The sequence below is a fragment of the Protopterus annectens genome, chromosome 7.part0, assembly GCF_019279795.1.
Source record: "Protopterus annectens isolate FY-2018-M chromosome 7.part0, PAN1.0, whole genome shotgun sequence".
Lineage (NCBI taxonomy): Eukaryota > Metazoa > Chordata > Ceratodontiformes > Protopteridae > Protopterus > Protopterus annectens.
In genome coordinates, this window is record NC_056739.1 from 915,139,694 (window position 1) to 915,211,782 (window position 72,089).

The 72,089-nt window shown below is 40.8% G+C and overlaps 1 protein-coding gene across 1 annotated transcript; it reads left to right on the forward strand.

The window, feature by feature from the left end:
• The first annotated feature begins 37,032 nt into the window (after nucleotides 1-37,032).
• Nucleotides 37,033-57,896, forward strand: PCLAF (PCNA clamp associated factor). Its single transcript, XM_044077490.1, has 4 exons — nucleotides 37,033-37,334; nucleotides 38,006-38,086; nucleotides 52,036-52,204; nucleotides 57,647-57,896. Exons 1-4 carry the CDS (start codon nucleotides 37,289-37,291, stop codon nucleotides 57,723-57,725), a joined length of 375 nt encoding a protein of 124 aa, XP_043933425.1. The 5' UTR covers nucleotides 37,033-37,288; the 3' UTR covers nucleotides 57,726-57,896.
• Nucleotides 57,897-72,089: the final 14,193 nt, after the last annotated feature.

Genomic DNA, 72,089 nt, shown 5'->3' on the forward strand with positions numbered 1-72,089 from the left:
AGCTTGACAAATTTAAAACATTGTTATGTACTGGTAAATCTACTTGGTCATGACATGGTGTAGTAAATCTTGAATGACCGTTATGGCCTTTATGTTTCCTCCCCCCTCTTTTATACCTGCTCCTAAAGGGGCACCAAATAGGTGTTCTCTTGGGGGTGGGTGACCCGGAAGCAGTCGGCAGCTCACTCTCAGGGCCTGAGGACAGTTCCTCCATGTAGGAACCTGTATCTGAGATATAATTATGCTTTAGAATAGATTTGGGTCTTTTTCTTTTCGAAGGACGGTTATGTTGGATATTAAATTTGACATGTTTGATTACATTGAATGGATTATTGCCTTGATAGTCCGCCAAATCCCTATTATATTTTTGAATTTTCTTTGTTTTGAGTTGGGTCTCTAAGTTATTTAAATCAGAAGCCACCCTGTCAAGTTGTTTAACAAAAAAGGGTTCTTTTTCAAAAGATTTAACGTCATTGGCAAGGCCAAGGACTGTATTGACTTCCTTGTCAATTGTGCGCTCATAATAATTATTGAGTGCCTTTACAAAGGACATACTTGCTTGATGTTGGATTCTTGCCCATTCTTGTGATAATTCTTCATCTATGTCTGACACTAATGGCTGAATCCTTACCCTCAAACCCCGTGGGGTGATGTTTTTTGTGATATACGCTTTAAACAACTTAGCGTGCCAGACATTCGATCTCAATATTCACAAATGTTTATGAAGTTTGTCAAATGCAAGGCTGCAAGTGGCTTCGGACCCTATAGCTGCACCAGAATTTGTATCATCAGTAATAGAGCCCAGACCAAATACACTCAAATCTTCTCTATCAGAAGATAATCCAGATACTAGAGTTATCAAATCCATTTTGAAGGGTACTAGGGCAACCAAAAAAAGATAATAATAGCAACAAGGCTACGTCAATCAGTGAGACAATAATAGACCCAATTATGGACTACATCTCCACACACAAATAGGTCAAGATCCAAAAAGTAGCAAAGTTATCACTTGGCAAGTGAAGACCAAAATATATGTCAAATTGGCAAGGGTGACTAATTGAGAAAGTAAATCCGAGATCCACTAAAAAACAAAGAATGGCAATAACCCATAGAATCTAGGAAAAAGAGGGGCTAGACTATCAATGGCAATACCCAAAGGTCCTTCGATAGGAAATCAAACCCCCAAACCTAATATGAAGATGATAAAGTTTCCATATAATACACAAAATGGATCAATAAGATGATGTATATAAAGGAGGATAATAATACAAACCATGTAATGTTATAAGGAACAACTGTAAAAAGCCCATATGAATATGTAAGCATACGTCAACAGCGATAAGTGTCTGTAGAAGAAAAAAGAACTTAAGACACCAATTCTGAGTTCGGGAAATATTATACTATGGATGTAAAAATAATATATAGTGAAAAAATATATACATATAAGAAAAATGTAGCCAGATAATTATTTTAGCCACATAAATAATAATCTAGTATGAATGTCAAGAACTGCATATTAGTGCCCAAAATGTATAAGGAAAAAAAGGGAATAACTCCCCTAACATCTAAGTGGTATTCGACAATCCTTACAACATGCTAAAGGAACTGAACAACTTCCCCACCTATGCACTAACAATAAATATAATTGAACCAGTATATATAGATCAGCAATGATGGTCAAAAATTGTATACCAAATAGCTAACAAAAGTTGGTATAAATACTGTAGTTGTGGTCCCAAACAAGAGCTACCTTGAAAAGAAATATTAAGTAGCAAATATAAAATAGCGCCAGTGATATAGCTCACATGGTAGATACTAATAGAGTGAACCATCAGCAAAGGCACAATACATGATGAACAAAAGATATGCACAAAAAACTATACACACAAAATGGGAATGAGAAGTAAAATATATGTACTAGATCATAAGTTAAGCTTCCTAATAATGCGCTAAGAATACAGACAGTGTCTTGATGTCTGGTTAATCATTCCCCAGTGTGTAAATCCAAAGAAGCAATCCTGAAAACAAGGCAAAATAATAACAAACAGAAAAACAAAAAAAAAATACACGGATATATATTGAACAATACAATATATATAGTACAAAACAGTATTGTATACATATGACTTGAATAGAAAACCGTAGAAAAAAGTCTTTGGTAATAAATTCCGAATTGTGAATTGCAGATGGAAAAGCCAAGATGGCGCCAACTGTATATCACCGGACGTATGCCTGAGTTCGAAGAGGCAGAAAAACACAAAGTCCCAAAAGGGAGACAACAATAATCAAGTTCAAAAAAAGGCAAATGTTAAATGTCATCTGCAATAGCACTTGACAAAATACTAATTCAACAGAAAAGTCATGTGAAAAAAATGTTCATTTCCATGGTCCTCTGAATAAGAAACAGCATATAGTTGATAACAAAAATATAAAGTATTGTGTATATGAAGGATTAGTCAAACCATACTAGTACCACAAGCACCAATCACATGTAATGTCCTCCATATAAGTCTGCCAGTTTCGAATCGCACCAAGATGGATGTAAAATGTATCCCCGAAAAACAAGTCAGCAGCAAAAAGCCTCAATAAATTGTTCGAAACCCTCGCATTAACAAGAGCAATACATACTGGATATGGATATCCTCGGCAGAAGTAGTTCGCAGGAGAAAGCCAACTATGTTCAGACGAACATGAAGATTACAGCATAGCCAGGCCAAGCGAGTAAGCTGCAGACTGCACCGTCGTCACACCACCGAATAACCGGAAACTCAAGGGCAGAGAGGAGGCGGAACTTCCTGTCGTAAATCAATCCACCAATAGAAATAATGCACGGATGGTGCATTGAATATACTCCAGTATAATGACAATAAATGTATAATCCAAACTAGAAAAAATATAGTCCAAACGAAAAAAAGATGAAAGCTACTGCCAAGGTAAAAGTGTGTAAAAATACACGAAAACAAGCTGAAACATCAGCAAAAAAATAAATTAACCCAGGCAAATAGTCATTGAGCAGCAAACAAAAACTGGTTGAACACAGTTATGGAATTTCAAATAGAATGTGGAGAAAGCAAAAACAACGTGCTCTCCAATAGTAATATATATTTGAAAAATGAGGTTTGGTCAAAACCAAACAACACAGTGGGTCTAGGCTTCCAGCAAACACAAAACCAAAGTCATGTACCAAAGAAAGTTTGCCCGGAAGCAACTTCACGGCTCAGGGAAAGCCAAATCAGAAAAAATTAAGCCAGCAAGACATGACCCAGTAAAAAGACTGAAATTTAATTAATAAATCCAAAGGACAGCAAAAAAATTGCACAGACCAGTTTCTGCTGGTGTCACATACACAGCCTTCATCAGTGTAACACGAGCAAAATCAAAGCGGTTATATAAATACACTCCACACAGTTGTGATTGGTCAAAACTAAAATCTGTCCACCAAAAAGACCACCTAGTTTGATAATCCACTTTTTTTCTTTTGAATTTAACAAAGAATGCCAACCAGTTTTGTTAAAGGCAGACTAAATAATGCATTATATAAAGATCAACTCACACATCCATCTGCTAATTTTCTTTTTACTGTTATTGATATTATCCGTGGCAAAAAATCTAACAAATCTGGTTGGCATTCTTTGTTAAATTCAAAAGAAAAAAAGTGGATTATCAAACTAGGTGGTCTTTTCCCACCAGGATTGAATGACAAATTTTAGTTTTGACCAATCACAACTGTGTGGAGTGTATTTATATGACAGCTTTGATTTTGCTTGTGTTACACTGATGAAGGCTGTGTATGTGACACCAGCTGAAACCAGTCTGTGCAATTTTTTTGCTGTCCTTTGGATTTACTAATTAAATTTCAGTCTTTTTACTGGGTCATGTCTTGCTGGCTTAATTTTTTCTGATTTGGCTTTCCCTGAGCCGTGCAGTTGCTTCCGGGCAAACTTTCTTTGGTCCATTTCAATTCTAAACCACAATTTCAAAAGTGTTTATGTCAATAATGGTGAAAACTATGGCAAAGGTGATGCCAAAATTGATAGATATGGATCAATGTGGTTTTGTGGAGGGGAGGTAAATATTTGACAACATTAATAGAACAATGATCCAGTGGGATGCAGAAGTTAGAAAATAACACAGTTGTTGGTGGGTCTTGATGAAAATAGAGCATTTAACAGAGTAAGATGAGATTTTATGATAGGGGCAATGGAAGCATTTGCGTTCCCTGATAAAATTATAAGGTTGACTAGGATGATATATGAGGTATTGGAGGCAAAAATTAAAGTGGTTTGGTTCCTCTCTAAGTTTTGTTTGAGCAGAGGAACCAAGTGGGGTGTTTTGTTTCCCCTTTGTTGTTATATTTAGAACAGTTGGCAAAAAGAAAAAAAAAGGCAAGGGACTCAGAAATTCAAGGATATAATTGGTAGAGTAGTCAACAAAAGTTGGCTTTATTTGCAGATGATATTATTTTATACTTGATAAAACCAGAAAAGGCCATTTCAGTATTGTGGAACATTTTGAGACAGTTTCAAGTCTTTTTGGGATGCAAAATTAATGAAGATAAAACAAAGGCAATAGCTGTAAACTATTTACCCACAAAAAAATTGCTACAGCAATGCCCATATTTATGGTGACATGATAAAATTAAGTATTTAGGAGTATGGGTTAAAAAGGATTCTGTTATTGCATCCAAGGATATGTGGAAAAACGGATAATACAAAAACTGAGAAACTGGAAGCTCTGATTTATGGATATAGATAATGAGATACAAGCAGTCAAAACATTTTTAATCCCTTTGGTTTTATACACAGGTCAGGAGTATTTTATCAACCAGAAGATACGTTGCTGATAGCAATTAATAAAGAGTTGAAGGATTTTATCTGAGAGGGGATAAAGACAAGAGTCAAGTGGGATAAGTTGATCCTTCTAATAGAACAACGTTGTTTGGGATTAACTGATTTGAATGAAGATTTCAAAGCTACACAGTTAAGGCTCCTACACGTAGCAGAATCAGAAAGCTATAATTCAAAGTGGAAAAGGATAATGATGAAATGTGTGCGTGTGTGTGTGTGTGGGGGGGGGTGGCCTTAAGAAACAAGGAGAGACCAGGGTTTTGGATGCAGATCCTTAAGGAGAATAACAATAACAATACATAATACTATATATATATATATATATATATATATATATATATATATATATATATAAAGCAGAAAGTATTCTAAGAACTAAGCCAACATGGGAATGGGGAAAGGAGTTTCTACCAATAGGGCTGACTGCACTTAGGGATGCAGACAATAGGCAAGAGGGGGCTGGGCTGGAATTTACTGGAGAAAACTGCAAAGGAACCAAGGTATTGGGAACAAATAATTACAGAGAGAAAGGAAATAGAAAGGGAAGAGGCCAATAGTTTATCTGGACTACAGGCTAGAGACTGCCTTCCCTATGAAGGACTTGATATAAGAGTATAGACAAAGACAAATGAATAGGGGTATCCTAACTGAAGGACCAGCACTGGTAGAGTTTTTGGTAGAATCTAGAACAGAAGTTACTGTTAAAAAATGGATAATTAGTAGAGCATATAAAATATTGCATGATAACTATAAGAATCAATCAAAGGAGTTTAGAAAGGATTGCGAAGATAGATTGGATAAGCAATTTAAGAAGAAACAATTGGGGGGTATATGTATGACTCTCAAATATGCAACAAAGTCTAGAAGATTTATGATCTTTGTTTGGAAGTGTTTACATAGGTATTTTTATACACAAAGTAGACTTCAAAGAATTTTTCCTCAGGTAGATAGCAAATGTTGGTGTGATGCAGAAGAAAGAGGTAATTGGGAACATATATTTTTGGAGAGTAATGAGTTGGCAGATTTAAAAAAAAAAATCCCTACAGACTACTCTATCAGAAATACTGGGTGAGCAAATTGGCATAACTAAAGAAATTATTTTTTTTTAGCTATGATACAGAATTGGAATTGCCTAGACATAGTAAGGTCTTGCTGAGTCTAATTAAAGTGGCTGCCAAAAAAGCACTTACTAGAAAATGGAAATCAAAGCCTAAACCAACTGTACTAGACATAGTGAATATAGTAACAGAGATAGAACAAATGGAAATTGGATCTTTAGAAAGAGGTAGGAACAAATTACATAGAAAAAATGGGAATTATGGGAACACTGTATGCAGAATAATATTTTGGAGGAGGAATGAAGTTTAAAAGAAGGCAGGATTTGAATGAGCTATGCAATGTTTGATTGACAATGACTGGATAGATTATAATTGGTGTATAATGTATGCAACTAAAAATATGTCAATATAGTTTATTTTCATTTCTATAAAAGTATGATTGCCTATATCATAAGTGATAATTTAATAAAGATGATTCTTGTTTATTTGTATGCTCTGCTGTTTCTCTACTTCTACTAAACATTTTCTCTTATAAATTCTTGTCTTCCTAATTTCCACATAACTCCTTGGTAAAATTGGCTTATTTTATTTAATTAAGACAGGTATGCAAAACAAGCAAGTCAGAGTAACTACTGCCTTTTCTTATTGTTTCTGTAGACTTGCATATCTGTGAAATCAGGGCCAGCCCTTTTCATCATACTATTGCTATCCACCACTTTTCTGGTCTATTCTGATCCTCCCCCTCCCCACAAGAACAGTTGCAGCCTAATCAGGGCCAGTCTTTTTCATTATAACCTATAAACCTACTGATAGTCTTCCTTCATCTGTTTCCCGCTATGCTCCTTTCCCTTCCCCCAATTCCCTCCCACCCCCAGTGGTCCTACCTTTATTACAAACAGTAACCCCTCCCACCCTTCAACCTATAAAATCACCACACCTATACTTCCTCCTACAACTTCTAACTACTATCCCTCCTACTCAGCTAATATGTACAAGCACACCATACCTATAGTCACTGCATGCACACTCCTTGCATACATCACATCTTACCAAACCTCCACCATTCCTCCACTCAGCCACTACCACTGTACCACCACACACACCACCACTCATATCCCACCTCTACTCTACTACTCTCTCATCAGGTCAACAACCTTCCCAATACACCCTCTATATAGACTACAGACCACAGTACCTAAACTAAAAACAACCCCTCAACCTAACATAACCCTACCACCATAACCTATTGCCCACAGAACACAGTCAAAATACTTCCCTTATAAGCAAGCATATACAGAAATTGATAAAACTAATTATCTCATCCATATCCAACCTAGCACTCAGTGGAGACATCCATCCTAATCCTGGTCTCTCTATCTCCAACCCCTCCCCTCATAATCGGACTACAAACCACATTTCCCAAATCACAGCCAATAGAAAGCCAACCGACCTCCTTCTGATAAGCCTAAATATTAGAAGTATATGCAACAAGGTGCTTGAATTCCATGCCACCATAGACTTCTACTCCCCTGATGTAGTGATCCTTACAGAAACATGGTTAAAACCACACATTACTAATGAGCAAATCCTCCCTGTTGGTTACAATATACTAAGAGTAGACTGACTAAACAAAAAAGGAGGTGGTATAGCTATAATATTTAAGCAGCATCTAGACATCCAGATCTTAAAGTTAGCAGCTCCCCAAATAGGTAAGGAAGAAATAATATATGCCAACCTTAAAATAAACCAAAATAAAATCCTAAACTTAATAGGTTGCTACTTCCCACAACATCCCTCCACTTGAAAACCTCCTCAGCTGGACTACCCACCACCTACCCCAAGAAACTTTAATTCTAGGAGACTTCAACACTGACTGGCAATCCTGCTGTAGCAACTACCCAACCCATCATGTAAATCTTCATGGCTTCACCCAACTAGTCCAGTTACCTACTAGGATAAATAACTCCAACAAACACACTACCCTTGATTGGATACTAGTCAATAAGAGCTCCCAGTCATATATAGCAGGCTGCTTATCTGACAGCCTCAGTGATCACTCCCCACCCTTCTTACTAAGAAAACACCTTTATAAAGCAAAACCCATCATCTACCGTCAAATACGCAAAAAAACTAACTTCAACCCTCTCTCATTCAGCTCATCCCTAAAAGACTAACTGGCAACCTCTATAATACCTCAAACTAGATGATGCAGTTGACTACTTTAATAAAACATTCCTAAGCATCCTTAATTACTACGCCCCCATAAGACATTCCTGAACTAGAGCCCAACAATCCCCATGGCTACAAAAAAACACGAATCTGAAATGAAAAACAGGGATAAAGCATGGGACAACTGGCGCAAAACCAAAACCCCCTCTACTAGGCAAAAATTCCTAGAACTACGCAATAGAACCAAAAAGCTGATAAAACAGGACGAAATCCAATACTACCAGTCTGCCCTTACCTCCTCCCAACATAACCCCAAACAATTCTGGTCCTCAATAAACTCCATCCTCCACCCAGGTAAAGTAAGTACACCCACTCCTAACTTAACTTACTCCTCCGAAAATATTGCTACCTCTTTCAACAATCACTTCACACAAACCGTACTATCACTAGTTAGACAACACAACCCCACCATAAATCCATAAACTAACAATCTCCCAGCTAGCTTCTCTTTCTCTCCTATTTCTACCTCCAAAATAAAACTGCTACTAACTAAACTTAAAACCACCAGATTAGCAGCAGACATCCTCCCAGGTGAATAGATTCAACTTGCAGCTGACACTCTAGCCACCCTGTATCACTCTTTATTAACAGATCTCTGTCAGAAAGTTATGTTCCTACACTATGGAAAGTCTCACACATAATTCCCCTACACAAAGGAGGCCCCTCCACAGATCTAACCAATTACTGCCCCATAGCTATTCTCTCGCCACTCTCCAAAATACTAGAGAGATGCATTCATTCTCAAGTCTCAGATCACCTCCTTGCTAACAACCTCCTCTCCAACACACAACACGGTTTCCGATCTAACCATAGCACCACCACCGCCTTACTCTCTTTCTCTAACACTATCCTACAAAATAAAAATGCAGGTTCTCTCTCCACAGCTACCTTCCTAGACCTCTCTAAAGCTTTCGATATGATCCCACACAAACAACTCATCTCTCTTCTCAATAACCTATCCTTCTCTCAACCAGTCATCAACTGGTTTCAGAGTTACCTATATGACCGCCAACAAGCAGTTGTTTGGCAGGACAACCTATTCCCCCAACTACCAGTCTCCATAGGAGTTCCATCCTGGGACCCCTACTCTTCTCTATTTTCACCAATAATCTAGCCTCAGCCACAACACATGGCACACTCATACAATACGCAGATGACTCAACCATCATCTGCACAGCCCACTCCCTACCAGAACTGCAGAAAGTCACACAGGAAGCATTTTCTAATATTGAAACTTGGTTATCCGATGCCCAACTAATACTCAACCCAAACAAAACAAAATTACTAATCTTCCAACCCACCAAACTTACCCTAGACAGCTCTCACTTTAACATCACAGCAAAAGACAACACCACCATCCATCCTACAGAACACACCAAATTACTAGGAGTAGAAATAGACAATAAACTGAACTTTGACATTCACATTTCTATGACCATTAAAAAAGTGCACAAAAAACTAGGAGCATTATATAGAAATCAGCAACTACTTACCAAAGCAGCTAAAATTTCAGTAGCAAATTTTCATCTTATCTCTACCCTACTCTATGCCTGTCCAATATTTACTAACCTTAGACAGTGTGATCTAAATAAGCTCAAAACCTGCTACAACAAAATCGCCAAATTTGCCACAGGGGCTTCCTACCGTACTCACCACTGTCTCTCACTAGCAGAACTGGGCTGGCTAGCGCTCCCCCACCTCCTTCAGTGGTACCAACTCACACTCGCCCACAAACTAATAAACCAACCACTAAAAGTCCCATCCCTCCAGAATCTACTCCAACCCTACATAACCACGAGACCACTAAGATCCAGCCACAAAAACCTCCTACAGGTCACAAGAGCCATTAACTCTGCTGGAGAAGCATTATTCTCCTGCACTATAGCCAAACTCTGGAACTCCCTCCCATCCTCAATTACCACTGTAACCTCTTGCACCCACTTTAAATCCTTACTAAAATCACACTTCAAAACTTGCCAGATATGCCCTTGCAACCCCCCCCCCCTCTAATACCATTCACTCCCCCCACCCATTACCTCTCTCAGCACCCTATTAACAACCTACTCTTAGCAAGCTTGGCTACTCATGTTCCCAGCTACCTACCACATAATACTAACTTCTTGTAGCAACAACTGATAATGGCTGTTATGCAACTCAAAAACAGTTTATATCAATTGTTCACTGATGAATCTCAACTACATTTTAACCGTGTTTAGTATATGTCACCATATTTTAAAATTGTACTATGCTCTACAGCTGTTTTACATCTGTTTTCTTCTTGTCTTGCGTCCTTAACTGGACTAATGTCTATATTTAAATGCTATGTTTTTTTGTTGTTTTTTTTTTAACTGTATAATGCAAATAATAATGTGGAGCTTTTCTCCCCGGGCCTCTGCTGAAAACGGACCTGTGTCCAGTCGGACTCTCCCGGTCAACAAATGTAAGTAAATAAATAAATTGTTTAAAAAAATAAGACACTAAGCTGCTTATATTTGGCTTCATAGACACTAATGTACTCCTTTCACCATGATCAGTAGCATCATTTACAGTTCCTGCTTCCCCCTACCTGCTGACATCATCTTTTACCAAGCTATAATTCTAACAATTTCTCTGCACCCTGTTGATTCTTGTCTTCCAATGTTGACTTTGCTGCCAAACTGCATTCCAGATCCTCTGTATTTATTGTTTGAATCTACCCTTCATTGTCCAAGACACCCTCTATGACCTCAGTTATGGAAACATCATTCTCCATAACATCTCCACACAGCACAACTCCTTCTGCTACACAGTTATTCCTCCATTCCTCCTCCCCCCCTCTCCTGTCCTGTAATCACCATATGGCCTAGCCATAGCAAAGAGAAGGGGGAAGTTCCCCAGTGCCCTGGACAAATTTCTCCTAGGCAGTTAAGAATGTCACATTGGGTCTCCCCTGAAAAGAGGCTATGTGTCTAGCAGGACTTACCCAGTCAACACAGCATAAACGAAAAATAGATAAATAAATAATTAATTAAAATGTCCCTCTCTGAACTGTTTTGTTTCCGTAATTGGGGATATACCAGATTCTTTAGATTTGTTATTTTCCCAGTGTTTCCAGAGGTCCTTAGAAAGGGGCTAGTCCTTCTTAATAATTAGGTCATGGGTGAAATAGGGAACTTTAGCAACTGTTTGCAGGATCTTCCCAAAATTGGTTTGTATTTCCACCTGGGTAACTGGATAATGCCTTTTCTCCTTATGGATACAAATAACCTCAACAAATTTCTGGGACTGGGCTTTCTTTCTACAGATATACTGTTCTTCACTAGTGTAATCGTACTGCCAGAATCTGGTAGTCCCTGTAAACTTTTATCCATTCACTTTTATTAGGTATTTCATAAACTTTGTAATGGCACAATTACACTGCTGCTTCCTGTCCAGTTAATTGTGTGGGAGTTTTGGACTTACTTTCCCCCGCAACAGCATTCAGTAATATATCCCTGCTTGCCATATTTAAAGTCTAAAATAGACAGCACAATTCTCTTCACTCTAACCAGAGTTTTGTCTGTTGCTTTGTTGACTAATTATTTAAATAAATTTCCATAATACAATACTCTTTCCACTAAGATGACAATGCTTTTGCATCTTAGAGGTCCGCTTATCACATCCACTCTTTAATAATTGCTAGTAAAGCTGTCTTAAGCCTGTCTATAACAAGTATTTCTGCTATGGTACCTTTCCTGCCAAGACCCTCTGGACTGAGCTACAGTTTTACAATATGTTTTAGTTGAAACAGTTATGCTCTTACTGTTATGTTCCTAGAGAAAGCTCAGTTATGAAACGTAAGGGCTTGAGTCACAGAGGTGATGGTGACTCCTGCCCTTGCTAGCAGACTATTTCTTACTTTATCAAAATCACTACATTTCGAACTAGACATGTCCATATAAACACAGAAGGGCTCTCCAGTGAGTTGAGCTGCCTGCCAGTGTATGAAGCCAGCTGGAATGATCATTATTCCTGTGTAGATCATAACTCCCAGGCAACTGTTTTTATTCAGTGCACTTTTATTGTTGTGTTTGTTCTCCTTTACCTAGATTTATTAATATTTTTTTATAATTTATTTACTAATGTGTATAACATTATCTTCATGCAATAGCACTAAATCTTGACAATCGTTAAGAATACTAGACCATGGTATGGCTTCAGTGAAAGCAAGAAAATTATACTAGTTGCATAAGCATCAAGAAGCCTTTTTTTTCCTGCTGTCAGAAAATATCAAATCACAGAAGAGTCACACACACACACACACACACACACACACACACACACACACACATAGAAGAATCATTTGCTTTGACTATTTATTTATTTATTTATTTTGACTGAATAAATTCCAGCAGTACTTTGGTATGGAAAATTTAGGTTGATTACTAACTATATTGCTTTAGTAACATTTTTAGCAAATATGCAAGTTTACCTGCAATGGCTATAGCAATAATACATAGATGGGTTGTAATATCATCAGGTGGGCTCTGACTACCAGAGTACAGAGTTAACAAGTGTTATGCTTATATTGATAGACTCTTTAGAATTACGTTATCAGAACATTTCAATTATGCTACAGAAGAAATTACAGAATATGTGAATGTTCTGATTGGGGACCATTTCAGGTCATCCCTGTTAAGGCTGATTTGGACCATTTCAGGTCATCCCTGTTAAAGCTGATTTGGCAGTGCATCTAACTAGAACAGACCATGAATTGTCATGTATTTTACATTTTGTGAGGTGAAAGCTGGGCAACAGCAAAGATAGGTACATGTTTAAAGATGTTGCAGTGTACAAAAGTTGTATCCTATGGGAGATGTGAGAGGTTACCCCACGGAAACTCATAAAAGCTGTACTGAAAGAACTTAATACAGGTAAAACACTAGCTAGAAAAGTTGATTGATGGCCTCAGCTGGATGAAGACATTATAGGTATCTGTAAGGACTGAGTTTTGTGTCCAGTGCAACAGAAGATGCCCCATTACCCCAAGGAATTTCCATGTGGGTTTTGGAAAAGGTAACACACTGGATTTTCTGGACCATTTATGATTCATGATTTTGGGAAGTACATATTTAGAATGAATGTATGTATGTATTTATTTATTTATTTTACATTTGTTGACCGGGAGAGTCCAACTGGATTACAAGTCCATTTTCAGTGGAGGCCCGGGGAGAAAAGCTCCAAAAGAACATTTTTTTTTTTTTTTACAAAACATAGTTTTAAGGAAAGACTTTTAACATACAATTTCCATAGAAGAGACTTTGACATACATATTAACTAACAGATAGGATACATTTGTTTTCTACAATACAATATTAAATTTTAGAAGATATTCCTACGTTTGGGATTCCTGTGATAGACTTACTATCAGAGTAAAAGCAGAGAGACATAGAATAAGGCTCCGAGAGAGCAGATGATGCTCGCTATATAGTTGAGAAGGAGAAATTGATTTACTATATGCCTTTGCCTGGTTTTAGTTGAAAAGGATAACAAATTGATTCACAATAAGTCTTCTGTATGTATTCTGTATTTCTGAAATTGTAATTCATGTTACTATTAGTTGTTTAGAAAGACTTTAGCATATTGTTACTGACAGTGGAATATAATTAATATGAAGAGAATTTTTTTGTTCTGCTAAGGAAAATATTATATTTATTTCCCCTTAGTATACCACAGCATCCGGCCATCAGTGGTTTAGCCAAAGATTTTGTAAAAACATCAAGTCAGGTATAAAGAAACTATCAAGTACCTTATTTGAAAAGTAAAGATAAAATTTAATTTATTTTGTTATAATACAAAAATCTCTAAACCCTACTACAGGACAGACATCTCTGCAGAATTATTTTTTTGCATAGACATATCAGAACCAGACTGAATGGGACAATATTGAGTGTGAATGGAATTGCTGAAAAAAGAAATGTTACTTGTAAATGTTTCACCAGGACAACTATGTGAAGGACAGAACAGTTTGTGAAAAGGATTTAGTGTAGCAATGAACTACTACTCAGGGAGGTCCTAAGTATACCCTGTAATTGTCACAGAAAACACAGGCCTAATTTTATATTTGAGTTCAAGGAACTTTTTTTTTACAAGATACAGGCTGACCAGCTGAGACCCAGACCTCAATGGCTAAGGACAGTGACACTACTGGAGAAATGAATCTGGCTTGAATTCATCATGGACTGGGGTGGGGGGATTGGAGTGTTGGCTGACCCAGCGAAGGATGTGAGGCACTGAGACAGTTGTCAAATATGACAGGAAGGGGACAAAAAAATATTCACAAGGACAGTGATTCTGGTGGCATATCCCAGTCCCAAGAACCATATGTAAAGCATATATGCATTAATTCTTCCCCATCCCCATGATTTCCCTTAAGTTAGTTTAGGGTCATGTGTGGGAGCTTGTACATTAAAAGAAACGCTGGTCAGGCTTCAGCAGATTATTTTGCAGGTAAGTAATTCAGTTGTGTTTCTGTGATGATTTTATGGATGTTTTATTTCTGTTTTATAATGCATATATATGTGTATTCATGCAGTGTTTTACATCTGCATACTTTATTTACACATGTACTTCTTAGGCCAAAACAAATTTTTCTACTGCATTTGTCTGTGTTATGTGTTCAGTATGATTCTCTGTAGTGGCTGTTTTCTGTTGTCACAGGTACTGGTGTTTTTACTTCATATTTTTTTATTCATACATCTTTTTATTCAACATCAAGAAACTTGAACAAAAGTCATAAATATTTGTAAATCATAGCACTTATCATTTCGAAAATCATTTATTTATTTATTTTTTAACATGGATATATTCTTGAGCACACTGTTCATTTCCTCTTGTAATTGTAAATCATTTTCTGTTTGTCTTCAATGCTCATCTTCTTTGAGAACACCTGATTACATTCAAACAAATGAAATCTGTAGTACAGTAAATTATGACCTCTTAAGTTTTTAATGGCACATTGCATTATCCAAGTTTATTTTTATTAGATATCCAATTCTTCTAAGACAATTGTATGTTTTATTGGGTGTGTGTATATGTCATTTTATTGAAACTCAGCTTATTGAAAGTCATGTTATCTAAACCATCAAAACTGAAAAAAAGATCAAATGGTTTTGTACAGTATAAAATAATTTGTTCATACCTGGAATGAGTTTAGTTTGCTTTATTGTACTTTCCTCTCTTCCACTGTAGTGTGACGATGGATTTGTTATATACTAGTTAGGGGGTGTACAGTCCCACACATGTGGGGTGTAGGGGTCTTCCCCCTGCAAAAAAAACATTTAATCTGTTTTTTTTTTTTTAGATTTGCTGGCTTAGATAAAATGACTTTAGATAAGCTGAATTTTGGTAAAATGACGTACACCCTTTTTTATTATATACTTTACTTCTTATTTTGGCTGTTCCTGTTAGGGGTCGGATCATCTGTTTCCATTTCTTCCTGTCCTCTGCATCTTGCTGTGTCACACCAACCCCCTGCATGTCTTCTCTCACCACATCCATAAACCTTATCTTAGGCCTTCCTCTATTCCTCTTACCTGGCAGCTCCATCCTTAGTATCCTTTTTTTCCAATATACCCAGCATCCCTCCTCAGCACATGTCCAAAACCAATGCAATTGTGCCTCTCTGACTTTGTCTCCAAACCGACCAACCTGAGCTGACCCTCTAAAATACTGACTCTTAATCCTGTCCATGCTTCTCATACCTAATGCAAATCTTAACATCTTTAACTCTGCCACCTCCAACTCTCACTCCTGTCTTTTTGTCAATGCCACCATCTCCAACCCATATAGCTGGTCTCACTACCCTCTTGTAGACCTTCCCTTTCACTCTTACCGGTACCAGTCTGTCAAAAATCACTCCTGATACTCTTCTCCACCCATTCCACCCTGCCTGTACTCTCTTCTTCACCTCTCTTCCACACTCACCATTACTCAACTGTTGATCCCAAGTATTTAAATTCATCCACTATCTCCAAGTCTACTCCCTGCATCCTCACCATTCCTCTGTCCTCCCTCTCATTCACACACATATATTCTGTCTTAGTCCACTGACCTTCATTCCTCTCCTCTCTAGAACATATCTTCACCTCTTCAGGGTCTCCTCAACCTGTTTCCTACTTTCACAACAGATCACAATGTCATCTGCAAACATCATAGTCCACAGGGTCTCTTGTCTGAGCTCATTTGTCAACCTGTCCATCACCATTACAAATAAGAAAGGGCTCAGAGTTGATCTTTGATGTAATCTCACCTCTACCTTGAACACATCTATCACTCCTACCACAGATCTCACCACTGTCACACTACCCTTGTACATATCCTGTACCACTCTTACATACTTCTCTGCCACTCCTGACTTCCTCATACAATACCAAAACTTCTCGCTAGACACCCTGTCATATGCTTTCTCTAAGTCCACAAAGACACAATGCAGTGCCTTCTGACCTTCTCTATACTTCCCCAGCAACACCCTCAGAGCAAACATCGCATCTGTAGCACTCTTTCCCTGTATGAAACCATACTGCTGCTCACTAGTCATCACCTCCCTTCTTAACCTAGCTTCCACTACTCTTTCTCATAACGTCATGCTGTGACTGATCAGTTTTATCCCTCTGTAGTTACTACAGTTCTGCACATCACCCTTATTCTTAAAAATCGGTACCAATATATTTCTTCTTCACTTCTCAGGCATTCTCTCATTTTCTAAGATTTCATTAAACAATCTCGATAAAAACTCTACTGCCATCTCACCTAAACACCTCCAAGTTTCCACATGTATGTCATCTGGACCAACAGACTTTCCATTTTTTATCCTCTTCACAGCTTTCCTTACTTCCTCCTTACTAATCCATTGCAATTCCATATTCACTATCCCCACATCATCCAGCCTTCTCTCTCTCTCTCTCTCATTCTCTTCATTCATCAGCCCCTCAAATTACTCTTTCCATCTGCTCAACACACTCTCCTCACTTGTGAGTACATTTCCCTCATTATCCTTTATCACCCTTACCTGCTGCACATCTTTCCCATCTTGGTCCCTCTGTCTAGCCAATTGGTACAGGTCCTTTTCTCCCTTCTTAGTGTCCAACCTTTCATACAACTCTCCATACGCCTTATCCTTGCCCTTCACCATCTCTCTTCACCATACGCCTCATCTCCTTATACTCCTTTCTACTTTTTTCATCTCTCTGACAATCCCACTTCTTCACCAGCCTCTTTCTCTGTATACTGCCCTATACTCCCTCATTCCACCACCAGGTCTCCTTGTCCTCCTTACTCTGTCCAAATATCACACCAAACACCTTTCTAGATGTCTCCCTTACCAGCTCTGCTGTAGTTACCCAGCTATTCAGTAACTCTACACTGCCAGCCAGTGCCTGTCTCAACTCTTCCCTATTGTAATTTAAGGAGCAACAGCTAATTTTTGATGCCCATTTTCAACACTACCCCACATATTTTTCCTAACCTCCTCCTTTACTGTATAAACTGTTTTACATGTGAACCAACCATTTTCATATGACTAGTGTAATTCTTTAAAGTTTGTGTTTAATTTCAATGAATTTATCCAAGTGCAACACACTGTCTTCAGTTTATTGTCCTCTACCCATAAGCTCTTATTTTATCTATGAGAAGTTACACCATTTGTTCTGTATCGCTTTACTAGGACATTGCTTCCTTCTTTTCCTTAATTGCAGTTCTCTTAAAAGTTGTAGTATCTTTTTTATTTCTTGTAGTTTGTGTTTGTCTTTTGACTTCCATTTTCATGTGATACCTTTCTGAACTACAATTAGCAGCAACAATATTAATTATTTTACTGGTGTGGGTACTTTTATCTTTCCCCAAATTAAAAGCATTATTTCCTTAGTTAACTTGACATCTTCCCCCACAAGATTATTTAAATATTCTTGCAAGTCCCATTGGAAATTTCTTAACCATAAGCAATCCCAAAAAAAGTTCCCAAGTCCTCTCTCACCTGTATCACACCTCCAACATCTGTAATTAAGTCAGTGGAAACATTCTACCCAGTATTGCAGGACTGTAAAAGTATTTGTGCAAGCATTTCCAGCCGAAATTCTAAATTTCCTGCATTTTGTAGCCTGTCCTAGGGACTGTGCATATCTCTTTCCACTATACTATCACAAATTCCTTAAGAAGAAGAATTTTCCACACTGCTTTTATATATAATTTCCCCTGTAGCTGTATTTCTACTAGTCCCTTGTATACCATCTTGATTAAGGATGTTATTTAATCTTGCTTTGTTTTTGCCTCTAAAATATATTCCTCTATTTGTGGTCTGCCATGAGCATTTGGTTTGATGTCTGGGATTTTACTTTGCTTCTATTAATAATTCTCTATCTCTCAACCCAACAATTTGTTTTACTTTTTCCCACCCCATTTCCTTAGCGTGTCCTAAGAATTATTCCCAAAATCTGAGATTAGCATTTCTCCTCCTCCAGTTTTTGGTTAAAAATTCACTTTGTTCCTGTTTTGTTTTATAAAATTGCTGCCCAGTTTGAAGTACCAGTTTTTCCCCCCATTTACCTGATTGTCTTTTCTTTAACATATTTGCCATAATAGCTTTAGTATATGTATGTAGGAATTATTCCCTGGGGATTTTTTCTAGCACTTTCCAAGCCTCTATTAGATCTCCAATTTCTTAATGTTCCTGGTTTAGCCACATACCTTCCCATTTAGGTAAGTAGTTACCTGGCTGCATCATGTATAGGAGATGAATCTGCATCACTTTATAGCATTCCTTTAGATTAGGCAACCCTAGCCCTCCTTGATTGTGCTATAAGACTAATCTGTTCCATTGTACTCTCTTTTCTTTTTACCCCCCCCCCCCCATAGGACTTCCTTTTGTTCTTTTTCTAGTTTTGTCCATATTTCTTCTTTGGGTTGATATGATATGCCTGCCCCATGTATATCAGAAGGGGAACTAAAAACATCTTAATTGCCTGTACCATACTGTCCAGATCTCCCAATATCATTTTCCATTCTTATTTTAGTTATTTTTCTATAATGTGTCATGCTACATTTCGTATGCTGCTTCCTCTACATTCTATTTCAGTCAACCACCAAAATATTTCATCCTTTCATGACCCCAGAGGAAGAAATAGTCCTGAACTAATGCAAATGTAGGTGTGTAGTTCATAATTATCGCTTTTTTGTCTCACTGATTTTTATATCCCATTAATCTTTTACAATTATATAATACTGCAAACAGTTTATCAATATCCCGCTTGGTTGAGTAAGGTAAATTATTTTAATTTTTTTTAAAACAAGAAACATCTTTATTAAATTATCATGTATGACATAGGCATCTTACATTTATATAAATGGCAATGAACCACAGCGACACAATCTTAGTTGCAAACATTATACATTCCAAACTGTGCCGATACAACTGTAGCTGAAAACATTATACATCACTTTTAATATAACCAGTCATTGTTAGTCAGTCATTACATAGCTCATTCAAATCCTGCCTTCTTTTGAACCCCGTTCCTCCCCTGCATGTATTGATCCCACAGTTCCCATTCTTTCCCATATTATTTACTCCTACCCTTTTCTAAAGGTCCCAGTTCCAGTTGTTTTAATCTTCACTACTTCTAGTAAAGTTAGATTAGACTTTGATTTCCATTTTCTAGTAATTGATTTTTGGCAGCCATCATAATTAGACTCAGCAAGGCCCCACTATGTCTAGACAACAGCTAAAAAAATCATTTACCCTGTCACTCCAATTTGCTAATGCAGCATCTCCAACAGAGCAGTCTGCAGGGAATCTTTAAAGTCTACAAACTCATTACACTCCCAGAAAATATGTTCCCAGTTACCTCTTTCTGTCCATTCACAGCTCCAACATTTGCTGTCTACCTGAGGAAAAAATTCTTTGAAGTCTGCTTGGAGTGTAAAAATACCTATGTAAGCACTTCCAGGCAAATATCTGAAATATTCTAGATTTTGTTTATTTGGGTGACATACATGTATCCTCCATTGTTTTTTTGTGAATTGCTTATCTAATCTCTTTTCCCAGTCCTTCCTAACTTCCTCGGATTGATTTCTATATTATCATGCAGTATTTTATATGCTCTACTAATTAATCCTTTCTTACTGGCAACTTCTATTCTAGATTCTACTAAAAACTCTACCAGTGCTGGTCTTTCATTTAGGACCCCCGTATGTCTTTCTCTTTTTTCTATACTGTGATATCAATCCTTGATATGGAAGGCAATCTTTAGCCTGCAGTCCAAAAATGTTCTCAGCGTCTTCCCATTCTTTTACCTTTCCCTCTCTAGTTATTTGCTCCCAGTACCTTGGTTCCTTTGCGAGTTTTCTCCAATATATTCCAGTCCCCTCTTGCCTATTTTCTCTATCCCTAATTGCAGTCATCCCTATTGGCAGAATTCTCCTTTCTACATTCCCATGTTGGCTTAGTTCTTAGAAGACCTGCTACTTTATGAATATAATTATTTATTTTATTTTTATTTTATTTTACATTTGTTAACCGGGAAGGTCTGACTGGATATATGTCCATTTTCAGTGGAGGCCCTGGGAGAAAAGCTCCATACAGTAGACATAAGACAGAACATCATAATACACTGAAATATACAATAGAGAAATACAATCATGAGAAATATTTACATATTGAAACCATTCCATTATTAGAATAATTCAAGATAGAGGTTATACAATATATTTGTAGGCCATTGTCCAAGTTCCCAGCCCAACATTCAAGAGGTTCATATATATGTGTGTGTTTCTCTGTAGGTTACATAAAATACGTTCTAGATTTCACTTAAGCTCATAGTACAGAGTAATAGGTTAGGATTCAGAGACACTGCTAGGAGACCCTAGTTGGGTGCACAGTAGTAAAGTGTGGGGAATTAGTATAATATTCTGTATGATTATTGTTATTCTCCTTAAAAGTCTGCATACAAAATCCCAGTCTGCCCTGTTACTTGAGCTTCCCCCCATTTCATCATAGGTTCATAAGTGTGTACTAGGCTAGCCGCCCTGGAGCCTTTACAAGCCTAGCCCATAGGATTACCCTGACATTGTGCCACCCAACCTTAGTTCCAAGTGTCTCTGTTGAGTAAAGCCACTGGAGTGATCTCTGGGGTGAATTTTCTATTTTCTATCCACTCATCAAGATTTCTCTTGAAGAGGGCCAGTAAGGTGCTCTGCTTGACATGTAGGGGAAGTCTATTCCATAGCATGGGCAGTCACTGGGTTATGAACCTGTCCCTCCAGCATGTTCTGTTGATTGTGGTAATGAGGTTGAGGTCTCTGGAGCATGTGGTGTGGAGGGATTGGGATTGCTTCAGATGTAGCATTCTAACAGAGCTGGGTCAGACATGGCTTTGTAAGTCCAGCAGAGATCACCTCTACGTAGGTGATATGAGACAGAGAATAGTTGTCATTTTTGATGATGATCATCATCATCTCTTTCCACTTTGAATTATAGTTTTCTGTTTGTGCTATGTATAGGAGCCTTAACTGTGTTGCTCTGAAATACCCCTTCAACTTGGGTAATCTCAGTCCACCCTGTTCTGTTGGAAGAATAAGCTTATCCCACTTGACTCTTGCCATCTTTTCCTACCAGATAAAATCCTTCAGCTCTTTATTAATTGCTATCCACAACTTCTCCTCTGGTTGATAAAATATACCTGACCAGTGTATAAGACTAAAGGGACTAAAACCACTTTAACTGTGTGACAAAGGGAGATACTGCCAGCCTAGCTATATCGAATTTTGTAAATAATTGTATGTCATTTGTGAATATCAACATGGTCTATATAAGATGTTTGTGTTAAAAATGTATTAGAACTGTATGTCATTTGTATATAAAACTGGTCTGTACAGACGTGTATTAAAAATGTATTTTGTAAACTACTGAGCTTAAAGATCTATCCACAGTGTGCCCTACTGGAATAGAAAAGAAGTGTACATGCACTATTATAACTGTTTAAATGTATATATTTTAACAGTAGAAACTGGAACACAGGAGGTTAACTTCAGTCCAGCAAAATGTCAGAAAAATAACTGAAATTAAATTACTTTATGGATAGACCATAAAATATGTTATCTTTCAGTTTCAGTGCAGCAAAGAGGGACAATGACTAAAACTAGGGAACTTTCTGTATTGTATTGAAAGTGTTTTGTTGTTTTATGACTTCCAGCATTTACCAAAGATCTGAGGAAACACCATTGTTTATGTATTTTTATAGGTAGATGCTAAATGCTACCAGCTACCATCAGTGGTTGTTTTGGGCCTGAGGGCTAGAAGTCAGAGGACAAGAAATCATGTCATTCTGCAAGCTATCCCAGCAGAAATATTTGAGGTATTAATTTGAGAACTCTCTGAGAAAGACACAGCATTCTGTGTTCTGTCATTGACCTGACAATAACTAAAGAAGATCCATCCACTACATCTCCCTTGCTCTTAAGTAAGTTAACTACCATATAGTAATTCTCTTAGATATAGTCAGGAATATAGCAAAGCATAGTTTAGATGTTCTTCTTTATTTATTTGAGACTGTCCTGCCATCTTGTTTTAAATATTTCCTGTGATTTTGAGCACTGATGTCACTGTAAATATATACTGAATATTTTCTTGCTCCTTTAATATTTTGTGGCTGATATGTCTAGAGATATTTAAGTTCTGAGAGTACTTGCATATTTATTTGGTGACACTGTGTGGCCACTCCTAATAGCTTTGTTCTTGGTCAAACTATCACTTGTATGGGCAGAAGGGGGAATAGCTAGTAAACCTGTGCCAGCCTTTCCCAGGTGTGTGTGTGTAAAACAAATCTCAAAGAGTGTGTGTGTCAGCTACTTGGGCAGGGACAGAAAGCACTAGTTGGACAGAAAGAGTGTTGGAGAACTTGGCTTGGAACCCTGGCTAAGGACTCAACTCTATAGCTGAGCCAGTGGGGAGTATTATTGGGGATCTGGAGAAAGAGGGAGAAACCAGCCTCAGACTGACTGTGGTCTCTGTGTGCTCTTAAGGGAAATTGTACTTGATGCAGAGAGCTGCATCTGTTAATACTGTGTGTGTACTTGTCATCCTCCCAGTTTACATCCCCCACTATTGCCAGTGATGAAGACTGAGGCTCCTTGATTACTGGTCCAATGGTGGGATATCACATTTATTGGTTGGCAGTGGTGTGATATCCACATGTTGGGATTCAGTGGTGTGGATATTGAACTCCTGTAGCCTGTAAACAGTGGTTACTAAAGGTGTTTGTACTCTCAAGCAGCCGCACAGTGAACATTTAGAGTTTCATATCACAATAGTTTTATGTATTTAATTTTTTTTGTTCGCTTAGTCAGTCAGGGAAAGCAGGCAAAGATGTCAGCAGAGGAGTATGGCAAGCTAACAAGGAGGCAGTTGGATGAAATGTGCCAAGACAAAGGACTGGTGCATGCCAACTTGACTAAAGCAGAAATTATTGCAGCCATAGTCACAGCTGCATCACATACCAGCAACCAGGACAACCAGACTGGCCTTGGGGATGTGCAACTTTCAGAAAATGGACAGTTCAAACTTGCCTCAGAGGACTTAAAAATGAATCTGCAGTTAAAGAGACTTGAACTGGAGGCCAAACATTTGGAAATAGAATCAGTAGAGAGACTGTGGCATTTGGTGGCTGAAGAAAAGGATAAACAGAAACAAATGGAATTAGAATCAGCACAGAGACTGAGACATCTGAAGGCTGAATAAAATGAGAGGCAGAGGTAAAGTGAAAAGAAAATGTTGACTATTCACCAGGGTCGTGGAGGTAATGGGGAATGGAATAAACAAACCTCAGAAGCAACAAAGTTCAGTAAACTTCTTCCATAATTTACAGAGGGTGATAATGTTTGAAAGGGTATGCAAACAGTAAAATGTTGACCAAGAGCTCTGGGTACAGTTCTGGACCCCCTTACTCCATGGTAAAACTGTAACTTCTATTTCTAAATTGTCGGGTACTGATTGCTTAAATTATAATACTGTTAAAAATTGTTTATTAGAGTGTTTTAAGTTAACACCTGAAGCTTATATTAAAAAGTTTTGTGAGCATAGACGCAAGGCAGATGAAAGTGTGTGTGAATATATTGCTGACTTAAGCACTTATTTCCATAGATGGGTGAGTGAGTGTCAGGTCACCACTTTTGAAGGGCTGGCAGACATTTGGTGAGGCAACAAGCCCTTAGCACTTTGCCTGAGGACATGATAATCTGGTTAGCAGATAGGGAATGTAATACCACAGATGAGTTGGGGAAAAATGGAGACCTATACCTAGCAAGCAGGGCATTAATGCACAGGAAAGTGATACCCAGTACTGCTCATGGGTCTAAGGGAACCTATGGTGGGCAGCCTACACTATCCCAAAAGAGTCTGTCAGTAGCAGGGGAAGCCACTAGTTCAGGTACACGACCAGGACCAAGGGTTAAATGTTTTAAATGCGACTAGTGGGGCCATGTAGCATATAGATGTCCACGGAGGCAAGGTGGGGAACAAAAGGTGGGAGAGTCAGTAAGTTTGAATGACAGAATGCCAGCAGTAAGTTGTCTAGAGACAACAAGGGTACCAACCTACCACAAGAGATTATATCTTATCTTAGTAGATGGAAAAGAGGCCATTGCTAAGAGAGTCACAGCCTCTGACCTAGCATTGTAAAGCCTGCAATGGTTAAAGAGGAGCACTACTTGCTTGGGCAGTCTACTCCAGTCAGAGCTTTTGGAGGGACCCCATTTCAAATACCTTTGGCTACGGTTCACCTTGACTGGGAAGGTGGAAAAGGAAGCAAGCAAGTAGGTGTTTTTGAGGATATCCCTACAGATGTCCTGCTAGGGAATGATTTTGATAATGCAGTACCTTGTGTGCATGCAGTTGCATACAGTCAGGCTTGGAGACAAGCATGTGGGTCTGGTAGACTGGGGAACCCAGACGGACTGCACACTTGAAGCCAGGACTGGTAAGGTGGCTACTTCAGGGAGGGAGCTACCCTGTAGCAGTGAGACTGAAGGTGAGCCACAGCTGCTTGTGGGTACTGATGTTCCCTTGGACAGAGTGACTGAAAGGGCACGGGCGAGTTGTAGTACCCAGGCTGACAGTGAGGCATAGCTGTCAGAGGATACCAGACTTCCTGTGGAAGGGGAGGCTGGGAAGGGTTACAAAGAGAGAGCTGAGACAGGCTCAGCTTTCTGATCCTACACTACAAGGCCTGTGGGAGGTAGCCAGTGAGGCAACTGATTCTCAAGGAAAGGGGGAATCTGTATACTGGGACAATGGGTTACTGTACAGAGAGTGGACCCCCTGAGGGAGGGGTAGAGGGTGAGAGAATACAGCAATTGGTAGTTCTCAGAGCCTACCATCTGGCACTTTTAGCCATAGCCCATGACATTCCCTTTGCAGGTCATATGGGAATAAAGCGTGCAAAGAGGAGTATTATGCAGAATGTTTATTGGCCTGGGAATTCCAGAGATGTAACAGGACCTGTGAGCAGTGTCACAAAATAGGCAAGGGAGGAGACAAGGTCAAAGCTCCTTCAGTGCCTTTGTCTGTGATTGAGGAGTCATTTCAGAGGATAGCTATGGATATTGAGGGGCCTCCGAACACCCCAAGTTCCACAGGAAAGACGTATATCCTAGCGGTAGTAGATTATGCTACTGGATACCTTGAGGCAGTGGCCCTATCCTCCATTGAGGCAGAAAAGGTGGCAAATGCTTTGTTAGAGATTTTCAGAAGGGTAGGTTTCCCAAAAGAAATACTGACCGACAGAGGTGCCAATTTCATGTCAGACCTGCTAGCTTGTCTGTGAGTAAAGCACCTAAAGACAACCCCCTACCATCCCCAGACTAATGGTCTTGTCGAGAGGTTAAACTCTGCACTCAAGACCATGCTACGGGCATTTGCAGACCAGTGTAAGAGGGAGTGGGACAAATATTTTCCCCATCTGTTGTTCCTTACAGAGAGGTGCCCCAGGAATCCACAGGTTTTTCACACTTTAAGTTGCTGTATGGGCATAGGGTGAGTGGACCTATAGATTTGATTCCAGATGAGTGAGGCGCTAAGTGTGAATCCCACAAGGAGTCTGTTGTGGCATATGTCCTAAATCTCAGGACAAGGTTCAGGGAACTCATGGGCTTGGCCCAGGAGAACCTAGCAGAAGCCCAACAACAAAAAAAGGTCTGGTATGATAGGAATGCTTGAGCTTGATGGTATGCTGTGGGGCAGCAGGTTATATTTCTCATTCTTGTCAGACACAACAAGCTGCAGGCAGCTTGAGACAGACCCTTCAAACTGGTAAGGAAGCTCAGTGATTTAACTACATGGTAGAACTGCTAGGCAGGAGGCAGGGGCACAAATTGTACCATGTTAACATAATGAAACCTTACCATGATACAGCAGACCTTGTACTGAGTATTTGCAGTAGAAGGCAGGAGGAGTCTGAGGGGGATCTATGGCTACAGGAGCCAGCCAGCAAAATCCCAAATTACAGTGGTGGAGCCTAGGGCTCCAGCTATATGATATGACAGTGCAAAACTGTACTGGGGTCAGCAATGCAAAGGCAGCTGAAATCCCATGACAGGGAATCGGGTAAGGCATTCCCAGATAAGCTCATCACTCTCCTGCAACGTTTCTCAAGGGTCACTTGAAAAACTAGCTTCAGTCTTTGAGGGGAGGGAGAAGTGTGACAAAGGGAGATACTGCCAACCCAGCTATCTGGAATTTTGTAAATAACTATATGTAATTTGTGAATATCAACATGATCTAAATAAGATGCTTATGTTACAAATGTATTAGAACTGTATGTCATGTGTATATCAACCTGCTCTGTACAGACATATGTGTTAAAAAAAGGTATTTTGTAAAGTACTGAGCTCAAAGATCTATCCACAGTGTGCTCTACTGCATATTTCAACAGTGGAAACTGGAATGCAGGAGGTTAACTTCAGTCCAGCAACACTTCAAAACAATAACTGAAATTAAATTAAATTACTTATGGCTAGAGTATAGAAAGATGTTATATTTCAGTTTCAATGCAGCAAGGAGACACAATGTTTAAAACTAGGGAAATTTCTGTATTATCTTGTAAGTGTTTTATGACTTCTAGCATTTGCCAAAGATCTGAGGAAAAGCCCTTGTTTATGTATTTTTACAGGTAGATGCTAAATGCTACCAGCTGCCGTCCATGGTTGTTTTGAACCTGGGGACTAGAAGTCAGATGACAAGAAATTATGTCATTCTGCAAACTAGCCCAGCAGTAAAATTTGAGATATTAATTTGAGAACTCTCTGAGAGAGACACAGCATTCTGTTTTCTGTCTTTGACCTGATAACAACTAAAAAAGACCCATTCACCACATCTGCCTTGCTCTTAAGTAAGTTGACTAGGGTATAGTAATTCTCTTAGCTAGTCAGGAATATAGCAAAGCATAGTTTAGATGTTTTTCTTTATTTATTTGAGACTGTCCTGCCATGTTGTTTTAAATATTTCCTGTGATTTTGAACTCTGATATCACTGTAAATATATACTGAGTATTTTCTTGTTCTTTTAATATTTTTTATTAAATATATTTAAACATTTCATTGTGGCTGATCTGTCTAGAGATATTTAAGTTCTGGGAGTACTTGCATATTTATTTGGTGACACTGTGTGGGCCACTCCTAATAGGCTTGCTCTTGGTCAAACTACCATTTGTATTAATAGTAACATTACACAGTAAGATTGGACACCCTCTGTTAATGGCTGATAAGCGGTTCTGGTGGCAGTGAAAACTACCTTATAGTCTGGGCTGAAGGGGGCACAGCTAATAAACCTGTGCCAGCCTTTCCTAGGTGTGTGTGTGTGTGTGTGTGTGTGTGTGTGTGTGTGTGTGTGTGTGTGTGTGTGTGTGTAAAACAAATCTCTGACAGTGTGTGTGTCAGCTACTTGGGCAGGGACACGAAGTACTGATTGGACAGAGAGAGTGTTGGAGGACTTGGCTTGGAACCCTGGCTAAGGACTCAACTCTATAGCTATGCCAGTGGGGGGTCTTATTGTGGATCTGGAGAAGAGGGAGAAACCAGCCGTGGACAGACTGTGGTCTCTATGAGCTCTTAAGGGAAATTGCACTGGATGAGTGCAATAGAGAGCTGCATCTGGAAATACTGTATGTGCACTTGTCATCCTCCTAGTGTACATCCCTCACTGTTGCCAGTGGTGAGGATTGAGGCTCCTTGATTACTGGTCCAGTAGTGGGGCATCACAAACTGCTTGTATCTTACTATCAATATCCATATAACAGAGCTTCAGTTTTCTCAGTTTTTGTATTATCTTTTGTTTAGTCTCTTCCCACATATCCTTATCTGCCACACCAGTATCATTTTTAATCCAAACTCCTAAATACTTAATTTTATCATGACCCATAAATATAGATATTGCTGAACCAATCCATATGAAAGTACATAATTTACCGCTATTGCTTTTGTTTATGCTTCATTAATTTTGTATCCTGAAAAGGTTTGAAACTGTCTCAATATGTTCCACAGCACTGTAATGTCCCTTTCTGGTTTTGTCAGGTATAAAATAATGCCATCTGCAAATAGATCCAGCTTTTCTTGACTACCATACCAATTATATCCTTGAATTCCTGAATCCCTTATTTTTTTGTCAGTGGTTCTAAATATAATGCAAATAACAAAAGGGAGAAAGGGTACCCCTGCCTGGATCCTCTGCTCAAGCAGAGATTATCAGAGAGGACCCCACCCACTTTAAATTTCACCTCTGATCCTCCAAATATCCTCATTATCAACCTTATAATTTTATCAGGGAATGCAAATGCTTCCATTGCTCTTCTCTTAAAAATCACAGCTTACTCTGTCAAATGTTTTCTCTGCATCAAGACCCACCAGCAGACAGTGGTATTTTCTTACATTCTGCTTCTGTCTGGATCATCACTGTTCTGTTTATGTTGTCAAATGTTTACTTCCCCTCCACAAAACCTCACTGATCCATATCTATCAATTTTGGCATCACTTTTCCCATTCTTTTAGCCATTATAGGCATAAACACTTTATAATCATGACTTGGTATTGAAATAGGCCTGTATAAAGCTGGGAATGATGGGTCTTTACCCTTTTTAGGTAGTACAGCTACTACTGCTTTCTTCCAGGATGTTGGTACTTCACCTCCTCTTAAAATACATTTAAAACCTTCCAGATCTTCATTATTTTTTCCCTCCTAGCTTCCAAATGTCTGCAGGAATACCAGCTAATCCTGAGGACTTACCTGTAGATTGGTTATACATCACCATTTTTATCTTATCTACTCCTATTTTAACTGTTAGTAATTGAGTCTCCTCTACCTCTAGCCTTGGCATATTTAACTTTTCCATAAACATTTCTATTTGTACCTTTTCTTGATTTCCATATTTCTCTGCTTTATACAGACTATCATAGACTTTCCAAAATATTTCTAATATGTATGCAGGATCCTTAGTTATCTTCATTGTAATAGGCTCCCTAAGCTTGAGTTAGGTAAATTATTATGTCATAAAAACACTAAGCCCTTTCACCCATAACACATAAAGGCTTCATAACAGTAAAACCACACCATAAAAAAAACTTAAATACCCTTAAATCAACTGATTGACAGAATAATTGCTACATCTACATTCTCACCCCAACCAATCAAAACCACTTTGATTCAAGCAAAACAAAGTACACAGCAGTACATAAGAAACATGCCATAAATGAATAATAAATACAAATTTAAGTTATATATACTTGTTAAATATAAATAGTAAAAATTCAAACTGAACAGTTAAAAGGTATATATTCAATGTTCAAAATCTTCCTGTTGTAATTTTTAACATTCTAACAACTGATCCACATTGTCTCTTTATGTTCTAATAAACTTTCATGGTCAGCCCCTCTTTCTTTGATGAAAACTTTGTCAATAATAAAAATAAAAGCCTCTTACAATTATTACATTCAGTAGTATATCTAAATAAGACATTAGTTGCAGTTTTGTTTTTGTCATTAATATATTCCCCTATCCAGTCTTTTAACTTTCTAATAGTTTTACCTACATGAAAAGCTTGACATAAGGTGCATTATAGCAAGATAAACCACCATTTAAGTATTACAACAGCATTTTCCAGGGCAAGCAGTAGTGCTGTCATAATTACTGGTGGTCACATATTGACTGTCATTTATAAATTTACAAAACTTACACATACCACATTTGGCCATCATAGATTTTACCCTATTGCCTTTAAATTTTAAATTTCCCTCTAGTAACATGTTAATGTTCTTACCTTTGCTATACACAACCTATGGAGAACTACCCAGTTTATCCTTCACCTAAGATAAAAAGGCCGTATTACATGCCATTCTCAAGGTTTTGTTAATATGAACAGTGTCATGGTTAAAGGGCACTATCATGGTGCATGCTTTGTTGCTGTTAACCCTAGAAGATGCTTTAAATTCATGCAAAGCACCATCAGCTCTTAAAATAGGAGCAAACATACCGGATCTCTTCCTTTTTATTTCATTACTAATCTTTTTTTTTTTTTAATAATACAAATGGATAGTCCCTTTCCAAAAACGTGCATCAGCTTGCCCAGCTCATCCAAAAATAACTGCCAGTTGAAATTAACCTGGACAGGTGACCTATCTCCCCTTTAACAACACTCTTTTTCTGAAATAGGAGGTGACAACTATTAAAATGTATAAACAAATTAGAAAATGTCTTTTGAGAAAAACAGTAGATAAAAACCTGCTTCCATCTCCACTTTTATCTAAATTAATGTCTAAATAGTCAATATGATGTTGATTTACTCTGTATGTAAATTTCAAAAATAGGGTAGGGGATTAATTTGTACTCTCCTTTCCAAATAATTAAAATGTCATCCAAAAATCTAAAGTGTGAGACAACATTATTAAAAAAGACAGCTATGAAGACAAACCTCCTCTCCCATTCTGCTAATACTATATTTGCATAGATGGGTGCACATCAGCATGGTTATTAACTGCTTCTTCATTCTTAAAACATTATTTTGTTGAATTAATGCCATTCAGTATTATTTGTCATGGATATTTGTTAAAAAAATCTTAATAATTAATGTGAGCCAGACCCTTTCATTGTGGAACAGCGTCGAACATTTAAGACTTAAAATGAGAAATGTTCCTTATAATGAGGGACAACTGACAGGTATATCTATGTCTTCAACACAAAACAAGCTGGTTTGTGATGGGAGACCTGATCATAATCCTCTGTGTTATGCATGGCTTTCAGCATACCTAGCATTAACCATAGAATTGCACCAGGAGTTTTAGCACCTTTAAAAGCTATTACATTTTTCACACACACACACACACACACACACACACACACACACACACACACACACACACACACACACACACCACGTTGTTTAACAACTTACAAAACTGTTAGTTCAGCAGAGCTGTAATTTTCTTTGTTTCTGTACTCTGTTGTAAAAGCACTGGGTAGTGTTTCACTACTTTACACGCCGTGCTGCTACATTTTTTTCTCCCCAAGTAGTACTTTGGGGCAGTTGAGGCCATACCTCTCAACTCTCTGTGACTTTGACTTAAATGTTAGTTCCGTCCCTCTTAATCCCTACTAAAGCTGGTGACTTTTGGAGGCATACCTCTCAACTTTCCTGATTTTCAAGAATGTCCAGATATTTGCTCTGTTCCTCATAAAAACTGTGTTTTTGGACAAATCATTGAGGTTGGACTTTATTAAATAATGGCAGATATTCAAGTTTCAGACTTCACATCCTTCAGAGAAGGCATGCTAACACAAAAACATTTATTCTATCGACTTTCTAAGTTTATATAAGCAATATTTTAAATCTGCCTCTATTTTTGGGCCTTTGCCTCCCACCCCATTATTTTTAGCTTTGTCCAGATTTTGCAATCTAAGAGGTTGAGACGTATGTTTGGAGGAAGGTTGATGGTGAATTATACTAAATAAATAATTACAATAAAAGAGGTAACAGATTTCTTTCACTTCACAAAATGTATTTTAATTAGCATTATTTTATTCTGCCAATGTCTCAGTTAATATAAAAAGAAGTTATGTCTTACCATAATGTTCCATCTGTGTTGTAGATCTTCATTCATTCCTTACTGATAGGACTTCGGTTCCATCCTCTGAACCGACCCAGCCAATATGCAACCTTGCGCCAGCCAAGAACTCTTGAGCTAAGTCCTACCCATAGTGCTCCTCTTCTCCTTCTCTTCAGATTGAGTTTGCCTGCCCAGTATAAGACAGTGGAGATAACAGAGATAGTTGAGACAAAGGAGGCCTTATCTGTGCAAATACCTTATCAGGCAGACAGGACCAAATGATCCACCAGGAGTCATTAGGCAGTGGGATGGAGGGTGGAGCGTACGGAATGAATGAAGATCTACAACACAGATGGAACACTATGGTAAGACATAATTTCTTTATCTGATGCTGTAAATCTTCATTCGTTCCTTACTAATAGGACCGAGTCCCCAGCTACTTGTGTCCTGGGTGGCCCTATGGAAGAATATTCCTGAGCACCATTGAGCCAAAATATGCTCTTCCCCTGGAGGCCATATTCAATTTGTAATGAGTGATAAAGGTATGGGAGTTTTCCCTAGTGGCCGCTGCCCAAATGTTATCCATAGTGGCTCTGGAATGAAATGCTACTGATCTGGCCATTGATCTGGTGGAATGAGCCTTGATTCTAGAGAGCAAAGATAAATTGTTCTGTTGATAGACAAAGGTAATGCAATCTCTTAACCATTTTGACAAGGTGACTTTGGAGACGGCTTTCCCCAATCTGGGACCTGAAAAGGCTATGAAAAGTTGGTCTGACATTCTGAAGGGTTTAGTTCTGTCCAAGTAAAAATGAAGCTGTCTATGTGCATCCAACATGTGTAACTGGTATTCATCTGTATTGGAAAATTCAGGAAAAAGGACTGGTAAATCAATGGACTGGTTGAGACTTGAATTTGAAATAACTCTGGGCAAAAAGGAAGGGTTAGTACTAAGTGATACTCTTTCTTTGTGGAAAATCAAGTAAGGTCAGTTGACACACAAGTCCTGCAGTTCTGATACCCTCCTGGCTGAGGTGATAGCCACTAGGAATAAGGTTTACCAGGATAAAAACTTTATGTCACATGAGACGGAAGGTTCAAAGGGTGAGCAAGTCAAATTTTGTAGGACTAAAGTCAAATTCCACGGTTCAGTTGGGGTTTGAATAGGTGGTTTGAAGTGTATAATTCCTTTCATGAAGGTTTTGCAAAGACAATGAGACATTAATGAGGAATCGTTGAAACCATTATGGAAATTGGCAATAGTTACCAGTTGGACTGTAATAGCAGAGGCTGAGGCTCCTGCATGAAGTAGGGTTGACAGGTATTCTAAAACTTTATGGACTGGCATTGAAAATGGGTCTAGTCCTTGTTCCTTAGCCCAAATTGTAAATCTGACCCATTTGCTGTGATAAATTTTTCTAGTGGAAGGTTTATTGGAAGCCAGAAGAATTTTTTGGACTAGGGAAGATAAGTGTATTTGCCTGACAATCAATGGAAGTGGAGATACCAAGCTGTCAGCTTGAGGCTGTGAAGGTTGGGATGAACCAGCCTCTGTGGGTGAGATAGGAGTCCTGGGAACAGGTCCACAGGGGGTGAACCAAATGAGGCCAAAGGAAGGGGAACCAAACTTGGCGGGGCCAGCAAGGAGCAATGAGGATGACTTTGCTTATCAGCCGTTGCACTTTCTTCAGGAACTGCACTATGAGTGGAATGGGTGGAAAGGCATACAGTAGACCTGCGGGCCAGTCATGAATCAGAGCATCTCTCGGTGACTCCCCTTGTGGGGGAATTAGGGCAAAGAAGCTGCTGCATTTGTGGTTGAAGGGGAAGGCGAAGCTGGCCCCAATGACGAAAACTTTAAGTCACTACTACAGGGTTGAGAGACCACTTATGAGGCATCAGAATGTTCCTTCTCAGTTTGTCTGAAATCAGATTGGAATTCCCAGGAATGTGCATTGCTAATAGAAAGCGGTTGGAAGCTATCGCCTGTTGCCACACTCTTAGGGCTTCCCGGCATAAGGGATAGGATCTGGTTCCACCTTGCTTGTTGATGTACCAGACTACTGACATATTGTCCGATTGGATGGCAATTGTCCCAGATGGGTGGGTTGTTTGGAATGCTAAGAGTACCACCCTCAGTTCTAGGAAATTGATATGCAATTTGGGCTCTATGGGGGACCAAGTGACTTGGATTATCGTTCCTTGAAAATGCCCCCCACCCCCTCAGGCAACCATCAGTGGTCACTGTGGCTTTGGGTTGGGGGGTGAAAAAGGTCGACTCCATAACTCCTCCTCTGGCTTCATCCACCAACTCAAATCCTGCTTGCATCAACTTGTTATGAGAATTGGGTGAGACATTGGATGTGTTAGAAGAGAACATTGAGAAGATAGGAGCCATTGCAGTAGCCTCATATGGAACCTTGCAAGAAGGACCAGTGGAATTGCAGCCACCATGGAGTCCAGCAGTTGTAGAACCTGTCTGGCTGGGATCAAGTCTTGAGAAAGTATTATTTGAAGTTGAGCTCTCAGTTTTAGCAGCCTGTGAAGAGGCAGGGCAACTCGTCAAGCGATTGTGTTGAATGTTGCCCCAATGAACTCTAAGGTTTGAGTCGGTACCAGGTTCGATTTTCCTAAGTTTATAGAGATTCACAGTCTTTCTTCCAGACCTAGAGTGTACGATGTGGCTTGAAGCAGTAGACTCCTGGTTGGAGCAGCGATGAGCCAATCGTCTAGGTATGGAAACACACGGAATCCTTGTAGTCAGTGAGCTACTACTACTGCCATGTATTTGGTGAACACTCTGGGGGCTGTTGAGAGACCAAACAGCAGTACTTGAAATTGGTAATGATTGGCTCCCAGCCAAAAGTGGAAGTATCTTCTGGACCATTTGTCCATTTTTATGTGGTAATACGCATCCTGAAGATCTATAGAGCACATCCAGTCATCCTTTTCCAGGAATGGGAGAATGGACTGAACCATGACCATCCAGAATTTTTGTCTGACAAACTTGTTTAGAATACTGAGATCCAAAATTGGCCTCTAGTCCCCTGTCTTTTTTCGGACTAAAAAGAATCTCGAGTAAAAAAAACGGATCCTATTTTGTCTGGTGTGACTACTTGGATGACTCTTTTTTTTTTCTAGCAGCTTTTGAACCTCTAGCGCTGCTGCTTCTCCCTGACTGGGTGGGACGTTGAGTATTCGCCTTAGAGGCTTGGGATAAACGTCGAAGGGGAATATGGTATCCTCTGGTCATAATCCTCTGCACCTAGGAGTCTGAAGTTATTTCTTGCCAGGCCAAGTGGTGCAGGGAAAAATGTCCCCCGACTACTTCCAGAGGAAAGCAATTGGGCCGCTGTTCAGGAGTGCTGATAGGGTTGACCAGAGAAGGAATCTCTGGAACCCTGGTTTTGCGGCCCCCCTCTGCCACGATAGGAGCGTATCCCAGATGAGTTCCCCCCTCTGCCCCAGGGGGATTGCTCACCACGTGTGTCACGAAAAGGTCCTTAGGATTTCTTGAACCACATCTTTCCTCTCCTCTGATTCCTGGAGTAGGATCACTGAGGTGTTGAAAAACGTATGCCCACAGCAGACAGGGTGTTTCTGTCTTTCTCATACCTGGCTAATGTGTCCTTAACTTTACAGCCAGATAAGGAAGACTCATCAATAGGAGCGTTGATGAAGGAAGACTTGAAGGGGTCCGCAAAGTCACATAAGCACATCCAGGCGTGACGTCTCATGACAACGTCTGAAGCGGTTGCTCTAGCTGCCCCCTCGGCTGTATGGGCGATCTACCGCATGGAGGAGTTAGAAATGGACTCTAGGGTAGCAAGCTGAGAGGCAACTTTATCCCGCACTTTGTCGGGTAATATCCCTGCCAAAGTACTTGCGTAAGAAAGGGTACAAAGTACAAGTAAATTCAAGGAAGATATGAAAAAAATACCAAAAAAATCTCTCACTTATATGAGAGAGATGGCTTGGCACGTCTTGAAAAGTATGCGGCAAACGAAATCTGGAGCGACGGAGAAGAGGGGCACTATGGGTAGGACTTAGCTCGAGAGTTTTTGGCTGGTGCGAGCTTGTGCATTGGCTGGTCAGTTCCGAGGACGGAACCGAAGTACTATCAGCAAGGAACGAATGAAGATTTACAACATCAGATCTAATATTTTAAAAATGTCCCTGATTGGTTGAGAGCTATGGCCGAGGCTCCTTGGACTAGAAAGGATCAGGGTCGCGTTTCTCCGAGCATAATCAGCTCAGCTTGTTTTCGAGTACGCTCGCTTAACAGAAGCCTGTCTGCAGATTTCTCTTTCCACAAGAGGGCACTGATTTTACACTAAACGAACTGCCGTCGTTGGGCCTGCCACTTATCCCATGGTGATATCTAAAACACTGTCTTTAAATGTACTAGGAGATTTAATTTTCAGAAGGAAAAGTATAACCCAGTTACGGGCTATTTCATGCAAAATATACCAAAATAAAGGCCATTTAACGTACAGAGAATGAATCCCAATTATAGCAATGAAGCAAACGGAAAGTACAGTCATTACGTGTAAAATACTTATTTTATGTCTTCAAATCGGTCATGTTTACCTTCCGAAAGTATACGCTGTGTTCCTAAACGTTGCAGGACTTAAAAACTGCAAGAGCATCTAAAATCCATACCAACCGTTTCATCACTAACAAATATGACTTGAAATTATTAAACTAACCTACAACGATAAACTCCTAAACACAGAGTGCACATATGTATTGGGAGAAGCCAGTGTACGTATTAATATAATAGATAATCGTCATCACAAATCGCTTCGCATTTCATACAATTTTATTTTAATTATTTTTGTTATTACTTTTTAACTGTGGGAGGAGCAATAACTAATCCTGGAGGAAAGGTTAGAACCATTGGCTAAGAAGCAGCAAACTTGACAACTCGTCAACGCGGGAAGAGGCGGATTTAAAACACAAGCGCGCAAGTTAAAGTTCTTACCGGTAGAACTGTTGTTGGAGGAAGTTAATGACTAGTATTTTTGTATATAAATACTAATTTTCACTTACAAAAATAAAATGGTTAGGACTAAAGCTGACTGTGCTTCTGGATCCTACAGAAAAGGCAAGTCAAATTATTTAGAAATTAATAAAGAACATTTTTATCACTTTATTCCCGAAAAATTGTTTCATAATTTCAAAATACACGTTTGTTGCGGCGAAGTGTTTATTTTGCTTGTACAGTATTTGTAATGGATGACTGGTATTGTTACTTTTAATCTGACACGGCATCTATTTGCCTTTAAGTAACGTTGCTAGTTTTTTTTTTTTTTTTTTTTTTTGACGTTCATATGCAATGAACAACGTTTGACTAATTGTAGTTGTGCTGTATTTTTTTGTCAGATGTTATTGGCGGGAGCTAACTTCTAGCCCTTGTATCGCGCGCCAAACCTTTCTTTAAATTGGAGTGCTGTGACAGTACTGTGTCTTGCTCTTTCTTTTGTGGTATGAGGCAGTTGTTAAATTGTCTTTGCTGTTTCCATATGAGTAGCTTTAGTATTAACTTCGTTCGAAGTGTTTCACGAGCGGTGTTCTCACTCACTCGTATTCCGGATCCTCTCTGAAGTTTTCTCTCCCCTTGGAATGCAGTAAAACGTAATGGCTGCCTGGTAGAAAGGTGGTCATTTTTTTTGTCTCAAGTGTACATCGTTGAAGCTGTCTTGGGCTCTTTCAGAAAAATAAACATACGACTGTTCCATAATTTATACTAATTTGTACTTTTACCTTTTGACTTAGCTGTTGCTGCTAAAGCGCCCAGGAAGACTTTTGGTTCAGCCAGTACCTCTAATTCCTTGACATCTCCTTCTGGCAAAAAATGTAAGTACAAGTATTTTTTTTCTCTCTCCCACTTTTACAACTATTTTGCAGCATAAAGTGTTGTCTCCACCCGCCCCTTAATTTGGTAGGAACTAATGAAGTGGGGTGGGGGCAGGGGCGAGAAACTTATACAATCTAAAAGCCCTTTTTTTTTTTTTTTTTAGTCCTAAAACTGCTGACATTTGTGCCAGTATTTATTTGCCCTGAAATTTCCAAGAAGAGTTTTTGATTCTCTACTTTTGAGAAGATTCTGAGCTTTCAGCTTGCTGTACCCACTCCGGCTAGCTGATGTTTGTGTTCTTTAAAGCCTGCACATTGATATTTAACTGATGCAATGTGAGCTACCAGATCAGACTGTTCTTAGTCCTATTTACTAGTCTTGTCATAGGCGTTGGGGGGCTTTTAGAATGTTTTGTACCTTCCTCTGGTCCTTTAACACTTGTTTTTGAGTGGTCTTGTTATGGACTCCTTCAGTAGGTAATTCTTCCCTTCTTTTTTTTTTTTTTTTTTTTTTTTTCCTCTCTAGCCAAGTCTTGTATGACCATTGATTTTATTTGGTATAAGGGCCATCACTGTACTCCAGCATGTCTGCATATCTGTTTGCTACGAGTGAAGCATATGCTGTGCTTCATTGCTCCGATTTTAATCTGGCATCATAGCAGTGCTGAGAACTCCATGATTTCTGTATGAACTAGGCCCTTAAAGGGGTAGGCTCGTTTCTCAAGGTGAAATGTTAGTTTCAAGACTTCCTGTGATCCATGTGTGTTCTTCTGGTGCCTCAGCCGGAGTGTAGCAAATCTGCTGGTGAACAAATTTGGCTCAACTTTCACCTCCCTGTGACCTTAAATCGGGACTTTCAGACAAATTAGAATCACTAGTTAACAGCCTCAAGACTGGCTTTGTTCAAGTTAGTGGAGGACAGCAACAGTTCCTCTGTATAAGGGGGACGTCTATTGAATCAGGAAATTAGTCCCATAAGTTTTATTAGCCTTGTGTAAGGCCATGGAAAGAATAATCGTGGACCTGATTAACTAAATTTTAATGAGGTGGGGGAAACTCAGGAAGTCCTAGTAAAGGCATAGCATCTAGTTATAAGGAAATTGTAGTCTGCTGTACTCGGTGAGTCCTTACTGGGTCAATAATGGAGTACAATGCTCCGTTTGGCATGTACTTAACTAGGCACTTACAGTAGCTGTGGTGACCAGAGGTTCCTTGCAAAGAAAATGCAAGGTGTAAACATTAACTACGTGGATAGTCTAAAAGCCCTCTTAGTTTATTTTGCCTCCTACAGACTATTAAGGGGTGACCTATGCCTCTCCTACAAGGCATCCCCCAAATCCAGCCCTAATGGAGTTGCTACATGTCTGCAAGTCAAACAGCATGGTCACCCAATCTGGGGATCTGTGCTTGGTCAACTCAAACATGCTGGAGATCCAAGATGTCTTTAGAACAGGTTTCCTATTCATATTAAGTAGTCTTTCCCTTGCCCTCTTAAAATGCAACTTGGATCTGAATAGGGAATTGCAAATTCGCACTTGGGGGGGGGGGGTGAGTGCTTGTCTTTTTTATGAATGGACAGTATGTAAGATGTTCAATGTGCAGGCACAAATCCATGCCTTCCTCTTGCCCATAAGGGCCCTTAAGCGGTAGTGAATCTAGATTTTTGCACAGTGTAAATAGAAAATTGGCACAGGCTATTTGGGAGCTAAAAGGTGGCTAGATTTTCCTTTCAACATTTGTACTGAACTGAATGCTAGTCTGTATCTGCAGGCCCCCTCTTGTGCTTGAGTGGTACAGATGCCTTTTAGAATTGGTAACCTGTTGTGCTGCTGCTTTTCTCCACATATCTGGTATTTATGCAGACCCCCCCCCCTCCTGTTGACTATGGTCCAGTGCGCTAGCTCCAACACTTGGGGTACCAAAAGGATCAAGACAAAGGCAATCTGTGTTCAACCATTGCTCTTGTTGCAAACCTCCATGGAATTTAATCTGCTAGCCTTGTATGTAGCTAGCAGACTGATGTAGAGACCATAACACAAAGCTCCCCTGTGAAACTCTACTGAAGTCAGACTTGGACCCTTTGGCTTCTTAAAGGATGCTGTTTATACTTGTAAACGAAGTTGGTCCGGGTCTCCATATGTGGAGAGAGGCAGCATCCTTGGCTATTGGTACATAGAGCTATTGGGTATGCTTTCAGGGAGTTTGAGTATAGGTTGAGGTAAGCTTTTCTCTGTAGGGCTTTTATTTTGGGGTGGTAGTTACGCTTGCTCCCCACCCCCATATTACCTTTACAAAGCCATTCGCTTGCAAATGGTTGGCAAATTAATTGCTCTCCTGAACTACCCCACACACACACGCACACCTTTTCTTTGCATAACTTACAAAAATGACCTCGCTCTCCTGAACTACCCCCCACACACACGCGCACACACACACCTTTTCTTTGCATAACTTACAAAAATGACTTTTCTCAAGACTCGCACTTTTAGCATATCTTATCCTAAATTACAGATATTCCCATGCAGTGCTAAACTCAAACCTAAAAAGTCCAAGAATGCAGAAAGGACTGGGACAATCCAAAAATAGAAAAAGAATAAGAACAGACTACATTGAAGGCTTGGTGTAAACAGAATAGTACTGGAGTGCTTTTGTGCTTCAGATCATATAATTACAACGGTAACAAAACATTTAAATAAAACCTGAACAACCAATCTATGCAAACCCCTTTTAAGTGCTGGCTGTAAAGATAAGACCTGGGTTCACATTAGCTGTCAAAACTAAACACATTCAGTTTCCTTAATATCACCCTCAAGTAAACCACAACTATAGTCAGTACTAAAAACTTAAAATGGTGTCTCCTATTTTCAAACACATGCATTACTTCGTTTCCTATTACGAACATCATTAACGTGTTCCAAGTATTCTTTCCTTAAGGTACGATTAGTCTTGAAGACACAAAATCCCTCACACTGTAACACACGTAGCCAGATTAGATTTACGAACATTATTAACATGTTCCAAGTATTCTTTCCTTAAGGTACGATTAGTCTTGACACAAAATCCCTCACACTGTAACACACGTAGCCAGATTGTTTTGTAGTACAATCAGCAAAATAGAATTCAGTAGTCCTAGATTATGGGGAATAGAAATAATTGTCCATATATATCTACATGTGCTACGTCTACATGGGTATACCTCTGCATTCAGAGTGTATCCTCTTAGATCAGGGGTCTGCAACTTGCGGCTCTGGAGCCGCATGGGGCTCTTCCACTCCTGCAGTGGCTCCCTGTAGCTTTGAAAAATGGCCACTGTACTGCGCGACACACAGTGAGCAATGTACTTTAAATATTGCTTTTATAAACTTAGAATAACACTATTTCTGTTGCCATGTGTTCCACACACACTGAGCAATCGAACGATCCCCTGGCAGCAGCGTCTTCTGAAAGGTTTCTTTGCCTCATATCTTTGTCTTGCCACAAGAAATCTGGACAGGCCAACAAATAAAAGGTAATAAAAATAGGGACGGAATTTAAATATTGCTGTTGTGTAAACTTAGAAATGTGCTAGAATGACATGGTTTCTGTTGACATGCATTTTATATATATATATATATATATATATATATATATATATATATATATATATATATACACACGCAATTACCTCTCAGCTGTGCAGATTTTCAAGTGTCCTGACTTTTGAGTCATTCTCATAAAATTGTGGTTTTCTGGCAAATCGTTGAGGGCTGAAGTCAGAAAAGTAGACATTGAGGTTGACTTCATACCCTTCAGAAAGTTCATGTAATGCAAAATCTGTTCTAAACTTTAAGTTTATAAGAGCAATATTTAGTGTCCCTATTTTGAGCCTCTGTCTTATGGTTTTGTCCAGATCTTTTGTTCCAAGAGGTCGGGAGATGACATGCATATCTATCGCGCAAGCCCAACAAAGGAACAAAAATGGGGGTGGATTTTAAATATAGCTTCTATAATTTTAGTTTTTATATATTTAGTACAATAACTATATATAAAACTTTATATGCTGTGTTATCTTCATTTTAGGGGTAAAATGGGTTTTGTGGCTCCTGATAAATTTTATTTGGTGGGAGAGGCCAAAAATGTCTCTTGATCGTGAAGGTTGCAGACAGGTCCTAGATGGGAGTCTGTCTAGAACACAAACATTGTTTCAGTGTTTTTGTTCTTGAATGCAAACTCTGGAAAAGGACAAAACTTTACTTGCATCTGGATCTGTCATGAGGGTGGGCCAGTTCTTGACAATATTGCATACTGCATTCACATTGTATTGCATACTGCATTCACATTGCTAGAAAATGTTAGTTACTCTACTTACAACTAGTTGCAGTCACCAATAGTTTATTATCGGAGAAGTAGGGTTTGGTCTTAGAATTCCTAGTGCCTCTCGCTTCCAATATGGCACGTTCTGTCACCTATTCTATAGCCTCTGTCCAAAAATACAACTCTTTAAGGGGTGTCCAGGGCTTTCTGCAATGTAACTGCTTCAGTACGTAACCTCATGACCCTTGGTAACTGGCTCTTCAGCACATTCCTTGGTATGTCTGGGGTGCATGCTTGTTTTATGGAGAATATTGTTCCTCTTGCATGGTTTCTTTTATACTAGTGGATAAACTACCCAGCATATTAACTGCTTCAGTATGTAACCTCATGACCCTTGGTATCTGGCTCTTCAGCACATTCCTTGGTATGTCTGGGGTGCATGCTTGTTTTATGGAGAATATTGTTCCTCTTGCATGGTTTCTTTTATACTAGTGGATAAACTACCCAGCATATTGAATGTGTTAAAATATCGCAATAGTGCATCATAAATTTCAAGAAAGACTTTCTATCAAGTCCACAAATTCTGTCAATACCTCAATAGGCCTCCTCCTACAACTACGTCAAAACGTAACGCTTTGAACTATAGCGTTCATCCATAAAGAGTTGCTTCTCCCACTGTGTGAAGACAATGTCATATGAATTCGCACAGGCCGTGCCCATCGCAACATCCACTTTTTGCAGGAAATACTCAAGATAAAGGTGTTTTCTAGTATTTCTAACAAAGCGCACAAAGTAACTCAAGTTGGACTAATCGCCATCAGTCGTCAATTTGGAATGACAGTGAAGAGTGAATTCATATCAAGGGACACACATCAGTCAAAATGTCTAGATCTTTAGACCACATACAGAGTATTCAAAAACTGCTTTGTGTCTTTTTAACGCCATATCAATAGTATTTAAAATTAGCCTTTTGTTTTTCCACATAAATGGACAATGGCTCAGTGAGCCATCCTCTGCCAGATGTAGGTTGAAAAGTGGGGTCAGTAATACTCTTGTGTACTTTAGGCAGCCCGTAATAGGAATTTTCGGTTTGTCTACTACAAAATAGGTGTATAAACTGTAATCTAACAAATCTGTCATTAGTCATACAGATAAAAATTCACCCCATTAAAAGATCGTACAGATAACAATTCACCCCATTAATAATGCCCATAACCTGGAGCTCTCTAACCTCATATAAATTATCTGTTTATATACCTGTTTTGTAGTAGACCAACTAAAATTTCCCATTATTTATGAACTGCCTAAAATGCACTAGAATTATTGACCCCCCCCCCCTCGACCTATTGTACCTGGCAGAGGAAGGCTCACTGAGCCATTATCCATTTATGTGGAAACAGTTGAGGCTGATTTTTAAATACTATTGATATGGCGTTGGACACAAAGCAGATTTTGAATCCTGCATGTGTGGTTTTAAAGACCTAGAAAGCTTTGGTATGTTTGTGTCCCTTGATGTGAATTCACTCTTCACAGTCATTCTGAATGAAGAAGGGATGGACAATGTTGGGTTTCTGACTACTAATGGTGATTATTCCAACTTGAAAGTTACTTTGATTTGTGTTTTGTTAGAAATGCTATTTTCACCTTTTGAGTCTTGAGTATTTCTTGCAAAAAGTGGGTGCTGTGATGGGCATGGCATGTGTGAAATCATATGCCAATATTGTCCTCGCATAGTGGGGAATTCTAGTCTCGATGGATGAACGCTAAGTTCACAAAGTTAAAACGTTTTGATAGATTTTGTTTGGAAGGGGCCTATTGAGGTGTTAACAGAATTTGTGGACTTGACAAAATACCGCATCTTGAAACTTACAATGCACTCGTCTGACGGTTTAGATTTTTTAGGTTTGTTAAAAAAAAATATGGGCAGTTTATTCACTTGTATGTATAAGAAACCATGTAAGAGGAACAATCATGCACCTCAGACGTATCCAAGGAATGTGCTAAAGAATCTGATATTAAGGGTCATGAGGTTACATACTGAAGCAGTTCCACTGGCAAGTCCTAGACACCCTTAAGAGTTGAAGTTTTGGACAGAGGCTATAGAATAGGTAACCTAGAACGAGCCATATTGAGGCACTAGCAGTTCTAAGATCAAACCCTACTTCTCTGATAATACAGCAGAACCATCTAGTTGTAGCTAACATTTGTAGTATGAGTAGTCTCCTTAACTTCTAGCAATGTGAATGTAGTATGTAATAAGAACTGGCCCATCCTCATGACCGATCCAAGCCATGAGGATGGGCCTTTTCCTAAATTTTGCATTTAATAAAACGCAACGTTTGTTATAGACTGAGGATACAATTCTGAACACATAGGTACATGCGCATGTAGATATATATGGAGTTACTTCTGTTCCTGTCAGAGATCATCTAGGACTATTGAATTCTATTTTTATGCAGACTGTACTATAGAAAAAATCTGGCTGTGTGTTCAGTGTGAGCGATTTTGTTGGCAAGACCAACTGTACCTTAAAGGGAAAGGGTACTTTAACATGCTAATAATGTTTGTAATAGGAATGTTTTTAGCAAAGCATGTAGCTGAAAATGGGAGACTCGCACCATTTTTAAGTTTAGTACTGAATATAGTTGTGGTTTACAAGAGGGTGTTTATTTTTAATGAAACGATGTGAGTTTAGATTTTAGATTTGAGAGCTAATGTGAACCAAGATCTTGACACTCTAAAGCCAGCAGTTAAAAGGAGTTTGCATCATTGTTTTCATGTGATCTGTTTTAAATTTTCTGATTTGTTGTTCAGGCTTGTTTAAAATGTTTGTTACTGTTGTAATTGCAATATGGTCTGGAGTGCTCACCAGTACCAGTGCTCTTCTAGTAAAACAAGATTTGTACACCAAGCCTTCAGTGGATGTCTGTTGTACTAAACTAACCTGCCAGTCATTCCCATGTAATAGCTATATATACCCAATATACAATTAGAATATAATTTGTTTCAGCATATAATATCCTAAATGTCTGTAGCCACCATAGTACTTTACCCAGATTCTTTATTTAAAATCTTATCTGCTCCCAAAAAAATTGTGATAGCCTTTGATATATACAGTATCATGGTAAAGTTCTCTCAAAAGAACAGGTAACCCACTAAATGTTGATGGTGTAAACTTCTAGTTGTGCTATAAGTGGATCATAAATGAAGCATGGATCTGCACTCAAAAAAACCCATGTTGACAATTTTGGGCCAAGTATGACTTCTGTGCCCCAACATTTTCGGGACAACTGCATTACAAAATAACTGGGCATAATGTAGGCAGCCAATTTTTCTTTTAAAAAAAAAAACTCCATCACAAGATAGCTGTCAGCGTTTAATACAAGTAAGCTTCAAAAACAAATTTTTCTGTGCAACTTAATGTTGCTGGTCTAGTTGGGCCAGGAATGCAAAACCAGTCTAGGTGTAAATGTAACTGCAAAACCTACTAGCATTAACAAATGGGGGAAATCACAAAAGTTGACCTGATGAGCACATACTACCTAAATGTTGACCCTGCCCAATCATTTCTGCATGGACATTCAAATCCAAAAATGTTTTTTACCATTGAAGTTTTCATTACTGGAACACCCCACCCCATAAAAACCTAACTATCCCAAGTATAGTCTAGACACTCGAATGTTCTCTAAAATCTTAGGCTTGCTTTATCCTATTTCATTCCCATCTAATAATGGAGACTTGTTTAAAAACCAACAAAAACACAGTCGGGACAGACGTGTCATTGGCTTACAGAGGAGGTTAAAAATGAAAGATATGTAAGCATGGAATGCCTGAGAATGTTGAACCCCAGTTGTACCTTCTTGTGATACCTTGTATTAAGAATGTCAACTGGAATTTACTTCCACAGCACCAAAGCCAGCCTTTTACATCAGACAATGTCGAGCAGTCATTCCAGAAAGATCAGATTTGTCTGGTAACATTAGATTGTAAGACGTGCAGAGGCCCCCCCCCCCCCCCAAAAAAAAAAAAATTACATGAACCATTAGCTTATTTTCAGATTTCCTGTTCAAAAGTGTTCTCCAACTCCCTCCGGTGTTGCCATAGTCTCTAAAGTAGATATCAAAGGCAAACATCCTAGATTGTTAAAGCTTTAGCTCCTATTGTAGCCATAGGTGGTATTAACCTGGCTTGATGCCCCATAGAGTACTCAAATATTTGGGAAAGCACCCCCCACCCCCAATTATTCAATTAATAAACTGACTCCTAAAAAATGAATAGTCCAAAACCAAGTAAAATACAATATCGTCCTGCATTAATATACAGAAATGCTGGCCCATTCTGCAGCCATTACAGGAAAATGTATACGCCATACATGTGCTTCCTTATTAGCATGCCTGCTATGCTGGGTGTGATGGCCCTTAATTTACTGGTTGTTGCTGTGATATTACCAGTGCATTTAATAAAAAAAAAAAAAAAAAAAAAACTTGGTTTGTGCTTTTAGATGTGGGTAAATTCTGAACACATTTCCAGCTGTTTAGTTGCATTTTGGTTTGCTTCTGGGGGGGGGGGGTCCTCTCCTGCGTCTTCTAGTTGTGATGACAAATCAATACCCCCAGTCCCACGTCCCTCATGTCCTTGTGCATTATGCTCCTATTTTTTTTTTTTTTTTTTTTTTTTTTTTTTTCTTTAGGCTCATAGGTAATGGGCAAGCCACCCCTGTAAGTCATTAAAGCGAATTTCCCTTTTACTGCTTCAATTAACCTATCCCATTTAATGTATATTTGGCCTTTCACATCCCATGGTTGGCTATACATCTCCCCTAATGAGAGACTGGATCATACCATAAATCTGGGGGAACCTATGCATGGGATAAAGCATTTAAGATCTGTTTCTGCCCATTTAGTGTAAGGGCCAGTCCTGGGCTCTTTTCCCACAATAGAGCCAGGTTGCACTTTAATATAGATTGGTATGAGCTTTGTTTTGTGGATGGAGTCCTGTTCCAGAGCAGCAGTATCCTCTGGGAACTGTATCTGTCTCCAAACTTTTCTGTTTGCAGAAGAGGTTGTATTACCTAGGCCAGGGGTCTGCAACCTGTGGCTCTGGAGCCGCATGTGGCTCTTCCACCCTTCTGCAGTGGCTCCCTATAGCTTTGAAAAATGGCCACTCTACTGCACAACACAGTGATTGAGCAATGGATTTGAAATATTGTTTTTGTTTTTATAAACTTAAGACTTGCAAGAATAACACTTTCCATTGCCATGTGTTCACACACACACTGAGCAATCTAGTGACCCCCCCCCCCCCTGTGGCAGCAGCAGTATCCCCTGAAGTTTCTGTACCTCTCATACCTTTTGTTTTACCACAAGAAATCTGGACAGGGACACAAAGGGGAACAAAAATAGGGACTGAATATTGCTGTTGTAAACTTAGAAACCTGCTAGAATGACATGGTTTCTGCTAACTTGCATTTTACACACGCACCTCTCAACTCTGCAGATTTTCAGTGTCCTGACATTTGCCTCATTTTTGTTCTGCTTCTCATTGTGCCTTTCTGGCAAATCCATTGAGGGGTGAAATCAAAACATTTGAGTTTGACTTTATACCCTTCAGAATGTAATGCAAAAATCTGTTCTAACAACTTTCTAAGTTTGTAAGAGGAATATTTAAGTGCCTGTATTTTAGGCCTCTGCCTTATTTATAGCTTTGTCCAGATCTCTTGCTCTAAGAGGTCGAGAGATGACACAGCGATCGAGCAATCCCAGCAAAGGAACAAAAATGGGTACGGATTTTACATATTGCTCTTATAAACTTGGTTCTTTTATATTTGTATACTGTTCCCTTCCTTTTAGGGGTCAAATGCATTTTGTGGCTCCCGATGGATTTTATTTGGTGGGAGAGGGGCCAAAAATGGCGCTCTAGTGAAGGTTGTAGACCCCATAATCTAGACAATTTTTATGCCATTTGCTGATGTGTTCAGTAAATTAGTATTGAGTAAATTTAGTATTGACTCATAGGTTGTCTTGTATGCCAGACAATGGTCACTTCTCTGTAGTCTGCAGGATACAGAGTATAGTGACAGGACTTGGTCCACGTAGGACTAAATAGTCTGGGGGAGTATCACTGCTGCTGGAGTAAACACCCAATGAATAAGCACATTCAACAATCTCCTGGAACAGTTATCTGCGGCCACTCTATTTTGTTTTTTTCAGGTATTCCCACAAGTAAACCCCCCCCCCCCCTGAGTTATCTTCAAAGACTTTGATTTGAGTTGTAAAAGGTCCAGTTCCTCATTTGTCACTACGTTTGTGTTCATCCCTGTACCTGATCAATGCGGAGTGCCTGTTCCAGACAAGCAAACTGCTGTCTACAGCAGCTGTTGAACTTGAACAAAAAAACAACTTGCACTAAAACTTCTGAGAAGGTGTCTTCATTGGCCCTGGCCATTGCTGCAGCCACTATTTTTCTGTTCAGACCCATTAACTGGTTCTCTGTTTTAGTGTTGACATTTGCTGATGAGACTGTTGTACCACTTTCATGTTTTAAAGCAAAGAAAATTAGTTGTTTCAAAGTAGAAAAGTTTAATGCACTGGACCAGTTAAATTGTCTGCTGACTCACCTATCCAACCTAAAGTCCTGTTTTAATTTTTCAAACTGTAGATATTCCAGGGACCAGAAAAAAGTAAAAGCTGGGCTATTACAGAAATGGGAGGGGTGTGTGTGGGGACTTCTTTAAATCAACCTGTATTTATTTCTATGTACAGTATTGTTTGTTTTGAAGTAACAAACATGCCTGTGCATGATCTGATTCACCACCTCGCGTAGTTGAGCAGAAAAATGTCTGCTTGCCTGACATACCACTGATGCATGGAAATCAGTCCTGCTTATGTCAGTGGCATCTGCTATATGCGTTTTGCATCATAAATTCATATCACAGGGTCTTGTAATGCTATATTTGATGAGCATGCCAGTATCTCTCCTCTGTGTCCCAATAAAGTCCCATTTTAGGCTTAAAATACTTTTGAGCAAAAATGGCAAGCACACTTTTCCAGCTTTCAGGATACCCCCCCCCCCCCCCAAAAAAAAAAAATCCTTTCTACTATAGACTGAAGTCCTAACCAGTTCTGACATTTAACCCCTGTTGGGATTGCTGTAGTTTCCACACTCATGAAAAGTGTGGATGAGTATCTGTGCTCAATAGGCCTTTAAAATGGCTTGCAATACAAAAGTCTACCATTTACTACTTTTTGTCTGGAGCTGTATAACTGCTTTTGAATAGCTTAGAAAAGTTCTGAGCGATGTATCCTGCTAAGAGGTGTTACCGATGCCTGTGACTTACTGCTTCCATTGTATCTTGATGGAATGGGAAGACAACATGGGGACGAAGCAATTTCTTGCTAGTATGGTATGGCAAGACTAGACTCCATGTTGGGTATCTTGTAGAAAAATATTTGGCTTTATAAAAAGCCCATATTGATTTTTGCATTAAGATTTCTCAAAATAAGGCTACTGTAGAAAAAAATGTGCTCCAGGGTGGAGCTCCCCTTTAATGAGGGGGAGATGTTTACTAACATGCATAGTTTTGTCAAATGCATTTGATTGTAGCAACTAACATCTTTTCTACAAGATTAGCTTGCCCTGTATAAGATGGGAGGTGACCCAGTTCTAGTAAAGTTCTTTTTGTAGATCCTTGCAATTCTGCAATGACTAAAAGATCCTTACAGGTGTGTAACGAGTTGATCTGCTTGTAACTACTACAGAGTCCTGTGTTAAAGCACATGCCACCACCAATGTCTTTGCCAGCTGCTCTACCCCATCCAAAGTCTTTAAGGTCTAACCAATTTATAAATGTAATGAGGTCCTACCAGACAAGGGATGTTGGTTACTCTTCAGTTTATCAAAAAGTACCTCTGGTCAGTACTGAACCTCTGATCTAAAAATTCAGAGAAGAGACTGTGCATAAAAATTACCAGAGCCCAAAAAGTACTTGCTCTGGGATAAGAGAATCTGTAAACGGTCCAAAACTTATCGTTTTGGACAGTCAAGTGTATGGGGGAGTGGTCTGGTTTAAGTTCACGAAGTGTGTGGAAGCAAAGGTCTGCAATGCTTTCTGCCAAATTTTCCATTTTATTCTGAATGGATTCTCTCTTCCTTGGCCATGGCTAAACTATGCCTCGTGCAAGGGTGCTCAATATCTACTTTTAACATACCTGTGACTATTGGTGTTCGGTGTTTTGTGCAATTCCAGGACCATGTCTTAACACCAGTTTTCACTTCAAGAACTGCCTTTCGTCATGGCTGCATCCATCTGCAACCCTTTCCATTTGCTGCATTTCAAGGTGACCATAGTCTGTGCTGAGGACTTTGAATTTAGAAGCCTAAATTACTCAGGTGGTTAATGCAAGAATGAATGTTTCTGGCATTTGTGTTGTACAACTCTTGCACCAGAAGGATTGGGAGATGATTGGCAAGAGAATGTGATGAGCTGAGCTGTTGTATAAGGCTTTCTCTGGTCTCATTACCAAACCAACCAGCAAAGGACATAATAGTAAAGATATGGCTTTAGGATTCCTGCTTTCAGAACAGTCTCTAACCAGAATTATGTAAGCATTTAATAAGCTTCCACTCCAGATAATCATGGGTCGCCAAAAATGGGTCCTGCATGTAAATTTCTAACTTGCACTTGTGTGTGGGCTTAAAGGTAGGTACCTCTGTGCTAAGGACCCCAAAATGAAGACTTTGACTTCCAGCACTTGTCTAGAAATGTGCTTTTAGTTCCAGTTTTTTGTTTAGGTTCAGTAGAGAAGCGGCACATGCCTTCTGTCACTTGACGCTGTCAAAAGTCCTTAATGACTTAACTTCTGAGCTGGTGGGATAACCTCTTTTCAAGTCTGTAGTCTGTGATGGGATAGCTCCCTTGGGAAATGGATGAACTGGCCTTAAGCCATATGAGGGGTGAAATGGTTGGCCTTGAGTGATGCAAGACATAACCCACACACACGTGTAATAATATGGGTCTTTGTTTAGTGGTCTTCTGCTTCAAGCAGTTGGGAAGTGGAAAGTCATGCTTATCCCAAGGCTGCAACAATATGTTTGCTATTTAAGGTCTCAAGTGAAAGAGCTTCAATTGCAGATTGCATTATACTTAGGACAATTTGTGTAGTTGGACTTTCCTATTTTCCTGTAAGAACTGAGCTTTTTTTTTTGGGGGGGGGGGGGTTGCAGTATTTTATTTTGCTCAGTGTATCTGATGCCAAACTTCTGCTTTGGGGATTCTGTAGATATCTGCAACACACATGAATCTAGGACTGTTTGCTATATGTTGTAATGACTTGAGATTATTAGGTGGCAAATGAGAGATTGTATAAAGGTCATTCCAAAGCCACAGTCTCTCTTGCCAATAAACAAGACTACCCCTCCCCCCTTTTTTTATTTATTTATTTTTTTTAAACTTCAGGGGCACATGCCCTGAGCTGCAATCATTCGTGATTGGCCCATCTTGACTCAAAAGGTGTGTGTGTGTGTGTGTGTGTGTGTGTGTGTGTGTGGGGGGGGGGGGGTATGAAACTCTGTAGTGCACTTTTGTTGCCTGTCTAGTAACAGATGAATTTGTGTAAGCCATATGCAACTTTTAAATTAATTCAATTGTTTTTCTGCAGCTGAAAATAAGTATGCAGGGGGGAATCCTGTTTGTGTAAGACCTATACCAAAATGGCAAAAGGGAATTGGAGAGTTTTTTGGCTCGCCTAGCAAAACTGAAAAAGAGAACAGAAATCCTTCTGATGATGAAGAGGCAGGAGGCAGTGGACTCGGAAAGGCGCCAAGAAAGTAAGTTTTACTTGTGTTTCTATGTACACTTTTATTTTTTTATGCTGAAATAGCTGGTTTGTGTTTAGTGATGTTTGCACTTAATGTACATGCCATGGTGAACTGAGTTGTTAGAACTTCTCCAAATACAACTTGATATCAAGCTGCAGTCTAAGATTCAGGAGTAGGATTGGTGGAAACTTTAATGATGTGGTCTGCATTTTGTGGCTATAGCTAATTTGTCAGATGTAAATGTATTGTGTAAAATATTTGCAATATACAGTGTGTAATTTGGGGGTGGGGTAGCAATTACCTCCTGTAGCTGTCTGGGGGTTCCACTGTGGGCAAGGGAGACACTCATGTTAGTCCTGGGAGAGAGAATGGTGAAGGCCTGGTTGTTAATGTTGTGCCCATCCCTGAGGAAGCTGTTGCTATTAACGCTGCTGGTCCCATTTTACTCGGTCAAATGAGAAGGTAAGCCTGTCTACCCTCAATTTTTTTCTGTACAGTATTTAGCTAGGTCTGACTCGGGAGTTTAATTGAGGTTGTTTATCCTCCTTTTTTCTGGCAAGACCTGTGCTTTCCTGAAAAAAAATTATAGATCAGGTCTGCAACCTTCACTTGGCCATTTTTGGCCCCTCTCCCACCAAATAAAGTTAATCTGGAGCCACAACCTATTTGACCCCCTAAAATGAAGATAACACAACATGTAAAGTTTTTAGTTATTGTGCCAAGTATAAAATAAGCAGTATTTAAAATCCGTCCCTATTTTTGTTCCTTGGAATTGCTCAATCGCTGTCCTCTCTCTACCTCTTGGAAGAGGGAATTGAGACCGCCGTAAATAATGGGGGACAGAGGCCCAGAAATAGGGACTTTTTTATAAATATTGCTCTTGCGTTGGAAAGATGTAACAAATTTTGCATTGGGATGAATTTTCTAAAGGGTATGAAATCAAACTCAAATGACTATTTTTCTGACTTCAGCCTTCAATGATTTCAAAAAAGAACACAATTTTGATGCAGACCAAAAATGAGGCTAGTCAGGACATTCTGTGGAAATCTGCACAGTTGAGGTGTGTGTAGAAAATGCATGTTAACAAACCATGTTCTAGCAAGTTGTCTAAGAGCAATATTTAAAGTCTGTCCCTATTGATTTGTTCCCCTTATTTGTGGCGCTGTCCAGATTTCTTGTAAGACACAGGTATGAGAGATGGAGACCTTTTGGGAGATCCTGCTGTCAGGAGCTTGCTTGATTTGCTTTGTGTGGAATGCATGGCAACAAAGTGGTTTTGCAAGTTTATAAAAGCAATATTAAGTCCATTGCTCAATCCCTGATTCGCCCAGTCTGTTTGCTTAGAGAGGTTCCTCTGGAGTCTGCAGATTTTTCACCGTTTGAGTTGCTGTATTGGGCGTAGGGTGAGGGGAACTCTAGATTTGAGATGAGTGGGAGGGTTAGTGTGAATCCAACAAGGAGTCTGTGGCATATGTTCTGAACCTTGGGACAAAGCTCTGGGAACTAATGGACTTGGCCCAGGAGAACCTTCCAGAAGCCCAACAGCAGAATTATTACAAGAATGCTTGAGCTAGAGAATATGCTGTATGGCAGCAGGTAAGCTGCAGGCAGCTTGGGAGGAACCCTACAAGGTGGTAAGGAAGGTCTGTGATAACGACATGGTGGAACTGAGGCAGGGGCACAAATTTTAATATGTTAACGTAAAACCTTACCATGATGGGGAGGCCCTTAGGCAGAGTATTTCCAGTGGATGGCAGTAGTTGTCCGAGGGGGATCTAGTGACTGATTTAGTGAGACTCTTATTTCCACCTCTGTAAGAGGTAGCAATGTCCCAGCAGTTATTCCCTACACAGATTTGAGAAATCTGAGCAATGTTGCAGCAGTTTAGGGGCATGTTCACTGGGAAAAAAGGATACACCCATTTGGTGCAACACCATATTTGGATACAGGACCCCAAAGGCCTATTAAGTAGGCCCCTTGTAGGGAGTAAAACGGATCCAGGAAATGTCTGAACTAGGGGTAATTCGGAGGTCCAGCAGTCCCTGTGGCTTCCCAGTGGTGCTGTTACAAAAGAAGGATGGCCACACCAGGTTCTCTGGACTACAGGAAATTGAATAGTTAGATGCTTGCCCCACCCAGCTGCTCTAGGGCAGCATCTGTCCTAGACATGGGGTAAGTATCTTACCACTATTTATCTTAACCAAGGGTTACTGACAGGTGCCCTTGACTCCCAGTGCTAGAGAGTTTGGCCTTTGACTCCAGGATGAATGCTATGCAGCTGTAGAAAAGGAATGCCTAGCTGTAGTGTGGGCACTGCAGAAACTTCAGACTTATCTGTATGGAAGGAAAGTACAAATCGGTCCCTAAACATGGCTACATAGAGCCAGCCAGCAAAATGCCAAGTTACTGATGTGGAACCTAGGGATGCAAGCATATGATAGGACTGCAGCACAGCAATGGGATTAGCAGTGCCAATGCAGATGGGCTGTCAGGACTGGGAATGGGGTGAGGTATTGGCAGATAAGGCTCAATAAGGCTAAACCCTCTCGAGGAATGTTTCTCGAGGGTTACTTGAAAACCTAGCATGTTTTGGGGGGGTGGGTGGATTGACACTGCCGGCCCAGCTATTCATCATTTGTGAATATTGATGTGATTTATACAGAACTGCTATGTATTGAGCTTCAAGAATGTAACCACAGCATACCCTGCTGGAACATAGAAGTTTTGCAAGTTGATTTAAGTGCTTTACGATGTGCTATAAGCAGACACTGTCTACAGCCAGAATTTTTTTCAATTGCCTCAAGAATTAACTTCCCAACAGCTTTCAGTTCTGAGCAAACATCCTGAGACGTTTTTAACACTAATATTAAATTAGCTTCTGTTTTAGCTGGAAACTGAAGTCTGGTGACGGCATCATCCAAGCTAACCCAGCAGTAATCTGATAGTTAAGAACTCTTGACTAGGCATTTTGTATTTCGTATTGGACCCAACGAGAAAATCTACTTATTTGTACTTGCCTCGCTAATGGTAACTATAGTACAGTAACTTCTTTTAGGTATAGATAGGAATATAATAAAGATTAGTTTGGTTCCTTTGAGACTATTCTGCAATGTTTTAAAATATTTCCTGTGATTTTGAACTGTTTTTCTGAATATATTGGGTTTAATCTTTTTTTGTCTGATATTGGAGACCTGTATTTATCTTGGGAGTACTTGCCATATGTATTTGACACTGTACAGGCCACTCCTAAATAGCCTTGCAAGTCTTGGTCAGAGCACCATTTGGATTAATAGTAATAGAGTAGGGTTGGACACTTTCTTTGTAAGGGCCTTTATATTAGCTAAGGGCCTTTATATTAGCTAAGGGTGGCAGTTATAACTACCTTGTAGTCTGGGCAAAAGGGGGCATAGCTAGTGTGTGTGTGTGTGTGTGTGTGTGTGTGTGTGTGTGTGTGTGTGTGTGTGTGTGTGTGTGTGTGTGTGTGTGTGTGTGTGTGTGTGTGTGTGTGTCTGTGTGTGTGTGTGTCTGTGTGTGTGTGTGTGTGTGTGTGTGTGTGTGTCTGTGTGTCTGTGTGTGTCTGTGTGTGTCTGTGTGTGTGTCTGTGTGTGTGTCTGTGTGTGTGTGTGTGTGTGTGTGTGTGTCTGTGTGTGTGTCTGTGTGTGTGTGTCTGTGTGTGTGTCTGTGTGTGTGTCTGTGTGTGTGTGTCTGTGTGTGTGTCTGTGTGTGTGTGTGTGTGTGTGTGTGTGTGTGTGTGTGTGTGTGTGTGTGTGTGTGTGTGTGTGTGTGTCTGTGTGTGTGTGTGTGTGTGTGTGTGTGTGTGTGTGTCTGTGTGTGTGTGTCTGTGTGTGTGTGTGTCTGTGTGTGTGTGTCTGTCTGTGTGTGTGTCTGTGTGTGTGTGTGTCTCTGTGTGTGTGTGTCTGTGTGTGTGTGTGTGTCTGTGTGTGTGTCTGTGTGTGTGTGTCTGTGTGTGTGTGTCTGTGTGTGTGTGTGTCTGTGTGTGTGTCTGTGTGTGTGTGTGTCTGTGTGTGTGTCTGTGTGTGTGTGTGTCTGTGTGTGTCTGTGTGTGTGTCTGTGTGTGTCTGTGTGTGTCTGTGTGTGTGTCTGTGTGTGTCTGTCTGTGTGTGTCTGTGTGTGTCTGTCTGTGTGTGTCTGTCTGTGTGTGTCTGTCTGTGTGTGTCTGTCTGTGTATGTGTGTGTGTCTGTCTGTGTGTGTGTGTGTCTGTCTGTGTCTGTGTGTCTGTGTGTGTGTGTGTGTGTCTGTGTGTGTCTGTGTGTGTGTGTGTGTGTGTGTGTGTGTGTGTCTGTGTCTGTGTGTGTGTGTGTGTGTGTGTGTGTGTGTGTCTGTGTGTGTGTGTGTCTGTGTGTGTCTGTGTGTGTGTGTGTGTGTGTGTGTCTGTGTGTGTGTCTGTGTGTGTGTGTGTGTGTGTGTGTGTGTGTGTGTGTGTGTGTCTGTGTGTGTGTCTGTGTGTGTGTCTGTGTGTGTGTGTGTGTGTGTGTGTGTGTGTGTGTGTGTCTACCAATAAGTTTGGCATAGTTTATTGGTATTCAGTGGCATTGAGATAATTGGGCTTTTGCAGAGTTTGTCAATAGCTCGAGTGGGTGATGTACCTTTTTGGAGAGAACGAAGGTGTGTGGGTCGGGCATGGAGGCTTGTCTTTTTGGGAGTAATTGGCAGAAGGTACAACAGGCTCTCAAATTTGCTGCACATGTTCTCTATTGGTGGAGTTAGTAAGAACTGCTTCAGGGTAGCCTACATAATTGCTATGAGACTCTCCCTGTTGAGGGAATACCTTCTGAAGGCCCATGCAGTCTGCAGGCCCATGAATCCACTAGGGGGAAGGCACAAAAACTAAATTCATGAGTAACTTTTTATTACTGCAAGTGTGCAGTTGTATTTTTTAATGCAGGGCTGAAATGATTTAAAACAAGTTAGGGGCGCACTGTAGGTACTTCTCTGTCTCTCTGTCCCCCCCCCCCCCCCGTGGCCTTGGGTCAAATGGTGCCCTAGGCAAAGGGGCTCCAAGGCGCTCTCCCCCCCCCCCCAAAGCAGTGGCCGTTAACTGGTGCTGTGGATGTGAGATCCATAAATGTGGCGTACAAGAACTGTAGGAAAATGGGACTGGGCTACACTCTTCCAAACACTGGCAGTAGTATTAGTTGGTGGTTGCACTAAACATCGGTGGTATAGCATTATTTTTGATTTTATTGCAAAATGAGATGTATGCTGTTTTAGCACTCTTGTCATGCTTAGAAATGGCACTTTGATACAAGATAGTGGCATAATGCCCAGTGGGTAAATTTTACACAAAAGTAAAGCATTATTCTTGATAAAGTACATCGTTTATCTGGTAATGAGTCTTGATAGTGGGATGATAAATGTCCACAAATACCTTTATCTTTGGGTAGTCCTGTGGGTATTAACTACTTTCTTTTCCCACCCATTTTACTTAGAGCACGCCCTCTGCCAGAGGAGGAGGAAGAGGATGCAGGGCCAGAGGAGGAAGAGGATGCAGCATCGGAAGAAAACTAATTTACCAGAACTGGATCACCTTGTAAAGCCATCGTTCATACTTGAAACTGCTGTCCTGTCTATATGAAAGGTGTATATTTTGTATATAGCTTGTGCATTTATTGAATATCTAGTACTAGTACAAATTGTACAGAACTGAACATTAAATAAAACTTAATTATGGTTTTTAAATGTGCTCAGGATTTGTTTTCCTGGAGTAACTCTGTAAAAGTTGGACTTGAATAATTGGTTTCCTCTACCACTGCATTGAAGAGGCATGCAAATAAGGTGAGAATCTGCTCCTTGGATGCATTCTGCAATTCCCTTTGATTAATTTTAACTGGGGGGGGGGTATATGGACCAGATTAGGCCAGTGGCACTCCCATTTTACAGTATGCAGAAGTAGCTAGCACTCATGGTAGTTAAATACCTTGAGTTTAGATACTCCTAGAATTCTTTCTTTGGCAAAGCTTTAACTATTGGGCTATTCCAGCTAAAGGAATTTGTCTTCTGAACTTCGTCTTGAGCAGAAACGCTGAAAAATATAAAGTGTGCCATCAGGTTGAATAACATACTTTATGATGTATGGAATGAGTTTTATATAATTTCTCTCGTAGTTTGTAGAAAAACCAGAGCTGGAGTTCTTTGCATACTTCCACTGTGTGATATACACTAGTATCCTGAGGCATACCTAATTTTGCGTAACTGATTACTGCGCATAAAGGATGGCTGGTCCAATCGTGGTTTTCTGAAAATAAGAAATTTTTTGGTCCGAGTAAGGCTTGGCTGTAGGTGGTTCCAAGAGGAGAGCAGCAGTTGCACATATTGATGTACAGGTGAGGGAGTTTGTCGCTGGGAGCCAGCTAGACCTAAAATGGAAAGTCTTGTGGATGTTTGAGTGTCCTAGGATAAATTTAGCATTGCTATACGTGACTCTTCTAGCTTGGGGACCAACTTGCCTAGTTATGTGGTGGTTCTTGCATTAGCAGTTGGATGCTTTTATAAAATTTCCTTATTTTCGGATCATATCTGCAGATGGGAGAACCCATAGCAGAATATTTCAAACTGGATTTCAAATTTTTTTATTTTATCCCCCCCAGCAGATTCTTTTGAAATGAAACATCTGGCCAGAAACCTCCTTTCACCCCTGTTGGAAGGTACCTCTGGATGGGATAAAATTTGTGTTCTCCAGTTGCCTCGCCTTATCAGACTGAGATTCCTGACAAGATGGAGCTTGCAGCTTAGACAGTCTACCATGGTACTTATTCCTTTTTCAGAAACAGCCGGACAGGCATCTGCAGGTAATGTTAACAGTTTAGAGGGACACTTTATTGCTGCTTCAGCCGTGGACTTTGTCCCTTAATCATGTTTTGTCTGGAGTCTACATAATTTTGGGCGGAGAGTCCCCCACTATACACAACCAGGGCATGTGAAACAAGCTGCTTCCAAAATTCACCGTTGTCAAATGTGTCCAAAAGTGTCCTTAGCAGGTGTCGTGCTTTGTTAGTACGACTGAATCAATTTTTTTTGTGGGGTGGGAACACCAAAATAATATAACTGGGTGGGGTAGCATGGTAGAAGTCCAAGAATATTTAACTCCCTCTTTTCCATATAAAAACTCTACCCTACTCTCCAGTGTGCATTCCTGTCAGCCTACTCTAGGTAAGCCTTTCATCTCATTGTAACTAATAGCCAAAAATGTTATCTTGTCCTTATCTTTGTAATAAGCGAATCGGTTGAAATTGTAAGTCTTTTCCCCAGGCATCTGCTGAAAATGGGTCTCCACCCAGTTGGACTGTCCCAATAAACATTTAATTAGTGCCTTGGCTAGTGGCTCTTGACATTGCCCTAAGTTACCCTTGAGGGCTCATAGGGCATTTTTACATCCTTTAACTTCTACTGTATTCCGAATTCCTGTTTTCATATTTCTAACCACTACCCCTTTGTTTTCCCCAGGCATCTGCTGAAAATGGGTCTCCACCCAGTTGGACTGTCCCAATAAACATTTAATTAGTGTCTTGGCTAGTGGCTCTCAACATTGCCCTAAGTTACCCTTGAGGGCTCATAGTGCATTTTTACATCCTTTAACTTCTACTGTATTCAGAATTCCTGTTTTCATATTTCTAACCACTACCCCTTTGTATCTCTGCAGACCTGTATATTGTCAACATTGCATACTTCCACTGTGATATACACTAGTATCCTGAGGCATACCTAATTTTGCGTAACTGATTACTGCGCATAAAGGATGGCTGGTCCAATCGTGGTTTTCTGAAAATAAGAAACTTTGGTCCGAGTAAGGCTTGGCTGTAGGTGGTTCCAAGAGGAGAGCAGCAGTAAATCTGCAACTCTCCACACAGATGGCATCACCATGATGCATGTAAGGCAGTTCAGTGGCCTTCAAACAGTAACTGAGCTTCTGCAGTTTCCTAAACCACACCCACGAGTTCAATATTTCTTAACAAGCAAAGTGCTGATAATTCACTTCCTTTCCTAGTAAAGGCAGGCATTCTCCTAATTAACCAGAATGGAAGAATATTCTGTAGGGTGCTGTGGGTTTCTTGTGAAGAACCTGCAGTTTGGCCACCAGCTTCACTATGTTACAGTACCCCCCCCCCCCCCAAAAGAATGTATAATGCTAAACAATCTTATTTTTTTTTTTTTTCTAGGGCTTCTTAACGGAGTCCTGTGATCTTGTAGGATTCAATTGGCAATTGTCGCCCTCTTTGCACCAGAACAATCCTTGTGCTGTTTTGGATCAGCCTTGACTTGTGCTGGAAAAGTGGCATGAAATGCCATCCCATGTAGTACTTAATGCTTGGTCTTCAGATTTTAACAAAAATGCTAGACTGCAAGCTGCTTTCTGCATTTGTGGTGTAAAATGTGCAGTAAACTGTCGCGGGGAACTCCGCACTCTTGAGGATTGGTGTATGCCAGTTTACTGCATTACTGATGCTAGAGCTTTCCTCCAAAGTGTCATGATCTGTGGCTTGGGGATTTTCTTGGGCCCCATTGAAAATGGGCTGCCACTGTTTAGAAGCCAGTAATCAAAACTTGCTACTGTCATTGTTGCTATTACAATGTGTAGAAATTAGAAGTTATGTACCTACCATAACGTTCCATGTTAGTTGTCTTCTCGCCTTCTTTCTTGCTGGATGGGTTCGGAGCCGATCCTCGGTTCCGACTCTGCCACTCTAAAAGCTCGAGAGCTAGTTCCACCGGCTCGAGGCTCCCCTATATCCCACAATGCTAGGCGGTAACTCCTCGGATCTCGTTTGAAAGCTAAGGCCAGCAAGAAAATTCCATAACTAACAAAGAAAAACTCCTCTAGGTCTGTCCTGGCTAGGGGGAAGGAGGGTGGGACGCAAGAAAGAAGGCGAGATGAAGCCAACTAACATGGAACGTTATGGTAGGTACATAACCTCTAAATGTTAAGTTGTCAATCTCGCCTTCATTCTTGCTGGATGGGACCGCGTCCCTAGCACCTTGTCCCAGGTGGCCTATCGGAACAGACTCTTGAGTACAGTGGAACCAAAGTTGGCTCTGTCTCTAGAGGCCAAGTCCAACTTATGAGAAATGAAGGTATGGGGAGAAGCCCAAGTAGCTGCAGAACAAATCAATAGACAACCTATCTTGGAAAGCTATAGAAGTGGCTAAAGCTCTAGTTGAATGCGCCCTGGGTTTGGATGGTAACTGTTGATGTCTTATCTCATACACTAGGGTAATCAACGAAGTAAGCCATCTAGAGAGACACTTAAACTGGAAGGCCCATTCTACCTTCTGCATAAGAAACTGTCAGATTTCCTGAATTGTTTGGTCCTGTCTAAATAGTACCTAAGTTGGCGAACATCTAAACAGTAACTTTTGTTCTGACCTATTAGAATAATTTGGGAAGAAAACAGGAAGCTCAATGGTTTGATTCAAATTTGCCAGTGAAGCGTCCTTGGGCAAAAAGGACGGGTTAGTACGTAAGGACACCCTATCCTTATGAAATACAAGATAAGGGGGTCGACAACACAGAGCATGGAGTTCAGAGACTCTTCTAGCTGAAGTGATAGCTACTAAAGAGTTTTCCAAGAAAGTAACTTTATTGAACATGAAGCCGCAGGTTCAAAGGGGAAAACAATTAAGGACGTCAGAACCAAGTTGAGATCCCATTGGGGAGGAGGATCTCTGATGGGTGGTTTGAGGAGAAACTCCCTTTAAAAAGGCTTTGCAGAGTTTGTGAGACATAATGGAGGACTCGGACTCCAACATGAAAGTTCGATATTGCTGCCAATTGAACTCTAATGGTAGATGGAGACGAACCTGCGTGGAAAAGTTCGGCTAGAAAGTCTAGAACTGATTGAATGGAAGCAGTGAAAGGATCTATATTCTTTGACTGTGCCCAATAGGAAAAACGTTTCCACTTATGATAAATCTTCCGAGTGGAAGATTTATGAGAGGCTATCAAGATATCTCTTGAGTGAGATATCAGAGGAAGCCTGGCTAAAGTTGGAATTGGAGGAACCACGCTGTGAGGTACAGAGAGGGAAGGGAGTGGTGCAACTGACCCGACTGATGGGTCAAGAGGTCTGGAACTGGGTCCAGATGCCAAGGTTGCTCCAACAGAACGGTGGAGAAATGGGAACCAAACCTGTCGAGGCCAGTAAGGGGCAATGAGGATCATGGAAGCTTCCTATCAGCTGAGATATCAGTGGGAAAGGAGGAAAAGCATACAGAAGTCCCCGGGGCCAAACGTGCACTAGAGCGTGTCTGCTGGGGTGACCTGGTTGGGGAAAGAGGGTGAAAAAATCGTCGCACTTGCTGTTTTGGGGAGTAGCGAAAAGGTCACAGCAAGGCCGGCCCCACTTTCGAAAAACTTTCTCCAACACTGAATTCTTCAGAGACCACTCGTGAGGCATGAGAATAGCTCTGCTCAATTTGTCTGCAATCACATTGGACTTCCCGGGGATGTGCGTTGCTAACAGATTTCGCTGAGAAGAAATCGCCCATTGCCACAGTCTGAGTGCCTCTCGACATACGGGGTAAGATCTGGTTCCGCCTTGTTTGTTGATGTACCGCACTACAGACATGTCTGTCTGAATTGCTATAGTTCCCTTGGGAAGAGTCTTGTAAAGCTTGCAACGCTAGAAGCGCTGCTCTCATCTCTAGAACGTTTATGTGCAAGTGGCACTCTGTCCTGCCCTGGTAATGCCCCCCCACCCGATCAGGGAGGTGTCCGTTGTCACTGTAGAAACTGGAGGGGGAGGGACGAAAGGTCTCCCTAGGAGGAGCTGGGGAGATGTGATCCACCAAGAGAGATGATTCTTGCACAATTGAGTTATCCGAATAGGATGGGACATTGGAAGTCTTTGGTAAGACCATTGTGTGAAAAGCATCCATTGTAAAATTCTCATATGGAAGCTAGCTAAAGGTAGAAGGAGGATGGCCGCCGCCATAATCCCAAAGACTTTCAGGATCAGTCTGGCTTTGACTTTGTTGCTCTGCAAGGCAAGAGAGACCTGTCTGTGTCTGGCTGACATATTGACTGTCTAGATTTGCGCCTATGAAGGTAACACGACAAGGCGACAAGACAGACTTTTCGTAGTTTATTGAAATGCCTAGTGCCTGACGTGTGAGAGGTGTAGTCTCTGGCGAGAAGTAAAAGATGATTGGTGGGGGCTGTAAGGAACCATTCATCTAAATGAGGAAACGCCTGGAATCCTTGCCATCTCAGATGAGGTTACCACTGCCATGCATTTGGTAAACACTTGGGGGGGCTGTAGTGAGACCAAAGGGCCGGGCTCTGAATTGAAAATGACTGGTTCCCAGCCTGAAGTGGAGAAACCTCCTGGAGCGTAGACTCATTCTGATGTGATAGTATGTGTCCTGGAGATCTATCGAGCATATCCAGTTGTCCCGCCCCAAAAGGGGTAGAATGGACTGCAGCGTGACCATCCGGAACTTTGTTTTCTTGACAAACTTGTTCAAGTTGCTGAGATCCAGAATGGGTCTCCAGTCCCCTGTTTCCTTTGGAACCAAAAAGAATCCGGAGTAGATTCCGGATCCTGTTTGGTCTGCTGGAACTGGTTGAATGGCTCTTTTTGTGAGCAGCTTTGAAATTTCTAAAGCTGCTTGCTCCCTTTGACTGGGTGGAACGTCTGGAAGGGATTTTTTGGATTGCTTCGGAATGAAAAGGAAAGATTCTGTAGCCTTCGGAAATGAGACTGTACCCACTTGTCTTGAGTTAGGGATAGCCAGGCTTCTGGGTACAGCGACAACCTTCCCCCAACTGCCTCCAAAGGTGGACAGTCGGGCAACACCTCAGGGATGCTGAAAGGGCTTGTCGGAAAAGGATTCTCGACTGCCCTGATTCTGCGGGCCCCCTCTGCCTATAGGACGGCGTCTACCATTATTGTTCCCCCCTCTGCCTCTAGAGGGGAATAGACTCTGTGCGTCAGGCAAATCTCCTTGAGATTGTTTGCGGAACCACATCTTTCCCCCCTTCTGGCCTTTGGGGTAAGGTCTAGAAGGAGTAGAAAAACTGACTCCGGCACAGAGTTTTGCCATCAGTCTCGCACCTAGTCAGGGTTTCCTTCACTTGAGGACCAAAGAGGGATGATTCATCAAGGGGGGAATTAGTGAAGGATGCCTTGAAAGGGTCCGCAAAGTTACATAGCCGCATCCAGGCGTGCCTATGCAAGGCTACACCTGTACCTGCCGCTCTAATTGCTCCATCCGCCGCATATGAAAGGAGGCGCATGGAGGAGTTAGTTATAGAATTAAGGGTTGCCAGCTGAGAGTTCATCCTATCCTGAAAACCCGCAGCTGTTGGGTCCTTCAACATTTCACTCGCTTCCTTGAGCAAATCCCTCTGAAGACGAGTGAAATGACACAGGTAATTCAGCTTCAGCGATCTCATAGTGAAAGTCGCTGACAAACATCCACTCCCGTACCTGTCCATCGACCTAGACTCTCTGTTAGGAGGATGAACAGGCACCGAAGGATCAGCTAACTCCTTCTTGGTGGCCGCAGCCACCACCATAGCATCAACAGACGCCTTTGGTCAAAAATTCTTTGTCCTTGGGGGCCGTAATGAATTTTGATCTCCTGTGGGTGGGTTCCACTGAATCAGGAGCCGCCCAAGCCTTCTTTGCCACCACTTGCATAAGGGGGTCAAAGGGAGGGGACACCCAGGAGGTGGAAGGGCGAGAGCCAAACTCCTCAAGATACACTGATTCATCCTATGAAGGGTTGAGGGCTGGCCAATTCCCCCTCTTTTTTTAAGATTTCAAGGATGTCTGCAAAGGAGACCTCTTCAGAGGGGGAACGAGGGGAACCCTCAGAATCCTCTAAATCGGTGTCGGAGGTGACAGACTCAGGGGAGTCGATGTGCTTCCTCTTGCACTGCCTCTTTCTAGGGGGCTCTCCTACAGGATCAGGAGAGGCCTCAGAAGAGGAGGAGATCCCCACTGGGGAAACTTGAGGAGCTGGCTCTCTACGGTCGGGGATGAGAGTGAGTAGAAATCACCGGAGGCACCATAGGGGGGGGGAGGGCAGAAGGAGCAGACTGTGGAGTTGAACCTGATTCTAACACGCTCCGCATGACCTCAAAGGCACCCCTGTCAGGCAGAAGGAGCAGACTGTGGAGTTGAACCTGATTCTAACACGCTCCGCATGACCTCAAAGGCACCCCTGTCAGGCAGAGCCGGAGGTCTCCGTTCTGAAAACCTCCCTCGGCACTGACAGTGATGGCTCCGAGGCCGATGTCTGAGCCGAACTCACCAGCGCCGAGAGGGAGAGTGGGGTCTAGGGTCCGATGCCACTCGCCCCCTCGGAGCAGACAAGGGAAGTCTGGCGCCGAGATTCTTCCAAGGAAGATATCGGAGCAGACGACGGAACCGAAGACAAAGGTATCAGTTCCGACGCCACCAGAGTCTCTGGTCCGAGCCACCCCAGCTCCGAACTCTAGTCGGAGGAGGAACATTTTGAGTGATGGGAATCTTTCTCGACTGAGTCGGACTTTGAAGCATCTGGGCTAGTGCCTCGGACTTAAGAAGTCTACTCCCTACTCTCTGAAGGTCCTGGTCCGATAACCTGGAAGACCTAGAAGAGTGGGGTCTATGGCTTTTTTCAGACAGCAAAGGTGATGCTGGAGCCGAAGGAACGGAGCCGATAGATGGAGATCGGGACCTTTTTCTAGATGTCTGTTCCAACAACTTGATCGGAGCCGACTCAGTTATGTCTTCCTCGGCTCCGGCCGGAGCCGAGGACACCGTAGGGGCTTGTATTCGAGCTTCATCGGCTCCAGCCGGAGCCGATGTTCGAATACCCTTGGGACCTCCAGAAGACGGCTCAGAGGCTGGAGCCGAAGGTCTGGGAGGCTGAGTTTCCCCGAGGACTGAGTCGAGGGACCCTCTGGCTTTAATAAGCCCCTTAAGATTATTTTTTCGCTCCTGCAAGACTCTAGGGCTGAAGCCATGGCAAACAGCACATGAGTCCTGCAGGTGCAAAGGTCCCAGGCAGTACACACAAGAAGTGTGACCGTCTGTCAGACACATCTTCTGACAGCACTAGTCACACTTCTTAAAGCCTGAGACCTTTGATTCCTTAGACATATCTAAGGGGAAAGTGTAACCACACACACACACACACACACACACACACCGATTACACTTTTAAACTAATTTAAATTTAAGTTAAAAATAATTAGAAATAAAATCCCTACAAAACAGTCATTCACTACTAGGAAGATGGGGACTGGGCCTAGGGCCCGAGGGAAAATTTCTAGAGTTTTTTGGAAGGGGGGGGTGAATTAACAGGGAATGGGATGGACTACTTCACAAACTATTTAGAAAAAAAACTAACTTAAAAAGGGGAAAGATAAGAAAAACTAGTTTCTTTACCAAAACTGAGCTGGTAGGAACGCACCTCTATCGCTGTAGCGGCAAACGAGATCTGAGGAGTTGCCGCCTAGCATTGTGGGATATAGGGGAGCATCAAGCCGGTGGAACTAGCAATCGAGCTTTTAGAGTGGCCGAGTCGGAGCCGAGGATCTGCTCTGTACCCATCCAGCAAGAATGAAGGCGAGATTGACAACTTAACATTTGAGGAATTTAGTCTGGGTTGACTGGTGTGCCGACACACTTGAGTAGCAGAGCACTGGTTATTGGTGCAGAATGGCACAGACTAAGTAAAACACAAGTGCTATTGTAATGACAGCAGTACAGATTCTGTTTGAGAAGTATAAATACAGTGTGGGTTTGGTATAATTAAGGTTTTCACCTCAAACAGGAGGTATTGACTAGTCTGAAGTCATGGGAGAAGATCGTAAGGGCTGTTTCTCTAGGAATGCTGCAAACCAGGGGGGGTGGGAATAAAGTGGTTGTACAGGAGCAGAGTACCACACAAATTGGGGGCATGTGGTTTGTATATAGCTAAGTAAAGTGTGAAGTTGCTCCTGAGACTAGCACCAGTAATTAGCTGGGTTACAAATTTCTGCCCTAGGTGCAGTTAAGCTTGTCCCGGAAAGCGTTTGGCAGAAGTGACTGCAGTATCTGGTTAAGGTAATACCATGGGATGAACCACTTCATAGGAGGTTACTAGGCTATTGGCTCTGAGGCCCTTGTAAGCCTAGCCAAGAGTTTAGTCCATGTTTAGACAAATCTGCACTTAATGCCCCTGTCCAGCAGGGACATGGGTGGAATCCCAGGAGTATATGGTTTCCCATCCAGTTATCCAGGTTGCACTTAAAAGGGGGCAAAGAGGTACTCTGATGTGGAGAGGGTGTGTTCCATTGATTGGGGGGGGGGGGGTTGTCCTGCCAGCAAGTCTTGAGGCCACACGTGTGGGTTGAGTGAAGATTGATTTGCAGATGTGCAGCAGTCCCATCAAGGTGGGGTCTGACCTTTTATGCCAGACAGAGGTCACCTAGAAGTCTGTATGAAACTGAGTAGAGGCATAGGGCTTTCAGCCTTTGTTTGAGGTTCTGGATTCTCCTGGTGAGGAACATGTTTCTAGCTGCTGCATGTGCTTTGTGAGGTACTTGCTGAAAGGGGTGTTGTACTAAATGGGCCTTGTAAGGGTAGAATACAGAAGTGTTATGACCACCTTTTCCCTGGATGGGATACCCTTATGAGTGGGTTATGTAAAAGGCTTTCCATACAAAGGAAGCTATGTGATGGTAGTCAGGTTCTGTCAACCTGGATGCTCAAATCTCTGATTGCATGCTTAGGGCATTGTTTAATGTGGTGGTTTTTGAGGACTTCACTCCCCAAAGGGGATGCATTTTTTTGGTATTCGGCTTGAGATCATGTTTCTGGTGCCAGTCATAGGAGTGAAATCCTCTTGGAGGGTGTCCATCAGTAGGGGGAATTGACTGCACCCAGCTTGCAGTAATCTACAAACTTAGTCAGCTGTAGCCCATGGGTTTTGGCCTGCACCTCAGAAAAGTATATCCCAAATAAGAGGCCCAAAGACTGAACCCTGGGGTATGCCGCTTGTTACAGGTCTACTGCTTGAGGTGGCTTCCCCTGTTTTGACTAATGTCGGTTCGGTCAGTGAGCCAGTTTGCTTACCCATCTGGTAACACATGGATTGATGCCTAGTTGAGAGTTTTCTTATGTCAGAGTGGGGAATAGTCAAAGGCTTTGGCCAAATCAAGTTGGGCAGTGTGCAGTCTTCCCCTCGTCCAGGGCTTGACTTTCAACTGTCCACCAAATTTAGTGGACATTACCTCCCCTTGATGAAGCCGAATTGTGTGGGATCAAGTGTTTGGAGGTTGCAAATGTCCTTAAGTCCATGATCCATTCCATGGCCTTGCAGATCAGGCTAGTTAGGCTGATGGCTGTATAATTTCCCAGATTGGTGGATGCTCCACCTTTTGTGTAAAGGGATGACAGTGGCTGTCCTCCACTCGGCTTGGAAGAAGCCAGTACTCTGGCTTTGGTTGAATAGGGTGCATAATAGTGCTGCAAGTTCCTGCCAGAGTTCACGTAGGATGCAGCCTGGGATGTTATAGGGTCCTATGGAGGCTGTATCTTTTTTTTGCCTTGGAGCAGTGATGACCTGTTCCCTAGATTTAAGGGGAAGGGGGTTGGTACTGGAGATGTCTTCATTTATTGAGGGGGACAGAGTTTTTGTGGAATCTGTCAGCCAGCAAGTTTGCTATATTTATGGCATTTGTATATGTGGTGTCCTTTACCACCAGTTTTGTATAGATCTGGGTGCTTCCTTTGAGGTGGTGGACATGTGAAGATCTTATGATTCTCTAGTAGATGTGGCCAGATTTTGTTTTGGAGGATTTAGTTTGCTGTCTTAATTTAAAATGGGATTTGATTCTTTGTCTGGACACTATCTAGTGCAGGATGCATTAATTTTTTTCCTCTTACCTAAAGAAGCCATAGCAAGCAGTTGTCCTGAGTAAGATGATGTAAGATTGAGTCATGGCAGTTGGTGGAAGCCTCAAGTTCAACCAGTGCAGATGTGTATGGGGGTAAAAGACCTAAAACGGGTCTGGAAGGCATTGGAGGGGGACATGGTAACTGAAGTTTCTTGTATCCATTTCTTAATTTCCTTTATCCTGGGATGTAGGAGACTCATCTAAGACTGCTGGAGTCCTGCTGCAAGTGCATAGACTTGTGGTTTTGCGGTCATGTTTGTCCAACATCCTTGCAGACTGATCTTGGATCCTTCCCTAACTTATTCATAAGGGATGTGGGTACTTTTGACTAGATTAACCACAAGGAACAGACCAAACTTGAGTAATACACCAGTACAGCAGACCAGTGCAGAGGTACAACTGAGCACACTAAGAATATTTTGCTCACTTTATTTAAAACGGGATTGAGTGCTTTCGTTAAACGTCAGGAATACCCCCCCCCCCTTAAATCACATGGCTTCCTACACATTAATTTCCAATTGCATTTTAGGTACATTGGCAGCCAATTAGTTGCCAAACCATGTTTGACTATACAAATGTTGCATTTAAAACATACGTGTGTACAGCGTAGGGGGCTTTTATACTACATGTGATTTGAGTATTGGGACACTGGAAATAAACTCATTTCAAACTTCGGGGGTGGCAGCATTTAATCTGCTATAATTCCCTCTCCTCCAAACCCCCCCCCCCCCCCCGGTCCTTCACACTACACACTCCAGTACAAAAAAACTCCAAAATAAAGATCCATGTGTTCCATGACATGTTTAGCTAAGACGGTCCTGATTCTAATGTCCAAAGCATGTTCATAAGTTCACTCAATTTTCTCTTGTTTTTTTTTTCCCCACATACTATTGACTGCATTTCTGATGCACAGCTAGGTATCTAATAAAATAAAACGCCACCAACACAGGTACGGCCACACTAAAACCAGAAGGACTTTATTAAACTAAAAAAAAAAAAAATGTGTTCGTTTATAAAGTCCTTCTGGTTTTAGTGTGGCCATACCTATGGTGGCGTTTTTTGTTTTGTTTTTTTTTTTTAGTTGCGTGTGCTTACTCTTTTGGGCAGTTTTCCCACATTTTAACATAGCCAGGTACATCACCCCAGTAGTATTACAATTACTGAAAGATTTTTACCTAATCATGTGGTTGACCAAAATGTGGTCCCCTTCCATTACTTTACATTATTTGCAAAAAACACTTGTAGGTTCCCCATTTTGTTATGCCCTGACTCTCTCAATCTGACATGTTCCAAATTTTTAATGGTCTTGCCTCTTTTGTAAACCAGACAGGGAAATTCCCTGATTAACTTTAGCCACTTCCTTGAAATGTGAAAAAAAATGCCAATTCTTGACCAGGTTTTTAATCAAATTGGCTTCATTACAAAATTCAGTAATAAAAGCCCCTTTTACATCTTGGGCATTTTTGAGACTACCTGTGGTCAACCGACATTGAAGTGACAGAGGAATTAATGGGGTAATCTCAACACTTGCCCTTCTCTCCATAATCCCATACACCTGGGACACCACCCCCATAGGGTACCCCCTATTAACAAACATGTCCCTTAATTTTTTATTCACTAATTTGTTGCATTCACAAACTAGGCTATCATGGGCAGACCATTCGAGCTAGCCAGATATATTTGCCCTTCACTATTCCAAACTTCTGGTATGGTGGATGGTTACTGTCAAAATGCTATTACTGTATGTGGGTTTTTGATGGTGCTTGCCTGCCCCCCCCCCATCCTTTGAGATGGAAAGAAGATCAAATTCAAAATTGTGTGAATAACTAAACCTAAGCAAAAGGGTAGTGGAATAAACTCCATAAAACTCCCTATTTCCTCTACTGATCTGACCCATACAATAAAATCATCCAAGAAATGGATGCAATTTCCAAGGTTTCACCTCAAAATGTTTGAATAAAAAGTCTTTCCCATTAAAATAGCACAATATTGGTAAAGTTGTGGGCACATGCAGCCCCTATCGTAACCCCCTTAGTTTGTCTAAAATACTGGCCCTCCAAATACACCAACTCCATAAACAATGCATTCCTAGTGTTACCTAGGAACACCTTGGCTAAACATGCCATGGAACACCTGGATCGTTCTGTGTTTTTTTTTTTTTTTTTACTGGCGTGTAGTGAAGGACCTAAGGGGGGAGACCATGAGAAGAAGTTTTGGAGAGGGGTTTACGATGACAGATTAAATGCCACCACCGTTCCTGAGAAAGCTATTGCACATTCCACTTCTGTACTAATTCAGCACTTTTTTACCATGTGTCTAAACAGTTTCTCCTTGAAACTATATGGGAGACTCCATTTAGTAGGTAGATCTGCATGAATGAGAGCTGCAAGAGCTTCAAGGAAGTTCCTAGCCAAACTACATATGGAAGAAGTCTTTAGTGTAGGGTGGACCTTTATTAAGGAGCAGTGAGCAACACAGTCCTTTAACAGACTTGTCAGAAATGTTGCATGTACAAAGGACAAAAAATGAAGATGGAACTGATCATCTTGACTGCTGGATTAAGAGGTTAAGGAGATGCTTCATCTTGACCCATTAGGTTGTGAAGCCCATAAAGAGACTAGAACCAGTTTACTTCCATGCCACTAATTTTGATACCTCTTTAAATTGGATATTCACTCAATTTGTCTTGGTGCTTGTATGTCTAACTTGGGAGGGGGAAACTAGTGAAGCCTGTGAAACAGTACATCTGAAGAAATATTTGGATCTACATAGGATCATAGCCAGCTGCTAGGCTACAGGCCCTGAGGCCCTTACAAGCCTAGTCAAGAATTTAGCCCATGTTCCAACAAGTCTGCACCCTATACCACTGTCCAGTGGGGACATGGGTGGAATCCTAGAGGTGTAGTTTCTGTTCCCCATCCAGTTATCCAGGTTGTGCTTAAAAAGGTTTAATGAGGTACTCTGCTTTACGTGGAGAGTAGGGTCTCTGGGACACCTGTCCT

Bases quoted from the DNA above. Each gene is read 5' to 3' on its own strand.
- PCLAF (XM_044077490.1), top strand. From the start codon at position 37,289: ATGGTTAGGACTAAAGCTGACTGTGCTTCTGGATCCTACAGAAAAG. The intron at 37,335-38,005 runs GCAAGTCAAATT...CTTTTGACTTAG, and splicing joins TTCTGGATCCTACAGAAAAG to CTGTTGCTGCTAAAGCGCCC. The intron at 52,205-57,646 runs GTAAGTTTTACT...CATTTTACTTAG, and splicing joins CTCGGAAAGGCGCCAAGAAA to AGCACGCCCTCTGCCAGAGG.